Genomic DNA, 72,089 nt, shown 5'->3' with positions numbered 1-72,089 from the left:
AACCTCTCCCATGCTTTCCTTATATGTTGTCTTCCCTGATTTAAATGTAAATTCCTTTAGGATAGGGACTAATTTGTTTGACTGTATTTGTATCACCAGCACTAAGTTCATTGTAAGTGCTTAAAAAATGCTTTATCTGGCCCAAAGTGAGTGTTGGCATGGACTCTAAGGAACTGGCTACTTTGCCACATCAGCACTTCCTTTTATGTGTGAAATCATATATCTGAACCAAATATGATGTTACATAGAATTCTGATATTCATAAAATACTTTGAAGGTATTGTATCATTTGGTCTTCAAGACAATCCTTTAACATAGGTACTCCAGGCATTACAATCCTCCTTCAGAAAGGAAGAAATGAAGACTCAGAGAGGTTGTGACTTGAAAATGGTAACCTAGCTGGGAAATGTCAGCAGTGGGATTCTAGCCAGTTCTCTCTTTATTCAAAGTTCAGGACTTCATTCCTACTGCCTTGAAACCCTGCCTTTCCTAATAGAGGGTATGAGATCATTTTGCCAAATAATTTAACTTAAAAGCAGTTCCATTAAAGGTTTGATATATAAAGAGAGGGGAAATGTTCAAAATAAGGCTTGAAGATTATGTTGGGATCTCATTTAGTCATCTTTACTTCTTAACCATGTGCTACTCTTTCCTACTGATGCGTTTTTCTGGTGAAAATTACAGGTAGAAATGCAGGGAAGCCCTGATTCCATGCTATTGTTTTTAACTTATCCTCTTGCCTTATAAAAGTCTACCTGTGCCTGTGAAGAAGAATTCAAACAGACTGGTTGGAAGTTTACCGCCCTTGTTGACAAACGGTGCTTTAGGCTCATCATTTCAACGTTGGTGTGGTGGATAGAAATGCAGTAAATCAAATATTTATATGCTGTTCACTTTTGACAATGCCTATTCAGGAGGGACAGAGAAAAAACACATATTTTATGAGAGGAAAGAGCCTAGATAAAGTTCTAGTCAGATAATTTACTGCAGTTTAGAGTTTACTACTGGTGTTAATGGCCATTCTCTGCTAGATGGGATATTGAGATAGCATTGGACAGGTGACTTGCAGAGAAGGATTTATGAAATCAGCCACAGAGAGATACAATGGAGGTTACACAGACACATATAAGTCAAAAAAAGAGTATAGATGGAAATGATGCTATATAGAAGATATATCAAGGTCAAACAACTAATATTGTAGGACTGAATGAATCAAGTCACCAGATTCATAACTGTCCCAAGTCCTCCAAAAGCCGAAAAAGTGATAGAGCAGAACAAAATGCTCACAAATTACTTTTATTGTTGCTGCTACTGATGTCAATAAACATATTTATTTAAGGTTGGATTCTTGTAGTTGTTTTTGTCTTTTGCCGGACATGTGATTTTACCAGTGTAGATTTTTCTGTGTAGGGATTTCTTCCATGGATGCAGATTATGTATTAGCAACTTGCTTATATTTTAGGACATTGAGAGGTTAAATAACTTGCCTAAAGTCCCATAGGTAGAAGGTATTACAGGCAGGACTTGCTATCAAGTCTTCTTGACTCCCTTATCCACTCTGCAAAGCCATCTCTAAAATTACTGCTATGACCTATACAGTGTCTTTTTGGAAGGATGATCAAATGGAAAGAAAAGAGGAGGTCACACAGCTAGTAAGTTAAGTATGTGTCTGAGGCCAGATTTGAACGCAAGTCCTCCTGAATCCAAGACTGTTGCTCCATCCATTGTGCCACCTAACTGCCCCAAGAAGAAAGAATCTTGAAAGTCACTTAGGTCCCTAAGAACTTAGGGAGTACTCACAAGGAGTTTGGGAAATCACAGAACTATTAAATATTTCTCCTGACCTCCAGGAGTTTATGATCTAACTGGAAGTGTTATGTAAAAGTTTTTACTCTTGGTATTGAATTGAATAGTTACAAGAGAAGAGATATTCTGGGAGTTTGGATAGTAATTGCTAGTAGTAGCAGAACATTTCCCTGAAAATAAGGAGTGAAGGCACAGTTCATTGCAAGTTGTATAGAAGTCTGAAGCATTCTAAAGAAGTTCACTATTTAGGCATACCATTAGGAACTGAAGTTAAAACACTCTCTCACAATATTGCTGGGACTCATAGAATGGTTGTTTTTGTTTTGATAGGACCAGTGATTTCATCAGAATAGGGAGCAACCTATTGAGTTACTTCTTCTAACAACATAAAACTTCTAGTCCCAGAAAGTTGCATAAGGTTGTGGTATCACACTCAAATGGAAATGAATTCCTGTGTTGGCATACTGACTTAGAAAACCACAAATTCTTGTCATCTACATTTTTATTTTGGTAACTATTTTCCAATTACATTTAATCTGGTTTGGGCTGCACTGGGAGTTTTGGACCTCTGCCCTAGAACACTAAGATTTTGTGTGACTTTCCCAGGGTCCCACAGTCAGTACATGTCAGAGGTGGTACTTGAACCCTGGTCTGCATTAGTCCAAGATTCATTATTTCATTACTTCAGATTTCTCTCCATTAGGCCATGCTGTCTTTCATGGCACTATGAAGTTTCCATATCCATCTATCTATCTATCTATCTATCTATCTATCTATCTATCTATCTATCTATCTATCTGTCTGCCTATCTACACACATATATGCATATATATTTATTCATTCAATAAATGTTTATTAAGAGCCTACTATATCCTTAGTGCTGTGCTTATGTTTAAACCTCAAAATAAACCATTAAGGTGGTTACTAGTGATATTATTAGGTGTTTTCAGATGAGGAAACTGAAGGTTAGAAAAATGAAGTGACTTAGTTAAGGTCACACATAGAGTAAGTGTCAAAGATAGGATTTTAACCTATGCCTTCCTGAGTCAAGGTCCACTACTGTATCAACAAAATTCAACCATTATAAGGGGGAAATTCAGGGATTATTTTGGCAGTTTGAGGAATTGTTGATTTTAGTAACAGAATTATGCCTCTTGTTTGGGGAGAAAGATTAGCGGACCTGGAATCAGGAGTCTTTTGTTCAAATATGGTCTCTCACACTAGTTGTGTGACCATAAACAAGACATTTAATCTCCCTAAGCCTCAGTTTCCTCATGTAAAATGAAGATAATAAGACCTGCAGTCCCTAGCTCATAGATCTGTTGTAAGGACAAAATGAGATAACATATACAAAGTGCTGTGCAAACCTTTCAGTTCCATGGATCATCCCTATTTCTACTTTTCCGTTGCCTTTATCCTAGATCAATACCTAGTCCTCAACACCCCAAATCTGAATTGTTGTAATAGCCTCTTATAAGATTTACCAACCTTCACTTTTCCCACTCAAATATATACTATATATGTTGTTCAATTAATCTCCCTGAAAGTACCTGTCATATCATTTTCCTTCTTAAATTTTATGGTTCTTCCTATAATATACTGGCCCTCCTTCAATTTTAATTATTACCTATTCACTATTATGTCTTAATGTTTCCAACATATTTTTCTATCCCATTCTCTACAAATATAATGTTCATTCCCAATGAGAAACTCTTTTCCTCTTTTTGTTGACTCTGTAAATGAATGAAGTGCTCACTAGATAACTGAAGGACTGGCTTTCAACCCGCTCTTGCTTAACATGTCTATAGTTGGGATTTGTGATGACTCATTAGCCACAAATGCTTCAAACATTAAGAAAATGCTGGAGTGGATGGAGAGGTAATTAAGATAATACAATCATAGATTTAGAGCTGGAATGTTGTCTGGACCAATATAATTGTGCAGATGTGGAAAGTGAGGCCTAATGAGTTAGATGCCCACGGCACCTGGTAAGTGGCAGATGTAGGACTCAAAAAATGTGTCCAGCCAGTGCTTTTTTTCCAGTACAGAGCAATTAGGAAGTTTCCTGAAAACCCAAGACTAATTTAACTTCTAAATAGAATATATTAAAATAATAAACTTGTTTAGAGCGTTGTATTAGAAAAAATTAAAATTCAGTATGTATGCTGACAGACTAGGACTACTAAAATATTCATAGTAATGAAGGGTCTCAAGATAGATGAGATAAAATGCTATGCCTTGGACTTTTAATTCCTTCTCATTTAACATAGGTGTAATGACATTTATGAAGCTATCATATAAAAATGAATGAAAACAGCACCATGTACCTTATATTTCATGAGCTGTACCTTTCCCTAACCCTGGATCATCTCCTAGTAATATATTCAGTTTTGGGTTGGAATATTTTAAACCTTCTAAGGTATTAATAGATCTTTTGCATTGTTAAGACATAAACTAATGTATTCCTCAAGGACTAAAAGATATAGCAGTATATATTTTGTTAAAGAAAATGAAGTGTACATTAATTCATTTGTTAACACACTCTCCTGAACACTCAAGTTGTTGAAGGAAGGCTTTGAATGTTATGTTAAGTGGTTCACATTAATAAGTGAATTAGGCATTGAAGTAGACCTGCCCTATGAAATGTCAAAAAATAAACTATGGGTTCTCTTTTAAAACAGCTTATTATGAATATGCTAGTTTTTAATTTCACTTAATGAGAGTAGGATTTTTATAGAAAGCCAATTTTGTAGAACTAGAGAGTGTCTCAAAAGACTTAGAGCAGTTTTATTCTCTAATAGCTTTAAGCTGTTCTAAAACTTTTGGGAGACTTTGCAATATTAATCCTACAGTATTATATTGCATTGTAATATTTCAGCTGGAGAATCTTGACAAGATAAACATATCCCCTCCCAAATGTCTGTCCAATTCTAGTATAAAGGAAGAGAATGTTTTCTGATTCTGGTTTGTGAGAAAGTACTGGCAAGTGTCCTACATCCTGAGAGATGAGAATTCTCTTTGGGAAGAAGCAACAACTAATGGAATTTTGGTCAGCCCACAGTTTGTTGGCAGGCCATTTTTTTTTTATTTGCATGAACTTCTAACCCAATGAATAAGCTAAGCACAGATAATGTCTGTTCTATAGTCTTTCTTTGATTAGCTATAGAAGAGAGGAAAGAGTTATTAAGGGACATTGTTTCTGCATTGACCTATGGTAATGCTCCTTTCAGAATATGAAAAATAGCACTATCAGAATCTAGAAAGGAGAGGTAGAACAATGCTCTCATCAATATCATTAGAAGAGATGTAGTCACTGATTGCTTTCCCTTGTTTCTGGCAGCATTAAACCCATAAATAATATGTATGTGTTTGTCTTAATCTATGGTAGCATTAGCAAGCAATATGAAAGAAAATGTCAACCATTATTTGTCATTCTAGATGTGGTACAAGATTTTTCTAAGATATTAGAGAATGCATGTAGTGAGGCACTACTTCTATGTTAGAAAGGAGATATGGTATTGGGAAAAGAGTGTGGAAATGGGAGTCAGAAGATCTGTTGGAATCCTGGTCTTCCATTTACAAGCCATGTAGTGGTGGCAGTAGTAGTAGTAGTAGTAGTAGTAGTAGTAGTAGTAGTAGTAGTAGTACCAGCCGCAGCAGCAGCTTACTATGTGTCTAGTACTATACTAAGTGCTTTACAATTATTATCCCATTAGATCTTTACAACAACTCTGAAAGGTAGGTGCTATTATTATTCCCATTTTAGAGATGAGGAAACTGAGGCAAAGAGATTAGTTGACTTGCCCAGTTTCACACAACTAGTCAGTATCTGAGGCTAGATCAGGTCTTTCTGACTTCAGTCACAGTACTTTATCCACTGTGTCACTTCGCTGCCTCATGGGAGAAGCTATTTATTCTCTCTCCAAAATGGGGATATAAAACATATATTATCAATACATATGATATACTACATAATTTATATATATATATATATATATACAATATGTATAATAAATCTTAAAATTATTGAAAACCTCCTAAAAGGCTTTTGTTTATGTGAGTTATAACTTTTGATGTTTATCATATTAGAAATTAAACCATCTTAATATTGTTATGAAGAAAATTGACTTCAAAGACCTACTGAAAAGGCCTCAGGCAATGCCCTCCTGCCCAAAGGGAACTTAAAAGACACTCTGAGTACCTTTTATTTATATTATAATGGCCAGCTGGAGGGGAAAGCTATAGACTTGATCCATCAGATTATAGAAATAGATGTAGAATTAGAAATGAGAAGGGAAGGATAGAGTGGAAGAGGTAGTAAAAGGGAGGGAGTCAGGGAGGGAAGAAAGAAAGATGGAGGAGAGAGAAAGGGAGGGTGGGAGAGAGGGAGAAAGAGAGAGAAAGAGTAACACACACACACACACACAGATTCTTATGGTGATATTGCAATATACGACTGACTCATGGGATTCTACAGTCTTCAGTGGATTGATGTTGAAAACACCCAAAGGTTAATAGAGAGGTCCAAGGAGAGCATAAGTAGTCTGGATCACCTTATAAACAAAGAATTATGTCTAAGAAGTGGTATAAATGATATATCAGAGAAATGTATGACTGGAAAATAATTGACTGGTTCAGTAAAAATCACAAGAGGCAAAGTCTATTGTTACTAATGTAATATAAAGAGACTATAAGGAAAGATTCTGACATATTTGGTGGAAGAACATTTATTAGAATCAAATGGGTAAGGTAAGAAAGGTTGGTGACTGACATCACGAGAGGAAATAAGTACATTGTTGTTGTTCAGTTATTTCAGCCATGTTTACATTTCAGGACCCCATTTGGTGTTTTCTTGGCAAAGATACTCGAGTGGTTTTCTGTTTCCTTCTCTAGCTCATTTTACAGATGAGGAAACTATGGCAAACAGTGTTAGTTGACTTGGTTAGTGTCACATAGCTAGTAATTGTTGGAGGCTAATTTGAACTCAGGTCTTCCTGACTCCAGGCCTGGTACTCTATCCACTGTATCACCTTAAGCACATTATTGAGATTGTAAATCCATTGAAATGCAGGACTACTATTGAACCCACAAGATGTTTTGTGAGTAAAATAATTTGTAACTTGTAAAACTTTGTCATCATTGAAACTGTTATTTTATTGTTTTTATTAAAAAATGTTCTCATCTTGGTAGATGGCGTTCTGAGTGAAAAATTCTTGGGCAAATTCCTATCCTGCTATTAATTTTTAACATTTAATGGTCAACAGAATATTTCACAAGTGAATAAAATAAAATTTTAAAATAAAGTACTAAATGCAAGCTCATCCTATATAGATTAACTGATGCCTCCTGAGTACAACTCCAGTAGTAGATAGGATGACAGGAAATGTGCCTTGCCTCAAAAAGCTAAACTATTTGCAAGTATTCCCTTTCTCCATTGGTGCATTTTGACTTCCAGATTCAGCCTTCTGCTTCTATCATTCCTTGGTGCACAGTAAGAAATTTGTGCTTATCGGATCCAAATTACATCTTAATATATAATTGAAGACAGTTTCTACAAGATGAAATAGCTACTAAATGGACTTTTGATAGTAATCAAATAATTTGATGTAATCCCTATACGTAAAGTGATCAATACAAAATTTCATTGCATCTCTATCTTTAACTTAAAAGCCACACTCAGTTCTATTCATGACTGATGATAATGGATTTAAGGTTAGGCAGATCCACAATGGGCTTAAGAGGCCTCACTTGTAGATACCACCTTTTGTGACAATTGTTCAAGATGTGCATTATTATGCTGTTTTAGATAGAAGTTAATGTTTGATGTGGATATCAAATGCTGTAGTCTTTTCACTCTGCTTAGCTTTATATTATGGTTTGCACGAAATTGCAAGAGTAAACCAGTAGTGTAAGAAATCAACATAATTGTCGCAGAACTTTTGGAGGGCTTCATCTATAATCCCCAAATTGATGAGAAGTAGCTGTGCCCATGTGACATGTCTGAACCCCAAATTATGGATCTGATCTGACCCAACCACTTCCTAGTTTTTCAGAGAAGCTACAATTTATGTCACCTTCTTTCATGTAACCATTCTGTTGTTCCTTATGTTAATGATACACAACTTCTCTGTTCCACGTGTAGTCTGATGTTCATTCATTGTATTGTATTTCTTTTGACAGATATAGACAACCTGAAATTTATTACATCTTCCTCCTTTAGTATTATTGCTTTCATAATTTCTTAGTTTTTAAAATCTGTATAATATAATTTTTAGCTGATATGAATTATTTAGTTCCTTATATTGCTTTAACTCCTCTCAGCAGCCTGACCTTTTAACTTTTGTTTTCATGTGTCAATTGAGGGTGTCATATTTTCTGATGTGTTTTATTTTCTGATCTCATTGCATTTGATTGCTTTTTTGTTTTTAATTAGACTACATGTTGTTCAAGTCTTCTCCTGTTCATACCAGCTAGAAATTGATGTGATTTTCCAATATCTTGACTCACATCTATATTTGTTTTCTCAAATCTCTTTTGTCATGTTAGCATTCAACACCTATCCTAGCTGCAAAGATACTGGAAAGGTTTTCCATTTCCTTCTCCAGCTCATTTTATAGATGAGGAAACTGAGGCAAGCAGGATTGAGTGACTTGCCCAGATTTAAACTAAGGACAATGAGTCTTCCTGCCTCCAGGCCCAGCACTCTCTCTACTGTACCACCTAGCACCTCTCTCTCTCTCTCTCTCTCTCTCTCTCTCTCTCTCTCTCTCTCTCTCTCTCTCTCTCTCTCTCTCCACATATGTGCATATACATACACACCTGTATATATATATGTATGTATATAAATATATGTGTGTGTGTTTGTGTGTATGTCTGTCTGTATATATATAAACACATACATACGCTGGATCCCATCCTTTTCTAAGGTATGAGAGGATGTACATGAATTATATATTGTTATTGTTTGTCTTTCCTTCTTGAAGAAGACCAATGATGTCATGAATGAGTGATTTTTCGATTTGTACTTTAATTATGAATTATAGTTAAATGAGGCAGAGTTGAGCAAATCATCAGCCTCACTGTCTCTTCCAGAGTCATTGAAGTCTAGTGGCAAGACAAAAGTCAGGACAACCTGATGGCCTGGGATGAAGTGGATAACCTTGGCATCTTTCATGTCTTATCAAGCTCTAAGCACCTACAAAGCCTGCTTTAGACACCTCATGGCTGTTGGAACAAATTATTCTCAACCACCCATTCCACTGGGAGAAGTCTTTGAATGCTTGGAGTAGGCATCCAACCCCCTAACTCACCAATGGGTTTAAAGCCTGTCAACTACCGTCAACGTGGTTTAACTCATTGGGTTGTTGCTAATGCTCATGCTACAGCTTCTTGGAGCCATAGGTGGGAGTTGGGTGACCAAAGATGGAGGAGCATCCCTGAAAAAGGGCTCAGCAAGCCCTCTCACCAGAGGTGCTGGTGCTCCCTGAACACACCCTACACTCCATGCACTATAATATTTATGTGCATATATGCATATTATATATAATTTATGCATATCATATATCACAAAATGTGTTTTCTATATACACATATGAAATATGCACATTATATGCATGCCATGTAATACATATATGTACACATACATTTATGCATACATATGTGCATGAACACACACTGTTTAACTTTGGAGAAGTAGCGCATCTTCCTCAGAAAACGGAGTCAGAGAAGTGAGTGGAAGATAGCATCAAGTGGTTTTGAGGGACAGAATAAGGGATACTGTGAAGCTTATGCCAAATAGTCTCTATTTTTCACTAAAAACAATCAGGAAAGAATAAGTGGCAAAGAGGGCTAAACTGAGGTTATATATTGTTAACTATGACCCTGAGGCTCAGTTGGCATAGTTGTGTGGCTTCCTCCAGCCTTATTTGGCAGTACATGAATTGGGAAACAGTAAGGGCATAATGGGTTAATTCAGGATTGGTATTTGGCATAGCATGAACTGTAGGAGAAGAGAACAGAAGAGTTAAGATGTGATGTTGAAGGACTAAGTTGAGATTAGGAGGGAAGAATAAATGAAACCAGAGTAGGAGTGATAGTGTGGGTGAGCATTGAAGGCTGTGGTAACTGAATGTCATGAGGTTGTTGTAGTTGTTGTTTTTGTCCTTTGTTCTCAAAGAGGACCATGATGTCAGGAAGGTGATGCCTTGACATGCAAGTGGGAGGGAGGACTGTGCAAAGTCACCAGCCTCACTTTATCCTAAAGCCATCTGGGTCTAGTGGCCAGATATAGATCAGGACAACTGGAGATGATCCAGGATGTAGTGGGAGACCTAGGCCTTTTTTAAGCTAAGGTCTTTAATAGGTCTCAGGTTGACTGAGGCAACACCTGTTCAGTGATTAAGGCTTAATAAGAATAAGGCAGAAAATGGCCTCTTTATCTAATCCTCCCTCCCCCCCAAAAAAAACCCAATCTGGGAGGGGAAGACCCTCAAGGTGTCTGGACAAAACAGGAACAATTGCTATTCACATTTATTCTAAGACAATCAGATGGGGCGCAGAGCATAGAGCTCTGGGCTTGGAGTCAAGGGGACCTAAATTCAAATCCAATCCAGACACTTGACACTTACTAGCTGTGCGACCCTGGGCAAGTCACTTAACCCTGATTGCCTTAACGAAAAGCAAAATAATTAATAATAATAATAATAGCAATAACATCAGAGCCCAAACAATGACCCCATAGGGCTTGGCCTGCAAACTACTGCTGGCCAGTCAATGAGAGTCTGGAAAGATAGGATGAATGAAAGTACACAAAGGGAAAAAAAGATTCCATTACTCATATTTCTATTGAACATTGTGGCTGATTAGCTCAATTGGTTGGAGGATTCTGCTAATGGGGATAGATCACAGGTTTAGACTTGTACTTGTCTGTACCTTGAAACAGGGAGAACAATTAGGAAGCCATTGCAATGGTCCAGTCAAGGAGTGATAAAAGCCTGAACTAGAGCCACAGCTGTGTGACTGGAAGAAAAGAAGATAACAAAACTGACTCACTTCCTGGGTCAGTTAATCTGTTGGGTTTCTTGGCTATAGACTGTATCCCTTTATAACTAGACATTCTTGTATATTCATGTCATGGATCCAAAGAGGGAATAAAGAAGGAGCTGTGGACTGGTGATTGCACACTCAACATTTCTCTTGGAAAATTATGTGAACACAGACCTGCTGTACCAAGAGTGGTTCAGTTATGTTGTGTTTGTACTTGAAGGACAACAAATTATCAGGCACTGTAACATCAGAGTTCTCAAACTTGAAGAAATAGCTACCAGGTCTATTTTTCCTTGAAAAAATTTGGTAAGGCTTTCTTCACACATGCTAGTAGGAGAGAATGAAAGGCTTCAGATTGCAAGAGGAAATGAGAATTAACAGCCTCAGATTTAATCTTGTAACCATCTACTGATGTTGTGATAAATGCCAGTCTAAAACTTGGTTTGGCAGGTTTTGCTAGCAATTAGAGGTCAAAGTGATGAAATTGGGACCTTGGCCCCTTCCCTGAAAGAACAGGACTCGACGTCAGTGTTCAGGGCACAATATAGACTCTGGCACCTCAAGGGATTATTTCTTCCTTTAATACTTCATGATCATGGTACATTGCTTGTCAGTCTTAGTCAATTTTGTGAATAATAATTTTTAAAAGGACAAAGCCATGATGTATTTTCTTTTGTTTAAAATCTACTAAAATGAATTTGATAGAAAATTAAAGAACTGCTTATACAGTTCTAAAAGCTACAATCATTTCAGAAGACTCTTGTGGGTATTGATTAAATTAGTGTACTGCATATGAGCAAAATTGAGCTCTGAATTTGAACAAAAGAGAACACTGATTTCAAGTCCAACCAGACAATAAGTGATTTAAGGTTGTTGCTCTTTTGATAATGAAAGTCATTTTTTTTCAAGATTTTTCATTTCTTCTCACAATTGTGCTTGTTAAACAAAAGAGTAGTTATTTTGTTTTCTATACATTAGTTAGATGATAACTCCTAGGCAGAATTACTGACTTGGGATTGCTGTGAAATGACATTTGATTTACTTTATCAAATCAAATTGTCTTTTAATATGTGGGAGAGGGTGAAAAGTGCCATTACTTACTTATACCAGCTAACTCAAAGTGATCATGGTGCACAAGTTTTGGATGTATACTGGGACTATTTTCTCTGAACAGCTCTGAGTACTTAATGCCAGAAGCCACACAGAAAATAGGCCTCACAAATAGGATCTGGAAATAAGAGAAGGTGGAACAATTATTTAGAGATCTTTAACTATTCTAGTAACAATTTCTTTTTTTAAAAAAATTTTTATTGGTATTCAATTTAACAGCTATTCAAATTCAAATGCTTTGTATAAATACCTCATCAAAAGGAATACCTTTGGGGCAACTAGGTGGTGCAGTGGATAGAGCACTGGCCCTGGATTCAGGAGGACCTGAGTTCAAATCTGGCCTCAGACACATAACACTTACTAGCTGTGTGACCCTGGCAAGTCATTTAACTCCATTGCCTAGCCAAAAAAAAAAAAGGGCTATCTTTGTTAAATTGACAAATGAAGTATAAAACTTCAAATTTAAAAGAATTCTGCTGTATCCATTTATTCAGAGAAATGAAATGTAACATGTAAATGTTCTGGATAGTTGAAGCTCACTATCTAAAATACCAATTAAAAACCATTTGAGGTAGAAATTTTTCTATAACAATCACATATTTCACTAACTTCTTAAACAGAATATGTTTACCTTTTCTTTTGCTTAGGGTAATCATGATGGACATCAATTATTACTACAACATACTCTGACTAGAGGAAAATTATCAGTGCAATCACTGAGCTATGCAGGATTACTTATCTTTTTTTTTTTTGATGAGGCAATCAGGGTTAAGTGACTTGTTCAAGGTCACACAGCTAGTAAGTGTCCAGTGTCTGAGGCCGGATTTGAAAACAGGTCCTCCCGACTCCAAGGCCAAAGCTTTATCCACTGCGCCACCCAGCTGCCCCCCAGGATTACTTATCTTTACATTAAATGGTAATGCTTATTTTTTTAAAATTCTCTTACTTTCCCTGCCTGCTTTTTGTATTATCTATACTTTGCTGTTATTTCTTGCTGTTATCAATGTCCTACCAAAAGGAGCTCCTTTATAACCAGGGCAGTTAAAACTGTGACTCAAATAAATAAATACTTTTTTAGTGATAGTATAAGGAGTTTTCCAATGAACAAAAGGCATCAGCCTTATAGACTTTATAACACCCGTTTTGGCTACTCAAAGGCCTCTTTTTTTTTTTTTTTGCTTAGTGCCAGGTTCTTGGTGGTGTTCTGGATAGTTGAGGAGGCTGCATAGGCAGCCTCCAAATATTACCATGTCTACATCATCAAATTAATATTAGTATAGACTGTGGAAATATCCTCATTACTTAGAGGTGGACATCATAATGGTATTCACTAAACTGAGATTCTGTGTGCCATAAAGTCTGTCAGATGATGTTGGGCTACTATCAATAGGAGCTTCTTATTGACTTCTCTGCTAGTTTCCCTTCCTTAAGAGCACTACTATAGTAGGTTCATAAGTTTCTGTACCTGGTCTTGAAGTGTTGGATGTAGGTGTCAGTGTGGGAGACGAGGAAGAAGAAAGATTTGGGTCTTGAGCCACAGATGCTGCTACAGAGGATCTAACTGTAGGAGTGGTAGCAGGATTTGATAGTTGAGTTGTAGATGGTGATGATGCTGAAGCGGCTGTGGCTTTGGGTTTTGTCACTATAACCACCACAAAATTCTTTTGATCAATTTTATATTCTTTGAGAGCAGTATCATCATTGAGAATTTTGCCTGCATGAATTAATTTTTTGGTCTGCTACTGGAAAGGCATCTTTCCCCTTTTCCAATTTAATCTTTTTCAGTGTCTTAACTCCTCAGGGTCAATGTCAGTCTTGAAGATCTTTGGCTGGAGGGTCTTCAAAGTGATTTGCATGGTGTCCCATCACCCTGGATGCCAGGGCTGCTCTGGCCTTGATCAGTCTCTAGGGCCCACTTGGACTGAGATCAAGGCAATTGGTGGGGTTGGTCTTATTCACTGTGGGGTGACCTCTTCCTCAGGCCTGGGACACTATTGCTCCAGGATTGCCTTCTCCCCAAGGCAAGGGGACCACCAGGGAGTCTGTCCTCCTAGTCACATTTACCATAGTCAACAAGCATATTGCGTTTAGAGATTGTTTAAGGACCCTAGATAGAACTTAACTGAGCAATTCGTTGAGTGCTACTAAATATTAATTGCTCATATCTGACAAACTAGACAACTGGAACTAGAAAACTAGAAAAGCCTGCAAGAAAGGAAACGGTGACGTGAATAAGTGGGAAATAACATGAAAGAATAGAGAGGACAATTCGAAAATATGATAAGAGGCTCTACTATATTTGAAACTTGAAATGCAACAAGATCAGGAGAAACAATAAAGGGTGATGATGGTCCTTCTTGAGAGTCCTTACTTAGGACCTTTCCTCCAACAGATGTATGGAAAACTAGGGCACTCTTCCAGAACAAAATTCAAGATTTGTCTGTGTTAGTCATCTTGCTATATTCCCTTTGCATATATGTAAATGCTAAATTTGAATTAATACCTCTTTTGCTCTGTGACAGTGCTCTTCTGATAGGTGACTAATTACCTCTAGGTGGAGCAGTGAGTAAAGTGTTAGACTTGAATTTAAATCTATCTTCAGACACTTACCCTGGACAAGTCACCTAAGCCTTCCTCAGTTTCCTTATCTATAAGATGGGTAGAATAATGAAAGCTGCCTAATGTGAGGATAGTATTTATAAAGTGCTTTGTATAACTTAAAGAGCCATATAAACATTAGTTATTATTATTAGGAACACTTTCAGAAATGACTCCCAATATGTTTCACTTTGCTCCTTCCTCTTCAGTCACTTGAATTACACATTCCTTTTCAATTACTTTGCTGCCTGCATCAGAGACTATGTCCCTCAGAAACTTCTACCTTGGTGCTCCACCTTCCGTAGTGGTGATTCTTTCCTCTCTCAGTCCTGTAATCATGAACTATAATCAAATAAATTCTACCATTGTTCCTGGATGGGGTGTGTTAATCTATTACACTGCGGTATTATACAGGATCTAGGTGTTTTTTTTAACCAAAGTACCCCTCCCTCACCGCCACCCCATTTCCTGTGCTGTCTTCCCTATTAGAATATAAGTGGTCATGGACTATCTTTGCTTTTGTGTTTTTATTCCCAGGTTTACCACAGTGCTTAGGGGCAGCTCAGTGGCTCAGTGCGGCTAGGTGGTACAACAGACAGAGTGCTGAGCCTGGAGTCAGTAAGACATCTTCCTGACTTCAAATCTTGCCCCAGGCACTTACTAACCATGTGACCCTGGATAAGTCACTTAACCCGTTTGCCCTCAGTTTTCTCATCTGTAAAATGGACTGAAGAAGGAAATGGCAAACTATTCCATTATCTTTGTCAAGAAAATCCCAAATGGGGTCACAAAGAGTTGGACATGACTGAACAATAACAGCATAATGGTTGGCATGTAATAATTCCTTAATAGCAACATTTTCATTTATTCATCCACCCAATTTAAGGTTTTAATGAGTTTTTAGCTACATGATGGTATTTTAAAATGAATGAAAAAATTCCTAAGCAATGTGGTAAAAAATAAGCCTAGAAGGAAACTGAGTAGAAAAATGTATTTGAAGAAGACAAAATGAAATCAAATAACTGGCAAGAGAGAGATGGCCTGAAGAATGCAGCAAAGACAAGGGCCGGAGGGAAGGGAAATGAACTAATAAATCCTCATAAACTCTTGTATTGGACTATAGGGATTGTCTTTCTCTTTTTTTGTATCCCTAGCATTTAGGACAGTGGTTCCCACAAGGCAGACACTTAATAAATGCTAGTCTACTGACTAACTAACTTATATCTAAGCAATAGATATAAGGCTTTTCAGATATATAAGGCTTTTCTGAGAAAGAGGCAATACCTTAAACTCCATAACAAAAAAGAAAACCCAGATTTTTGCCTCTGAACAGTACAGAAATTCCATAATTATATGCAATCCTCCTTCTCTTCCTCCTCCTCCTCCTCCTCCTCCTCCTCCTCCTCCTCCTCCTCTTCACTGTTTTGGTCTAGACCTGTTGTTTTGTTGGTATAGGGAACTCCCATAAAACAATTCCATTTCCAGGGCAGATCAGCAACTATTCTGCATCTTAGAATCTTAAAGCATTGACTGGGGCCTAAGTCAAAGGACTTATTCCTGGTCACACAGCTGGTGTGTGTTGGAGGAAAGACTTCAGAACAGACCTTGTCTTTGAGGCCAGCTCTCATGCCATGCTGTTTCTGTCAATAATGAGAATGAAAATAATGATGATAGTTGTCATTTATAGGGTAAAACAGATTTTTAAGTGCCTTATGTGAATCATTTATTTTGATCCTCACAAGAACACTGTGAGGCAGATACTATATTTATTGTCATCACAATAGAAATACAGAAGAAAACTGAGCCACAGAGATATTGCATAACTTCCCCTTGGTTTTGTGGCTAATATGAGTCAAAGGCTAGATTGGAACTCATGTTCCTTTTCTAGACCATGGTGATGTGGTCACCTTTTGGTGCAATCTGTGGGCATGTTGTCTTCCTGAAATGGTTATATGGAATCTGGTGGAGGGCTTGTCAATATTTATTCATTAATACTAATTGATATTCAAAAAATAATATTGCCATTAAATTTTTAAAAAAATATATTTGCCATTATTATGAAATCCTGGGGACAAAAGTAGAGACGCATGGACTTAGATTTCTTTTTAAAATCTCTTCTCTTTTAAAAATGAAAGTTTGAGGCTTTCAAGGAGAAAGGAGAATATGGGTAGAACAGTTACCTAAGTAAATGGCACTGAACAACAGGGTGCTTAATATACTAGATTGATAGGGTTGAGAAGGTGGATAATACATCACAAGAGGACTGAGAAGAATGTTTTTGGCCTGAGACTTCCAATCTGATCAACAGGGTTTTCACTTGAAAATAGAGAAAGGGAGAAAAATGTCCAGAAATAAACTGAAAAAGAAGACACTGGTAGAAGGGAGGGGGAAACAAAATAGAGGAGGGTAGGGATTGAGAATGACTATTAGTACAGTTAAAAAGGCAGGCCAGTTGGTCTGGGCAGCAGCTTATTAGATTGTAAACTCCCCAAGAGTATGGACAGTTCAATTTTTTGGTCCTGTTCTGTTGTTGCCTTTTTTCAGATTACCAGTGCTCAGAATAGTACTTGGCATGTAGTAGGCTCATAAATGTTACTTGCACAATTGTCTATTGCAAGTATCTCTGACAAAAGTACTAACAAAGTTATAAAAGCAGAACTAGCCCAGGCTGGTGTTTCTGAATGAATGAATATAAAAAGCATTTCTCAGGCATTTGTCATGTTCCTTTTTCAAAGGACTGGGGATACTAATACAAAAGGGAGACAGACCCTGCCCTCATGGAGCTTCCAATCAAATCAGGAAAAAAAAACCACATATAGGGGAGTTGTGGCCAGGAAGGGTAGATTGTATTACACATAATCTTTTTAGGAGGAAGGACAAAAGAGCTGGGTGAGAACTACTGCGTGAAGATGGAGTTCAACTCTGAGAAATATGACTATCAGGATGGCTAGCCAGAACTCTCCACTGCTTCTATCTGCAGCTCCTTTGTATTTTGAGAAAAAGGAAGAGAAAAAGCATTTATATAGTTCCTACACTAGGCCAGCGGTACTAACAATATTTTAAACAAGTACTGTGTCATTTGTTCCTCACAATAACCTTGTGAGGAATGTGCTATTGTCATTTTTGAGTCATTTAGTCATGCCAACTCCTTGTGATCCCATGGACTACAGCATTCCAGGCCCTTCTGTTCTCCACTATCTCCCATAATCCAGTCAAGCTCATGCTCATTGCTTCTGTGACACTATCTATTCATCTCATCCCTGTCATCCCTTTCTATTACTGTAGTTAAGAAGGTAGTTGATTTTAATCTTTCCCAACATCAAAGTCTTTTCCAATGAGTCCTGTATCCTCATTTATTTAGCCATAGTTTTTAAGCTTCACCTTCAGTATTTGTCCTTTCAATGAATAGTCTGAATTAATTTCTTAAAGTATTGACTGATTTGATCTCCCTGCTGCCCAAAGGACTCTCCAAAGTCTTCTCCAGCACCACAAATAAGATGCATCAATTCTGTAGGATTCAGCTTTCCTTATAGTATGATTCCCATAGCCATACATTACTACTGAAAAAATCATAGCTTTGACAATATAAACTTTTTTTAAGCACTTTTTTTAGTATACTGTCCAGATTTACCATAGCTTTCCTTCCAAGGAGCAATTTTTTTTTTTTAATTTCGTGGCTGCAGTTGCCATCTGCAGTGATCTTTAAGCCCAAGAATATAAAACCTGACATTGCTTCCACTTCTTCTCCTCTATTATTGCTCTCATTTTAGAGACAAATAGAGATTAAGTAACTTGCCTAGGGTCACATAGCTAGTAAGTGAGGTTGGACTTGGACTTTGGTCTTCCTGACTCTAGCCCAGTACTCTATCCATTGCACCACTAGCTATCTCTGTAGAAGTTAAGGAAGCTAATACCACCACCCCTGCTAATATTTTTCAAGCATCACAGAATCTTGGGGTGGAGGATAGGATCAATCAGCTGTTTCTTTCCCCTTCATCCAACCTATAATTGGCAAACATCTAGCTCCCATTCCTCTCATCTCTGTTATTAGGAGATTTAATCTTCTGCCATGAAAATCTGGTTTATCCTACTAGGCTGTGTCCCTCCCTTGTCTTCCTTTGATTTTATAGTTCCATTATGACCTCTAGAACTCCTGCTTATTGCTAATGAGCTCCCCTGTAGCCTAGATATCATCTCACATTTTTGCCATCAGAAGGTTCTCAAGGAATTTTTATTCTTTCCAGAAGACTCCGAATCTCTACTTCAGATTTCTCTTTCATTCCTTCTTTTATCATTCATGCTAGGCCCAAAAGAAGACTGGTTCAGTTCCTATACTTATGCCTATGATCCCAATCTCTTCCTTTCCTTTTAAGAGTTTGCACACATTGATCATTCCATATAACTATGTTTGGGTCTAGTTTTATCATCCTTAAAAATGCAAAAACAAGATGAAAACTGTCACTCGATCTACAGTTCCACTGAGTCCTGTATGTCTTCTTCCTTTCAAATCCAATTTCTTAAATGTGAAGTCTTCATCTGTGGCCTTTCCTTACTCCCTATCCACCTATTTTTAAACACCTTAAGAACAGGTTCCTGAATGCAATATTCCAATGAAATGATCTGTCCAAGGTTATCATACTGTTATATAGTACATATAATACAATGCATAGATTAAAAAGCAGTTAGGTGAATTATTGTGATTGAATGAATAGTGCCAAAAATATCATTTAAATTGAAGTTTAAAAAATAAGGCTACAAGGTTATCTCCTGCTCAGTGTTGCTAACAGTGGATTGGACAGAAATATATACAACATGCTGAAGTTTTATACATACACACACACACACACACACACACAGATATATATGTGTATATATATATATATATATATATATAGTTTATATATAGTTATATATGTAATTTTATATATAGTTATATGTGTGTGTATATATAAAAAGTTACATTATACGTATTTTGTATATATCTGTATTGTAAATGTTTAGCCATATGTATGTATAAAATATATAAAAAATTATATGTATATGTATTATATGTGTGTGTGTATACATATGTGTGTGTGTGTGGTGTGTGTGTGTGTGTGTGTGTATAAACTCCGTGGATGGCACAAAGGCTAGCTAACAGTTGGATGATATAATCAAAATCCCAAAATAGCTTGGTAGTCTGGAACAATGAGGAAGATTTAATAAGAAGAAGTGAAAAACCTTCCCCTTGAGATAATGTGGTGAGACTGGAAGGAATATGGGATCTGAAGTCAGAAGACTCCATTTTGAATCACACATCAAACATTTAAAAGAGGAGTGACCATGGTCAATTACTTCACTTGTGTGAGCTGGTTTTCCTTTTATACAAAATACATATCCTCTCTTAGGATTTAGCTAGGTGACTCAGTGGCTGGACTTGCAATCAGGAATATTTGAGTTAGAACATGGCCTCAGACACTTACCAGCTATGTGAACTCTGGGCAAGTCACTTAACTTCTCTCTGCTCTGGTTTTTTTTTTTGTCAGTAAAATGAGAATAATAGTAGCACCTACCTCCTAGAGGAGGTAAATGAGGATAAAATGAGTTACTATTTGCAATATGCCTTGCAAACTTTAAACTTTAACTATAAAATGTGAGATATTATTATGTAGGTGAGAAATGTGCTTTATAAAACTTAAAAGTCATTATCAAAATCGACTCTATAAGTATGAAGGAGGGGTGGCTTGATTAAAGTTTATATAAAAAAGACTTCTGGATTTTAATTAACTGTCAGCTTACCAAAACTCAATGCTTACAATGATAATTTATGCTGAATTAACTCAAGTTAAGTATCCACAAAAAGGGCTATGTTGTATTCTCTAATGTACTCTTGCAACAGTTAGGCCACTTTTGGAGTATTGTGCCTTATATGGAGTATCACATTTCAATACAGAAATTGATGGAATCATACAATGAGACAGATTAATGTGCCCTTGGATAGACAGTTAGGCAGTTAAAATAGATGGTTCAAGGATGTCTAGCCTGGCCAAAAACAAACAAACAAAAACCCAATAAAAAAATCTTGCAATGGGACATGATTACTCTCTTGCAGTATTTGAAGGACTTTTATATGATGCAAGGGATTAGACTTACTCTGTGTGTCCCCAGTGAGCAGAACTCGGACTAGTGAATCTTGGACTCTTGATAAAGATAAGGAAAATATTTATAACAATTAAAGATATCTAAAACCAACTGTGTTGCCTCATGAGGCAAGCCGGGGTTAGACAACCAAGTAGAACATTGAAGAATGATTTCCTCCGTTAGGTGTATCATTGGGTTACTGATTGGATGACTGATAGGTCCATTTCCACTTACAGATTTTATGATTCTGTGAATATAATGAAACTTGTTGGCCAAAGGAAGGATAAAGATACTATTCTTTCCTTCTCTCCTCTCTCCTTGGTCTCACTCTCTGTCTCTCTCCTTCTCCCTCTTTCTCTCATAATCTCACCTTGATATTCATAAATAACTTACTCATCCATCTTTGCATTATAAGAAGTGTGGCCTGTGTTCACGATTTCATTTCATTATATTGGGCTGTGGTGTTTCTATTACAAGCAGCACTAACAGCAATCGATAGTGAGGAAGATTGATATTGGGTGACAGAGCCTGTTAGCTTTAGATCACTGCTTCAGAATGAGCCTGACTTGATAATGACTGCCATCTCATAACTGTTCTGCTCTATTCCATAAGAAATAAGTATATTTGAACATTCCTAAAGGACAGGCTCATACAAGAGGTACATAATAATAAATAGAAGTCAGTATTAGGGAGGCACTAGATAGAATGGACTAGAAAACTGAACTCTGTGATTACCCCTAGAAGTGGTCCCATCTGTTCTGTATTATATTTACTGTGCTATGGGGAAAAGCCTTGCATGCCTTTATCTGCTGATAGCACTATCACACAGGTTATACTTTCTTTATTGGATAAATCCAGCAAGAGATAGGGCCCTGGGCAAGAAGTAGGAATCATGAGTTCTGTCATGTATTTTTGTTTGCCATCCAAAAGAATGTACCACTCGTTTTGTTTTCTCCATGGGAACCTGACTCCTAAAAATTGGCATAATACTTCAGAATCAGTGAACCAGTTAGGTATTGTGAGCACTGACAAGACAAATAGGAGGAAGGCTCTATCTTCTGAATACAGTGATCATATGGGACTGCTAGTAGGTAATTAATATGTGGCTATCAAGATTGATTCAGAAATATGGCTTACTTTTATCTTCCAAACGAATTAGGAGGATTCAACTAGTTAAATGACTAGACTCAAAGCAGAGTCATTGATAGTTTAGTAGAAGCTGAGAAGACCTCTATCCCCCAGGATCAGTTTTTGGTCCTATACTTGTTAACATTTTTATCAATAAATAAAGATACAAATGAAATTTTTGTCAAATTTTCAGATGAACAAATTTAGAACGGAAGATTAAAATGTTAGATGATATTATCAGGATCAAAAGAAATTGACACGAAGGTTTTGAATGTAATTAAATGAAAATAAAAATCAATAAGGATAAACACCAATTCTTTTGTTTCTTGAATAAAAAGAAAACATCTTTAGAAGTACAAAAAGAGAGGATATGTAGTTAGATAACATTCATTTGGAAAAGAACAAGATTTTTTAGTGGGTTATGATCAGAATATTAGTCAAAGATATGATATGAGTCTATAAAGCTAATGAAATGTTGGCTGCATGAAAAGAAGTATAATGAAGACTAGGGAAGTAATAGTTTTACTGTACTCTGCCCTTGTTAAATCACATCTTGAGCATTGGGATTGGTTCTGGACACCATGTTTTAGGAAGGACATCAATAAGTTGAAGAACATCTGGAGAGACAACCAGAATAGTGAAATGCCTCAGGCTCATGCCATATTGAAGGAACTAGAAATATTTAGCCTGGAGAAGAGAAGACTTAGGGGAGATATGATAGGAATCTTCTATGTACAGTTATATAGAATGGACTATCCTGGGAAGTAGGGAGTTACTACTATTAAATGACTTTAAGCAAAGACTCGGAGGCATCAAACTTGTGGCCCACAGGCCACAAACAGACCACAAACCCCTCTAGTATAGCATAACAAGATTATAAAGTAATTGGGAAATATTTGACAAATAAACAAAAACAGAGATATGTTTCTATTGAGTTTGACATCACTGGACTAGATGATGCATTAAGAATATTCTTGAGAGGATTTTTCCTTAGTTATGGTTTAGGCCAGGCAGGCTCAAGAGTCCCGTCTAGCTTTGGCATTGTATAAGCACACTCTATATTTTGTGAACACATCAATTTCCCAATGTTCTTGGTTATTTACCATTCACTCCTCTTGAAGTTACTTTTTATATTCATATACTTACCTGTGTACACCTAAAATTCTTTCAGTAGAAAATAATTGGCTTTAAATTTTTTGACTAGTTCATTATTTTAAAATTGCATGTAAAACAATTTTAAAAATTTATTTCTTTTAAATTTTGTGTTCCAAATTCTTTCTATTCTTCCCCTCCCCTCTCATTGAGAAGGCAAGCAATTTAATATAGGTTATACATGTGCAGTCATGTAAAACTTACTTCCATATTTATCACATTGTGAAAGAAAACACAGACCAAAAAATAACACACACACACAAAGTAAAGTAAATATGTGTGTGTGTGTGTATATATACATATATATATGTGTGTGTATATATATATATATTATATATATATATATATATATATGGAGAGAGAGAGAGAGAGAGAGAGAGAGAGAGAGAGAGAGAGAGAGTATGCTTTGATTTGCATTCAGACTCCATCAATTCTTTCTCTGGGGATGGATAGCATTTTTCTTCAAAAGCCTTTCAGAATTATCTTAAATCAAGGTATTTCTTGCATCATTCACAGTTCATCATCATATAATATTGCTGTTACTATTTACAATGCTCGCCTGGTACTACTCACTTCATTTTGCATCAGCTTGTGTAAGTCTTTCCAGGTTTTTCTGAAAGTATCCTACTCACCATTTCTTATAGTGCAATAATACTCCACCACAACCATATACCATAATTTGTTTAGCCACAGAATGTAATTGTCTTGATGAAAAAACAAAACAAAACTATTGGGTTTTCCTGTCTTCCTTTCTGATACATAATATAATATCTTGGATGTAGTAATCCATTGACAATTCTTTTTTCTCAATTGTTTAACTTAATTTCATTAGGTCAATAAAATCTAATTATATACAAAATAGTCTCTCTCAAGTATCCTTATGAGCACAAATTCCTGTGTAAACTTTATATATCATAAGGGAAAATAAGATTTTATTTTTGCAGGCTTATTGTCTTAACTCTTATTTACACATAATATTTTTTTAAGTTGACATGCTGATAGTGATTATGATTTTTGTCTATTGCTCTTAAGGCTAAGGATAGAACAACATTCATTCATTAATTTATTCATTCATTCGTTCATTCCATCCCTTGTGGCACAAACATACACTTCACCTATTAGCTACTATCTTAAGCTGCCATTTTAAAGGCCTACTATTTTGTTAACTTTGCCCCTTAGACAAGTACTTTGCCTGACATCTTGACTCAAGATGAATTGTACTACTTCTCTCTCTCTCTGTCTCTCTCTGTCTCTATGTCTCTGTCTCTCTCTCACTCTCTCTCTCTCTCTCTCTCTCTCTCTCTCTCTCTCTCCTTCTTCTTATGGATAAGGTTGATCTATTGCTATCATTATTTCCCTGTCATCTTTAATTATGTTCTCTTGCGTTAGCTAATCCTTTATCGTGTTTCTTCTATTCTTCTACCCATAGCTAGTTTTTAAAAAGAGCTACTTACACACCTTTCTATTACCCATTCTATGAAAGTGACTAGTTTAGTGCAGTTATGTTGGGATAAGCCAGGACATGGAAGTATGGTACAAAGTATAGAACACTGACTCGAGTCAAAATCCTAGGTTGAAATCTCATTTTTCCCTCTTACTACCAGGGTGACCACAGGCAAATTATTTAGTCTCTCTAGAATCATAGGTTCCTTAGCTTTAAAATTAGGGAGAACCCATGATCTTTGAGTTCTTTCTAGTTCAAGATCTATTAATGTATGATCCAATATATTTTGCCTTTGAACTTATCGTTAGATTGAACTTAACACTAGATGTCTAATAAGACCCAAGTGGTTTGATATGAAGTTTAGAGGTTAGGTCTAAGTTTCATGGTTGTAGAGAAAGTTAGGAAGCAAATACTTTTTAGAAGACTTTGTGTTTCAAGTTCACTTTGGCGTCATGGTGGCACCATAATTAGGCTGCTATTTATATGAAGAAGGTTTAGTATGGTGATCAGTCTACATATTGAATCTTAACCATAAGATACTGGTTTTGCTAGAAATAAAAGGTTAAGGAGGAGGATAAAAAGAGGAAGAGGAAGAACAAGAAGTAAATAGAAGAAGAAAAGGAGAAAAAGGGTAGGGATAACAAAGGAGGGAAAGAAGCAGAATAAGAGAAAGTGGAAAAGAAGGCTTGGGGTTTGGGCATGTTATGCTAGTTTTCAGGGCATTTAGTACCATTTTAGAATATGACTTTTGGTTCTAAGCTTTCACTATGTCCTAAATATCCCATGATCACCTGAACAGAAAATAGAAGGTACTGTGCCTTTCCACCTCCTTTCATCTCAGAATCTATTTAGCTCTTTGGTAATAGAGGTCATTTTTGCCTAATCCCTTTTTACTTTCCTTCCTTTTATCTGCCACTGTCACTATCACTAGATGCCTTAAGTTGACATCTTTTCCCTTGTAATGGTTAGGCCTAATTCAAGCTAATAGCTTATTAGTTTTTATTTTGTACTGAAAAAAAAAAAAGGAGGCACTTGTGTATCATTCAACAGCTAACATAAGTAGGTTTGTTTAGTTATGGCATTGAAAGGTTATTCTACAAGTATTTTTAGCACTTGGATCAATGCAACCCCACTCCCTTAATCAAAAGGAAGTATATCTAGTTAATAGAGCAAGGTATGGCAATTCACACGGTCTCAGGGTATCTGCAAAAGATTTTTTTTTTATGTTCTTAGGTAACCAAGAAGCCACAACCAAATCCCAGGGAAAATTTTGTGAGTTTTCATGGAAAAACTAGTCTAGCCAATATTGTAAAAGGAGAGGGAAACCCTGGTAGCTACAAGTCCCATTACATCCCTCCTTCTCTTTTTACTTTTGTCCTTCACAGCCTTTTGACAAAAAAAAAAATGGTTTTCTAGTGTTTGCTTACAAAGGAAACAATAATATCTAAATGTTGGGGGGGAGGGGAGGGAAAGCTCCAGAGCATAGTACTGTAATTAGAAGTGCACATTAAAACAAACAAACAGAATAACAACTATGAAGTCCAGAATAAACAGAACCTAATATTACCAATCCAATCTTTAGTGGAAGTTTCCTAGGCCTAGATTTGCCTTTATGATCTCTCTTTGAGATGCCAGGAGGTAGTGATAACTTAATCCCCAGAATACCACTGCATCAATTTTAGTATTTACATAACTTGATGCTAAGATCATTGAGTTATTATGAAGTCCTAGCCTCCCTGCCACCCAATTAGTACAGTGTCTAACACATTTCTAATTGCATTCTAGGCTTTGGATATTTTGTCTGCATTCTGATATATCTGCTCAGTTAACTAGATATTTACCCTCTCTCAATTCAAAGGGAGGAAGAAGTTGCAGAGAGCTATGCCATAGTATTAAAGTTTGTGTTATCACTTTAGAAAAAAAACACATCTCTGAAAACACATGAACACTAGCCTTTCTACTGTAATAAAAGATGAATAGTAAGAAGAAGAGGAAACAGAAGTAGCAGCAACTCTAATCTGCCTAATATACTCTTGTTAGCATAGGAGACGGTAAAATACAGAAGTAAAATAGAAGCTAATACTTATTTCACCTAATAAAAAGGTTCATTAAAAAAAAAAGGTTGAAAGGGTTCATTACATATCTGATCTACTTATTCCATTAAAGAAATTATTAAAGATTGCTCTGGGATGTGGCCAAAGTAATGAGGTACTTGGCTGAAATCTTGTAAACGTCATTCATACAAATAACGGCTTCCGAGTAGCCATGTTAAATATTAAAACACTCAAACATCTTTTCCTGTACATTCATACTGCCTCCTTTGGGGAAAGGGAGCATCTTTGTCTAGTGGTCGTTGTATGTGTGTGTCTATCGATGTATATGTCAGAGAATGAAGTATAAATACATCATCTACTATCCAAGGCACTTCCTTTGTCAGCTTGGTTGTAACACTTCCTTTAGATTTCCAATAATAAGAATCTGTCTGTTGCTATATACAAAGTGATGTTATCAGTAGGGATCCATTCAAGTGTAGGCAATTTCAAGGAAGCTAGAGGGTGGACCAGTTTGACAATCAATCAGATGTAAAAACACGCACATAAACACCCATGGAGAAATTAAGTGTTACAAGCTGTAAGACTATACAGAATTAGATGTCCCTCTGTTTGCCTTTAACCCTTTAATAGGATCTCTAGAACGAGCAGTGGATGGAATCAGAGAACATGTGTTTGAATTCCAGGGCTGATACTTACTATGTATATGATCTTGGGCAAGATATTTCCCCATTCCTGGTCTCTATTTTTTTCATCTGTAAAATGAAGGAGTCAGAATAGATAATTCTCTTGATGTAATTTATTTGATTTGGTGATACATCTGTGCTCCATTTGATCTTTATACTGCTCCCAGGTTCTAATCAAAACAATCTTCTGCTGCTCATTTTAAAAATGCATTGTTCTATTTATCTCAGAATGGAATCTGGTTCTTCATGAGTAATCCAGTGCTCCTCTATCCTCCCTGAGGATAGATTCGTTTTTTTTTCTTCTTAAATATTGTTAATGAGGAGAATTATACTGTTAAAATAAAGTCCTATTCTGAATGTGACATGAGGATGACTGGTTTTTTTAATGTAATTGCAAGTTCTACTGGATCCAGTTGAAAAGTCTTTGAATACCAGGTGATGGTGTTGTGTGAATCCGTATGAAGCTGACTGTGTATGAGAGACAGTTAAAGAATACTGTTCTTTGAAAAAGTGAATATGAGAACTGTCCAAAGGACAATGAAAAGGCACATGGTAGGAGTGTGCAGATTGCTCACATTGTTTTCAGAGATGTAGCATAACAGTGATGTCAAACAAATAGGGCTATATACTGACTTAGAAAACCACAATGAACATTAACTATGTTTTATTATGTTTTTATTTACGTTGTCAAATATTTCCCAATTACGTTTTAATCTGGTTCTGACCACACTCAAGAGTTTTAAGTGCCACATATTCGATATCTCAGGTATAAAGGATGCCATCAATTATGTGTATGATTGAAAAAAAGATGATTTGTCATGAAGCTAGAGTAAGACATGACCAAAGAACAGCCTGTGTTCTCCATTGATATTCTTGTGATGCCAAGAGAACTTAGAGATGGTCCCCAGGAAGTTGTGTGAATGTCCTTTGGCAAACAGGAGAAAATAGACAAGAAGTATACTGGGCAGTCATGTAATCTTTATCGGAGATAATTCTTACATTAATGATATCACAGGACCATTGGGATCCTAGAATTCTAGAAGCAGCCTAATCAAGTACAAAGGGTTCATCAATTGAATTTTGGGAATTTGGATATTTAGATAATGATATTTATTTAGATAATTACAACTTTTAAAGACCATCTCTTAAAGTACAGAGGGAGGTTTCAATTTGCATCAGTGGTGGGAATATCTTTTTTGAGGTATCTGTGCATAGTAGTTTCCACTAACTTGTGACATCTATCCCTAGACTTCAAGCAACAGTACAATAACATAGTCATAAAGCTGAGAGGCTCCTTAATATGAAGTGATTTGTACCAATCCATTCCTAATGACAATAGTGAGTCATGTGAGAAATGTTATTGACAGTACTAGAATCATTTCATGGCCAGGGAAATGGTTGCACGAGGTTTCCTTGGGGTCCATTTCCTGTGTATAATTAGTACCTCTATTTGTGCTTGTGTCATATAATTAACATCACCTCACTAGACTGAGGAATGACTAGCTATCATGAGTCAGTTATCTAAATACAATTCTCGACGATGGCTTTCCAGAAGCTACGTTTCAGGGAACCAAGATGGACAGATCACCCAGTTTCATATGATTTGCACAAATCTCTACAAAATATATTTGTTAATTGATTTGAATAATAATATATATTATTTACATATCACTTTAAAGTTTATAAAATGCTTTAAATATCTCATTTTATCCTTGCAACAACTTTGATGAACAGGTGTATTTTTACAGAGAGAGAAATTAATGCAGGCAAAATTTGATAACTTGCCCAGGGTCATATAGCTGCTAACTGTCTGAGGCCAAACGTGAACTCAAGTCTTCCTGACTCCATGTCCAGCATGCTGTCTACTGTGTCACCTAGCTGCCCCTAAGAATTTGAGAAAAAATGTATCTCTACCTATCATACACATACTGTATCAAACCCAAGTTCTCTCACAAGGATTTACAACTTGTTTATAACTTTTGTTTAAGGAGCAAAATTACCCATGGCTTTTCAGAACTGCCCATAACAGGTACCTCTTATACAGTATATAAAATAAAAAAAAAGTTTTTCTTGAAATTAGGTGCATATTAGAAATATGAAATTATATGATAGCAAGCAGGATAAAACATCAATTTACCACTTTCCTGCCTAAGTTAATAAAAGCTTGACTGATAGGGGATTGTGATCTAATTTTCATTTGGCTTTCAGCTTAAAAAGATAAGGCAGAAAATAAACAACTCTGAGCTTTCACGTTGGCTATTAATTTTTCACTTAACAAATATCCTTTAACCAATATTGCTAGGGCTATGTTTATTTTATTAATCCAAAATTCCCCCAAATTATTATTACAGTCTGGGGCTTGTTTTTTAAAAGGAAAAATGTGCTTAATATAATAAAATATGCATTAGTTGTAATCATATTAAAAAAGACTGATATGAATTGTTTGTTGTTTAGTCATTTCAGTTATGTCCAACTCTGTCCCCTCATTTGGGGTTTTTTGGCAAGATACTGGAGTGGTTTGTCATTTCTTTCCAGCTCATCTTAAAAATGTGGAACCAAGAGAAACAGGGCTAAGCGACTTGCCCGGGGTCACACAGCAAGTAAGTGTCAGAGGCAAGATTGGAATTCAAGAATGTGAGTCTTCCTGACTCCAGCCTGACACTTCATCTACTGCACTACCTAGCTGCTCATGATATGAACTGTAGTCATTCTTTGAAGGGCTAATATTAAGTTTACAACAGAATTCTAAGGATTCTATATAATTAGACTTGAGGAAAATTAAAATTTCTCTTCCCTCTGTTCCTTTAAAATGTCTCATATATTACAACTTGTTTAGTATAATTTAGTATTTTACAAGGTAATTTGAAATGAAGTGCAACTCACAGCCTCAATGAAGAGAAAAGAGCTCTGGTAGAGCCTAACCAAGACAAGAATGCTCTCAACAACATAATTACATGTATATACAATCTATAGTGGAGAAAAGAATTTGTTTCCTATTTATTATCCTGTGATGAAGGAAAATAAGGGCTTATGCCTCAATATACTTGTACTTGCATCTCATCTTTCTGCCAGTTTAATTGTGGATGCTTTGACATGTCAGAGAAAAAGACAGAAATAGGACTTACACCATTATCCATTGGCTTAGTAGTCTTTCAAATCACAATATGAAGTCTGAAATTTATTGCTGTTCATCTTTGATACTCCTCTTGTGTAACACAAAGCTAATTTCTTAAATAGAAGAATGCTTGGGTTGTCTTCTCTCTAGTCAAATTGCATATATAAAGCCTTCAAGCTATTTTCCATATTTAAAGAAATTGATTTTATTCCTTATTCTCTCAAGTAGAGATGGGAATTTAAGAAGTAACTTCATAAACAAACTTTTCTTTAAGTCTTTCTTGATGTCTTTGTGAAAGAGATGGATTATATGATAATAAAATTGAGCATTTGAATGATAGGATGCAAAGTATAGTGATCCATTGTTCTGTGCAAATTAGAAGCAAGCTTCTTTTTTTTTTTTAAGCTAGGCAATGGGGTTAAGTGACTTGCCCAGGGTCACACAGCTAGTAAGTGTTATGTGTCTGAAGCCAGATTTGAACTCAGGTTCTCCTGAATCTAGGGCTGGTGCTCTATCCACTGTGCCACCTCGCTGCCCTAGAAACAAGCTTCTTAATGGTAGATCATGGCGCTCTGTTCTTGACACTTTACTTAGTCAACATTTTTATCAGTGATCAAAGCTTAAATGACCAGCTTATCAAATTTGATGATAAAATAAAAATAATATGGGTAGTCTGGTTAGTATTCTTGATGGTATGGGATTATTGTGTGAAAGGAAATTTAGACTTCTGTTTTAATATAGAAAGAAGTACTAGGAACAATGAAAACGCAGAAACACAGACTTATGCATAGCAAAAAGAAACATTTCCCAAATATGAAACATTTTCAATACTGGAAGGGGATGCCTCTGAAAGTACTGAGTTTCTTGTTCCTGGAGGTCTATAAGGAGAGGTTAGATCACCACTTGTCAGAAATTCTGTGTTGGGGATTACTTGTCAAATATTGGTTCGATTAGATGGCTTTGGAGGACATTTGTCTTTTACAGATAATATAACTTTACAATTGACATTAAGCAGACTAAACAAATTTGCTGTGGAATAAATGTATTTTGTATGTTCTTACTAATTCAAGATGTTTTCATGATAGGAAAGGATAAATTTGCACTTCTGTGTCTCTACTGTTTTGAACGAAAGACTCCAATGAAAGTATGAAAGCATCATGGGATTTTACAGCTTGAATAGGACTTAGAAATCATTGAGTTCAAATCATTCATTTAATAAATGAAAAGCAAAATAGATCCATGAGCTAAGTGATACGTAGTAAATTTGAGCAGGTTTCAGGTTCAAATAGAGCTTCATTATTTAATAGAAGGGGAAATTGCCTCATCTATTTGTGCCTTTTGCAGGAGGAGATGTCCCATACTTCTTAACTGAATTTATATAGCTAACAAGATATTCTGTAGCCTGCCCCTTCTATCTGGTGAGAATGTCTCTTTCATTGAGCTATGCAACTGAGAAATTAATGAAAACTATAAACTAGATGTGGACAATGAATATATCATTGAAAGGTGTAAATTTGGTTCAAGCTAAAAGAAAGCAGAAAGGAAATGTGTTGTGGTTGGTTGAAGAGAATCAGTCATACCCCGTGAGGCTTAGATAAAACCACAAGTCAGTTTAGAATCTGGCATTCTAATAGCTGGCCAACCTTATGGTGGAGCTGTTCTAGCTAAGCCCCTGAGAAGGAATCACTTGAGAAGGGATAAAGGGAAGCCTCACTCCAACTCTTCCCTCCGACCAGAATTTTTGTGAACTTCAAAAGATTAGAAGATTTAGATATTTCATTGGCAGTAGTAGCAGTTTCCCCAGAAGAGTAGAGGCTAACAGCACCATCAGTATCAGGAAATGAGGCCAAAGTAGATTAAAAAGAAAGTAAACTTTAGGATTCTACAAAGGAACTAATCCTCACAGCCTAGCAGGAAGCTATACACACCAAAGGGGGACTTCATGGGAACTCCACAAATAGAACAAAAGTACTTCTACACTCCAAGAAATCTGAGTCTTTATCACACGTTTTCTGTAAGCATGAACCCACTCTCCTTGTATATATGTAAGGGGAGATTGTTCTACAGACTCTGTGTGTGTGTGTGTGTGTGTGTGTGTGTGTGTGTGTGTGTGGTACCACTTGTTCCTACTATATAGCAGTTAAATAAATGTCCCTTTGGGAAAGCTAATTAAATATGGATGATTGATAATCAATGGAAAGTATATCTTATCAGAACTCATGAACTATAATACTTGAAAATCACTCATAAATCTTTAGGGTTAGCTCTGGAATCTTATGGGGAGAAGCTTAGTCAGTTACCCTCTAAGGACTCGGTGATTCTGGGAATCAAGACAGCAATGCTAAAAATGATGTTTCATTGGTTGATTTATCTTACATCTAGAGAAATGCTGACCAGACTTTCTGTATCTTTCAAGGAATGAATGTGGAAATTATTAGAGAACTATCTTGCAAAATAATTGGAACTTGTCAGTTACCAAAATCAATCAATCAATAATAAATAAATAAACAAACAAACAAATAAATAAATAAATAAGGATCTTAGCAGGCTGAAATGATAAGCCAAATATATTAGGAGGCATAATGGTATAACAGAAAGATAATTGTGGAATTGGGTTCAGATTTTATCTTTGATGTTTAACTAGCTATGTGAGTTTAGTCAAGTTGTTTGATTTCTCTGGGCTTTAGTTTCCTCATCTGTAAAAAAAAAAAAAAAGAGGCTGGGTCAGATAATCCCTGAAATCCTATTTAGTTTTAGTATATTACCCCACAAAATGAGATTAATGGGCATAAATTTAAAGATCTGCACTTGGATTTTAAATGTCAAACATACAAAATGGAGTCCCTCCCCTGATCCACCCAGGGGTGGACAGGGGTAGACAGTAGTTAATGTGAAGAAGACTTGGGAGTTTTAGAAATCTGAATGGGCAATAAAAGCCCACAGTATGACATAGCTACCATTCTCCTGTCTCAAATATAGCATAATGCAGTGGTGATAAAGGCATAATGCCTAAAATGAGGGACCTGGTAGTACCATTGTACCTTGTCCTCATACTGCCACATTTGGAGTTCTATATTCAATTCTGTGTGTCACATTTTTGGAAAGACTTTGGCCAGATGGATCAGGATGGTGAGAAGATTCGAAATGATGCCATTTGAGGAATGTTACATGTGAGTCAAGTATTTGTGATCAATTTGAGTCTAAATTCTAAATCCATATGGATAGGCTCCAGGGAGTCTGAGGGATCAGAATGTGGGCAGAAATATCTCAGCATTTCCACTTTGATAATGTTTCAAAATTATGCAGGATTAGACACAGGGGTATTATTGGAATGGAGAAGAGTCTTAAGTGGTGGATTCTGAGAAAGATTACTGCTCTTCTAGGTATCCTATGTTTGAAAAGAAATATTTTTGTGGTTATTGTTGTTGTTGTTGTTCTGTTGCTTTTAAAATAGGAAGCTGCTTTTATTGGGAAACCTCTTAAGACCAGAGAAAGATTTGGTGGCACTTTTTTTTTTTTTGCAAAAACAACTTTTAAAGTCAAAGATATTATTTTTGGATTAGGTCTGAGCTGAGGTTTAGATATATAATATACATTTTAACCAGCTTTCTTATAAGCTTATATTGTAGAGTTATCATAGAGGAACACATAACTCTCCTATGCCATTTCATTAACTCCTTCCTCCTCTCCTCATTAATATTGTCAAATGTTTAAAACCCCCAAACTCCTCCTCAGCTTTTCAGCTATCTTGAGAATGGACAGAAATGTCTAATTCAAAGCATTAAATAGGCTTTCACTGAAAAGGTAGGCTTTGGTTTCCTTGCTCACAAATTGCCATGGGAACATAAGTGCTGCTGAGCAATTATATTTTTCATCTGAAACATTTCAAGCAATTTGGCGCATCTCAAACAATGACATTCAGAACCTACCAAGCATGAAGGACCAGAATGGCAAAAATGAGATGGCCAGGCTACTTCACAATTTTGTCATACCAAATTTTTGTGTCAGAAGTCCCCATTTCATAAATCACTTCTTTAACAGAAATTGTATTTGAATTAATGTTGTTTACTAAAAGTCTAATTGGCACAGAATGTGCCTTGAGAAATGAGAAAAGGAATGGTATAGGCAAAATATCCTCACTTTAAATTCAAGGAATAGGACACCATTTTGAATTCCATTGATCTCAGAGTGAGGGAAATGTCTGTGTTCCATTACTTGTGTCCATGTGGGTAAAAGTTAGAATGCTCTGCAATGAGGCAAGAAAAAAATCTCACAATCAGGAAATAAGATAGTAGAAACAACACATATAATTGACTCATCCCACAGCACAGTCTCTTATTGATAAAATGTCTGAGAAATCTTACCAAAAAAAACATGGTGACAATTATGAGATTTTGTGGTATTTTAAATGTGAAAAATTTAATCTTTGCCATTCTGCAACTTTGTGTCCATGTGCATGCATGTGTGTGTGAGTGCATGTGCACAAGTATATTTAACAAATGACAGATAAGGTGAAATGAGTCTACTGTTTCCTTCTCTAGCTATTGGATACCACTCCTGTGTTTTATCCAACTTTAATGCCACACTGCCAAATACTTCTGTTTCCCAGGCTGTTCAGTGATGCACATTGAGTTTTGGACCATGGTGCGTTATCTTTCATGAGTTGCAGTATGTCTGTGTTCATTTTTCACTTTGAGGTCTCCACTCTTGGAAGCTATTTCAGGCTAATGGAAGGATGGGGAGAATGGCTTGTAGTTTCAAAACCAATCTGTTCCCATTAAATTAAAAGGATATTTTCTTTTATCACCTTCTTTTAATCAACCAATCTCTTTCAAGGGGCTAGTTTGAATATGCCTTAAGAATTCTGAAGCAACAAAATTTTTCTGTGATTCTAATTTTTCTTATAAGTAAACAAAAACACCTTCTTTTAGGTTTACTTCAGTTTTTGTTCCTATTCATGTCAGGTCATTTCATATTCTTCCTAAGAATTTAAGCAATGCGTCACCTTGTGCAACTGCATCATAATAGTGAGAAATTGTGTGTGTGTGTGTGTGTGTGTGTGTGGTGTGTGTGTGTGTGTGTAAACAAGGCAGAGTGGTACAGGGGAAAGAGAAGTGAATTTGAAGTCAGGAGAGATATGAGTTCTATCCTCCAGCAGAGAGAACCTATTCATTCTGTGAATATGAAGAAGTCACTTAACCTGTAGGAGCCTCTGGGTCCTGATCTATAAAATGGATAACATTTGTAATAGCACGTGAAGTTGTTAAAGGGATTAAATGAGATAGTATATAATGTGCTTTCTAAACCTTGAGCTGCGCAAATATCAGCTTTTAACAATCCATGTTCTTCCTATGAACATGTTAAACTTCTCAAGCATAGAGACAATATCCTAATTCTTTCATATCCAGTTTGTGGCCTTGTACTATAATGAGCACACAGTATATATAAGGCAGCTAGTGAAGATATAGTGAATAGACTGCTGGACTTTGGAATTAAGAAGACCTGAATTCAAGCTCTGCTTTAGATATTTTCTAGTATTGTGATCCCGTGCAAATAACTTTTACCTCCTCTGTGTCTCAATTTTTTATCTATAAAATGTTGGCACACACATATGCATATATGTATATATACACTCATACATAAATATGCATGTGTTTGTATTCACATGCATATACATACACATATGCTTGCATACTTATACATATGTACATATTCACACACACATATATAAACACACATAATACTTAGCAAACTTTAACATGCTATATAAATATTAGCTATTATTATTTAATACATATTTCTTCAACTAACCAATCAGAAAATGTGTTTTTTAGTATTCTGAGTTCTCTTCTTTGAAACACTTCCTGTCCCATTTTTTTGTTTGTTTCTTAAAGAACAATGACTAAAGTTATGTACAGTTTTGGACATATATAATGTAGGGAGAGTATTCAAAAATGTATCATATGATAATATAACATTTTAAAATATTTTTATTAAGCACATAGTGAAAGTAAAGAATTATTTACTTCTTTAGTAACCAAAAAGGATATGCAAAATAATTTTTATCAAATAGGACTTCTTCGGGAATATATTTTCCACTCAATTACGTAGCATAACATGCTAATATAAAGAATAGATTTTCTCTTTTCTTTTAATAAAAGAGTTGGATCTAAAAAGAATTTAAAGCTAATTCCACTTTAGTCTTACTAATTTGTTCCAAAAAAAATATGAACCAGCAGATACAGTTAACAGGTTAATTGATTTAATAGGGTTCCTACAAATGAATTTATATTCTCTAATTTGAATTGCTTCCTCAATTGCCTAGTCATTTAAAAAAGAATTCATTAAACTTAAGGAAATGTGACTGAGAAAATTCAGTCTTAAATTTTCTATTAATTCATCAATTGTGAAAAATTTAAAAAAATTATTTTCATTATTCTTAAAAAAAAGGAAAACAATCCTATTAATGATATTGGCTACCTAGTTCATTTCAAATAAATGAAGCACACAGAATGAAGCATTGAAGTACAGAATTGCAAAAATTTCAATGACTAGTGTTTTCTATTTGTTTATTTTTATAAATAGTCACCAAGAAGTCACCCTTCAGGGATTTATAAAACAGAGGTGATTTTGGTGTAATGAAGGTAGTCTTTAAAGAAGCCTCAATCAAGGAGATAGGAGGATGAAAGGCAGGAAAGATAGGTGACAATGTTAGTTGATTCAGATGAAATTGACAATTGGTTGAAGAGTGCTCTGTAAATCTTACATTATTTCTTGAAAGTGTTCTATAACTGTCATCTGAGTAGGATAGAATTATAGATTCTCAGATTTTATAAAAAAATCTAGAGTTTCTTATGCAAGTGGTTTTACATTTATTAAAAGAGATTTTGGTTACTATTTTATGAAATATATCAATACTCCAATTCAATAAAAAAAACACTTATTAAGTAAATATTCCATGAATGGAAGACAGATTAGGTTGAGGGAGCAAGTCTAATAGAAGGAGGAAGATGTGTTTATAAATAATTATGACTACAGGAAAAGAAACCATGAATAAGTCTGGAAAAGAGCTACAAAAAATTTACGAGAAAAGAAATAACTTTGGAAACAAGGAGAAGAGTAGTTAAGTAATCTTTCATTGAGAAAGAGATCCCTAATTTAGAAGGAAGGGAAGGATGTCAACATGTTAAAGTGACGTGAGATTTGACTCTATGCATGGAGAATGAAAAAATAAACCAATGACACAGAGATTGGAGAATGGTAGTTGAATGAGGAATGGAAGATAGTCTCATTTGTCAGAGATGAGCAGTATATTCAGAGTTGTATGAGTTAAGACTGCAAAAGTAGTTAGGTCAGGATGTAATTGTGGATTGATTAAACTGAAATTATACTTCTTTTATTGGAATTGAAAAGCTACTTTTTTTTGGAGTAGTGGTATTGCATGATCATCAAGAAATCAAATTAGTAAGGCAAAATGCAGAGTGGATTTCAGAGCAGAGAAACTAGAACCAGAAAAAAATATTTAGTAGGCTAGTATAATAATTTAGGTAGAAGAAATGAAGGCCTGAGCGTTGTGAAAATTGAGAGAGGATAATAAATGTGAGAGATGCGGAGGCATAATCAATAAGACAACATATGACGTTAGGGAAAAAGTCAAAGATAACTTTAAGTTGCATGCCTGTGTGACTGAGAAATTAGTGATGGGGCAGCTAGCTGGTGCAGTGGATAGAGCACAGGCCCTGGATTCAGGAGGACCTGAGTTCAAATCCGGCCTCAGACACATAATACTTACTAGCTGTGTGACCCTGGGCAAGTCACTTAACGCCATTGCCTAAAATAACAACAACAACAACAACAACAACAACAAAGAGAAATTAGTGATGCCTTCAAAAGAAATAGAGATAGTAGAGGCTTTGATGCACTTGTTTTTTGAGGCAGACTGAATTGGAGGTGTTGGTGGAACATTCAGAAGAAAATATCCAAAAGGCATCTAGAAACATAGAGCATTGGAGAGAAGTGATTGGTGGAATAATAGACTTAGGAGTTATCTGAATAGAGGTGATAATTAAAATCATGACAGTGTATATAATCACCAAGGAAGGGCATAGAGAGAGAAAAAAAAGAGAAATCAAGTGCATAAAGTTGGGATTATATTCACATTTAAGTAATTTGAGGGAGAAAAAATTAGTAGTCCAACGGGAAGGAATCAGAGAGTTATAAGACAATGATGAAATACAGTATCATTGAAACATGAGAAGGAATAGATGAAAACTTACTCTCTACTGGTACCCATTGTTTTTAGCATTTACTCATGGCTTCTTACACCCAGTTTATTATAGAAGAGTTTTTGTCTTATGAAATGATGCTATGATAGTTATGCCATGATTGTGCTCTAGAAAACCGTTAAGGAGAAGGAGATATTCATGTGGACTATTCCAATATTTTTATATTTGTCCTCATCCTCATCCTTTCCCCTCTCTAATAGAAGTACTCCTGCTGACAACACAGACCCAACCCATCTATGACAGCAAATAAGTACTAGGGTGTTGCTCAGGGTAATGTATCAGTTGACAGACATGGGATGTGAACCCAGATCCTCTTTGCTCCAAAGCCAGCACTACTTCATGTTGCCCCTATTCTTATGCAGCTAACATGCACTATTCTTTATCATATTATTTGTATGTATGAGTAATTTTCTCTGTCTGTCATAGATGATATGAAATATTAACCCCATAATACCCTTTCTTAATATAGGATATTTAGTCTTACTGATCTAGCTCAGAGGAAGGGACAAACTGCATATTTCATCTTCAGTCCATGTCCCAATTTCGTAAGTTCAATTAAACAACCATATATTGAGTACATACAGTTATAGATCTAGAGCTGAAAATTTCTCTAGGAAATCACTTAATTTGAACCCTAATTTTATAGATCAGAAAACAGAAGCCCAAAGAATTTAAGTAATTTATCCAATATCACACAGGTAGCAAGTTATATAAGCAATATTTACAATGTTCCAGATATACTAGATGCTGTGGATAAAAACAGACACAAACAAACAAAGAACCCAAACAGTTCCAGCTATATGGGATTAGAAAAGTGCTAAAGGAGGGACTCAAATCCATGTCTTTCTGACTCCACATCCAGTGCCTCATCTATTACATCTGGTGCTTCTCTACATGTGTGCTATCATACTTGAAGAAGACTTAGTATATACTTGATAAAACTTCGAAAACTAGATGAAGGGCTAAGACAAAAGTCAAGACAACTGTTTCCTGGTAGGATGAGACGATGACTGGAAAATTCCCAGATCAGTGATACAACAGCTTCAGAAGGGGGTTCAAGGAGTCTTAGAGAAATGTCAAGTACAAAATAGTTCTAAAAGTCAATTTATACAGCATCATAATGCCATTCTCCCTTGACTATCATAATACTAGATTACTGAGTAAAAGCTAGCATTTAGACAGTATCTTTTAAAAAATTATTGCTCCTGGGCAATACATAAATATCAACTCAATATCACCATGAGAAAACTTTTGCTTTCCCTTTTTAAATTAACAAAAGCAAACCATTAATTTTGTGATGTACAAAATCCAGTAATAAAAATGAATTATATGCCTTGAGAAGAATGTGTCACCTGCTCATTTATATGACTGTTTCATTTTTAATCAGAGCTTTGACTCAAATGGTTTTTTTTCATGGTGACAGAACAAAAGAATGGTTAGAAATTGACCTTGGCTATTGCATTCAGAAAATGAAAAATGTTAGTGGTGACAGGATGACAGACTTGAACAATTAGCAAAGGAAAAGCAGAATTCCTATGAACTCGACACACTTGGAATTGGCTCCTTCATAAGCATGCAATTTTACACTAAACAAAAGTTGTTATTAGATATTGTTTGAACAGACAACTTTTTTGAGAGTATGCAACCTTTTCTATTCACTTGAGTAAATGAATTGGTGAAATCTTGCATGTTTTCTTGGGGGCGGGGAGAATGAGGTCAAGTTAATATATGAAACATAACTATATTAGCTTGTTGTGAGATGAATCTCAGGATTCACAACCACGGACAGAAAACAAAAAAAAGGATTTTTTTTTTCAGAATCAGAGGAACTGTGAAGAGACAGAAATCAAATAGAAGCTGGAATTACACTTATACCTTAACATTTTGCAGTGATCTGAGTTTTATTCTTTTTGTCATGCAAATAATAGATACATTGACTTATGTATTGTAGCAATCTGTTTATTACCCAAAGTGTATTACAGCACTAAAACAAAGAACTCAGTAATAGCCCTGAGGATTAACCATCCCAAGTCACATGCCCTGATATTTTAACCACTAGGTTGCCTTAGGAACTCCATTCTGTAGTGGGCTGGAATCTCATTCTATGAAAATACACATGGGAATAAGAGTGTTATAACTGTGCTAATCAATTGTCAGAACCAACAGCACTGGGGAGTCCTTGGCATAGCTTTTTGATCTTGCCACTTGTCCTTGCTCTTGTCAGAACAGTCACTTCTCTTTCTTCCCTTGATCTAACACACACACACACCTTGGGAGAATTGGAAAAGTGCCAACTAGCCAGTACTAAAATCTCTTCATGTGGCCAGGAGTATGTATGCCCTGATCAATTTTAGTTTTGAGCAACCCCTGTAGGATTTCTTATTCTCAGTAATTTTTGTCCACATTTTACCATAAGCCCTCCATGTCAGAGCTTATCAATGCACTGAAGATTTTCCTTTGGATCTTTAAAAAAATTATGGAAAGCAGAGTTTTACTGTATTCAATTGAAAATTCATTGATTTACCACAAATTCAGTTTCCAAATATAGAATCCTATGCGTACAAAGGTTTCTAAGAATCATAGAATTTTATAGCAAAAGAGGCTTTAGAGATCATGCAGTCCAGTCTCCTAATTTTACAGATGAAGAAGCAGAGGCCCAGGGGATTAATTAACTACTTCAAGATTTCGCACCTAGTTAGTGACTTAGCTTAGTGACTCCATGTCCAGGGTTCTTTCCAATAAACCAAACTGGAACTGCAAGTAAGCGATGGAAAAAAAAAAAGATTTTGTAGTAATTGACAGGGAAGAGATAGATAGATGCAACTAATTACCTATTAATTAAAGCATATGATCAAAGAACAAATCTTAATCATGAGTTCATAGAATAAGAGCTGGAATGACAATAAATACTCCTCTCCTTGGAATGGAGGCAGAGGTTTTTTTTATGTGGGGGAGGAGATACTACTCTAATCACTGTCAGATGTTCTCACTCTATCTGTTATTTTTGCTTAATTATTTTTCTTTGGTGCAGGGAGGGTTTAGTTGTTGGCAGGGGTGAAGAGGGTAAAAAGGCTTCAATAAATCTTACTTTATTTTTAAAAAAGAGTTAGAAGGAGTTTCAGAGACCATCCTATCCCTGTGCCTCATTTTAGAGAAAATATAGGAAGAACATATGCAAAAACAACTTGATCTCAACATATTCCATGCTGGTTCAATTCTTAGCATGAATGAAGACAAAATATTTAGTATTATGGGATAATGGGTAATATTACAAATTATGATCTGAAATGGATCTCAGAAGATACTAGTCAAGTTCATTTTATTGATAAAATCTCTAATATCCAGGAAGATTATGATTTTCCCAAGGTAATTAATTTTTTGAGAAACATTCTTAAAATATTAAAATTATAAAGGTTTCGGATGCTACATTAGAAAGAATCATAATAAAATTAGTCTTTCTTCATGCCACTCAGAGAAAAATATTCTTAGATCTTCCTTTTAATGGTCATCCTCATCATCATCATCATCATCCTCATCATTGTCAATTTCTGTATTTTCTTTATCTCATTACAAGCTATTTTATTAGAATAAAATGAAATTTTATTAGAAATTCGCCTTCAGTGAAAATGACATCATCAATAGATATTGATAGAATCCCTAGGCATAGGTCACATCTCATGGCTTCCCTTAGGTATTTTCGCCATCTCAAGTGAAACAGTATGCCATTTCAGCTATCTATTTGTTATCCCTTATTCTCAGACAGTCTCATAGTTTATAAGAAATGATGAAATCGATGAGTTCAAAGAGACATAGAAAATCATATATAAACCAATGCAGAGTGAAGTAAGCAGAACCAGAAGAACAATTTATACTAGAACATTAATATTATGATATTGACAATTTGGAAGGCTTTCATAAATTGTTTAAGAATGAAATGAGCAGTCAGGAGAAAATCTATACAACAACAACAATGTGAAGAGACACAACTTTAACTGTTGGGGAAACTATGATCAATACTATATATCCATGATTCCAAATAATCTGTGATAAAACATAGTATCTACTTCATGACATAGAGGTAACATATTTATAGTACAGAATAGGAGAAATGTATGTATGTATGCATGAATAAACACATATACATAGAATATACATGTATGTATAATATATACTTGCATACAACCAATGAGGGAATTTGTTTTTCTTGACTATGCATATGTGTTACAAGGAATTTATTTCTTCTCTTTTTTTTCCAGTTGTGTGAGAAGAAGGAAAAATAGATTTCTATTGGTTAAAATTATTAAAATAATATGATTGAGCTGGGATGCTACAGATATGGAATGTTGTATTCACTGGTCACTGCATTCTCAACTTTGCTTAATTGTTACAAGAGACTTCTCAAGGAGTGGGGGTTGTTTGTAAATGTCTATAACATAAAAACAAAGCATTGATAAACATATATTATACATGTTATATATGTACATATGTATACATATATATGTATGTGTTATGTGTTGTTGTAATTGTCCTCATTTTACAAACAAGGAAAATGAGTCAAAAAGATTAAGTCTTTTAAAGTGGACTGAGTTCCAAACTTGGAGTCAGAAAGATCATGGCTCTAATTTTGCCCCTGATACTTTCTAGCTATGTGATCCTTAATGAATTATTTCACCTCTGTCAGCTCAATTTTTTTCATCTGTAAACTGGAGATAAGAATAAATCTAATATATACCTCAAAGGGTTGCTGTGTGGCTCAAAGGAGATAATATACATCAAGTGCTTAGCAAAAGTGACACCATCAATGACGCTGTTATTGTTTAAAAAAAATAACAGAAAAGCAAAGAAAAGAAAAAAGAAGAGCAACAAAACAAAAAAAAAGAAATTTCCCCAATTTCCATTTCCCCCCATCATCTCTAACATTTTCAGGAAAAATAAATGTATTACCTGTATATTTTCAGATAATACCACTATGAGAGCTAATATTCAATCAGTACCTGAACTATTGCTAATTACAAGAGAACTCAATATTTCTCTGCTAACATTTACAGCCTTTTTAAAAAAAACAGTTTTATATAACAATGACATTCCACAAACTATAAGACATCATAAATACTCTAATAAATGTTCATTTTCTGAGCTGCCAAATAATCAGAAGTATACAAAGAATATTTAAAGAAGAATAATTGGGGAATTTGGGAAGTTTTGAATAGAGGCAGAATTTGTAACAATGTCCATTTGAAAGTATAGATCTGTTAACAAAAATATCTTTCATCAGATGTTATTGACAACAATATCAAGTTAAAAATGGTATATTTCTTTAAACATAATACTCTTCAGTGACATGATATTCACAGATATGATTATTGCTGTGATTACAGCATGGGACCGTATTAATTGAAAACAAATCTATTAATTATATCAGACCTCAAACCTTTCTCTCATGCTAATTTCAGTTCCAGGTAGAAATAATTGCATTTTCTTTAACATACATATTTATATACATATATGTGTGTATATATATGTTATCTGTCTATGTATGTATGTATGTATGTATCTATCTATCTATCTATCTACATTTACTCCTTCAAGGTGATGTATAAAGAGATGATACCAACACCCTGCATACAATTAAATTTTATTGTGTTAGCATTTTTATATTGGCATATACGTGATGTCCAATCTCCAAAGTACTTCATCAGAGCTACTCAAATATGTTGTTTCTCTCATTTGTTATTTTCTCCTTTAATAGACCAGATCCTGTTAAGGAAAAATAATAAATTACTTTATGAAATTCCTACTGTAATGCAAGAAATTTTTACAAATTGGCCCTTCCTTTCTTGTTGAAATCATTTGTTAATCCTCTTAAATATTTTGGGCATTAAAAAACAAAACCCAACAACTGTAAACTTATATTGCAGGGTACAAAAACAGACATCTTCCTTTTCTCTGAGTATATGTTCATGTACATACATATGTATGAGGTGGGTAGGTAGAACTGAGGGATGACTAATAAATAATATATTGAGTTCAGGTGGAGATTTTGGCATTTCAGACTTATGGAAATTTAGGAGGATGAATGTCTACTTTAGAAGCCACTGTGGGTAGAATAAAGTTGAGCCTATCTAAGTATACTAATGGCCTTCCTTGCATTGGAGAATCACAAGGTCTACCCATATAAGCTTATAGTGAGCCTTAATCATAGTTGACCCATTTTACATACTTCCTATTATTATCTCTTTAAAAATCCTACTTCTCTTCATTTGGTGATTAATAGTATGGGTGACTGAATAGTTTTCTTTTATTTTTTCCTGGAGCCTATGTAAATGACATTTACTTTGTTTTTGCAAGGGATCTCTTTGAAATGTATTTGGCATTTATTTCTCTATATTTTAATTTTCAGCCAGTATGAATTTACTCCCCTGGAGACTAACTGGCTTTTTGAAAGTACATAACGTAACACTTTGTAATTTGGCACTGAAGTTCAATGGATAATTTTGAGAAAATTCTCCATTTTGGATAAGATTTTCCATCCTATGCATAACATCTGCCCACTATAAATCTTTTAGAAAGCAAAGGGGCACTCTTTATCAAGTCTATTTCACTTGCAATTCTTTTTAAATTTAAAAATAATAATGAGCATTTATGGAGTGTTTTATAGTTTTCAAAGAACTTGACACGTAATGTTATTTAATCCTCAGAACAACTCATAAGGAAATTCCATAAGGAAGTCATTATCTCCACTTTAAAAATGAGTAAACTAAAGCTAGGGGAGTTTGGGTGACTTGCTTAGAACCACATAGTAAATGTATGAAGCAACATTTGAACTCAAGACTTCTTGCCTCTGAATCCATCACTCTCTCTGTTATACCACCTAGTAGAATCATAGTTTATAGGTTTTTTTCCCTTCTGAGAATGAGGCAATATTTTGAAATGACCTTACTTAGAATATTTCTTATGCTCACAAAATACACAACTATAATTATAGTTATTTTGTGAAAGTTTTTCAAGATGTCTATCTGATCCATATTATCTGAGGATTTAAAAAAGAAAAGCTTTTATATGCTATCATGATGCCTCATCATACTGTGGAGATGCCGTTGGATTTTTCAACGCTATTATAATGGAGTACGTGGTAGGGCCAACTGACCTAGAAAAACTTTGAGTACAGGCCTGACAACAGACTCTGCATCTGCATCTGCCTTTCAAGGACCAATCTAGTTAAATTTGATGTCAATCATTACCAAAACATTTTTTTACCAATTTTTTTCCCAGCAGTTTTTAATTTTGACCATCATTCATTAATAGTATCCACTAAGGGATAAAGTTCTTATAATCTGTATTGGTGTAGGAAACATTAGAGTAGAAATGACTAGAAATGTATCTGTGTATACGCACATGTATACATACATACAATATTTAAATGTACACACATATGTGGCTATGTGCGTATGTGTATTTATATATCCATACATTTACTTATGTGTGCATATACATATGTATACATATGCACACGTGTAAATACACACATGATTGATGTGAGGATCAAATGAGATAATATTTTTAAAATGTGTAGCACAGTGCCTGGCACATACTAGGCATTTAATAAATGCTTGTTACCTTCTCTACACATCTCTAACTCTACAATCCTGTGATTTAGTTGCGGGGTGGAGTAGGAATATAAGGCATGAGTTTGTGTACATGTATTCAAATTTGCTAATCTGGATGGAAGTTACATTTGGGAAAAATAAAGGAATGAAAATCACCAAGAAATTCAGTTTCCAGGAAATATGTATTGGGCTAAAAACCACATAAAGAAATTCCACCTGGAACATCTGAAACAATTAGGAAAAGAGAATCATAGACATAGGAAAGAAAATTAAAATAGGAAATTCAAAAAGAGGATCTGAATTGTCCCACATATAGCTGAACTAATAGTTAAGAGAAGACACCAGTATCTTTCAAAGATGCCTCTGAACAAAATTAATTGGAACTTTGAGTAAGACAGGATCCAGTGAAAAGAAATTCTTTTAGTATTACACTTTATAGTAGAATATTTACTCTAGTCTCATCAAAAAGGTGTACTGAATTGGAATGTTCTCTGGACAGAAAGCAAATGGATGGTTTCTTAGCTGGGGTCTTAACATTGCCTCATATGGATAACATTTGTCAAACTAAAGGATTTTTTCCCCAAAATCTGATCTTCCTTCCAAAGTCTTCATTTCTGTTATGTTTTTTTTTCACTTTCCCAGAATCAAAATTTTAGGGTGATCTATGACTCTTATCCTCTTCCTTAATTCCTGATTTCAAAGGAAAGTCAGTGCAGAAAGTTGGGGAAAAAAAGACAATAGCAACAACATTAGCAACAACATAATGCTGATGTGGAACCTGAAAATCCAAGTCCTGACTCTGACCAATATTATTTTTGTGAACTTAAACAAGGCATGTTACTGCCCTGTGCCTCAGTTTGCCAAACTGTAGAATATGCTAATAGTAGCCATACTGCCCATTTTATGGGGTTGTTGTGAAGATAAAAATGAAGTAATATGTTATAAGTTGTAATCAGTTCATAATGCACATTATTATTATAGTTATTATCCAATCAGTTACCACCTCTATTTATTCTAACCCACTTACACTCAATAACCATCTCCACTTTTCCATTTCCCCTCCACCAACTCATTACCTCTCATTTGGACCATTTTAATAGTCCCTTAACTAGTATCCCTGTCTCCATCCTATTTCTATCTATTCTAGACACCTCAGCCAAATTAACTTCCCTAATACATTTATATTCACTAATCTTCTGTACTCAAAGACTTTCTATTATTTCTGATTGCCCGTCAAGTAAAGTCCAAATTCCTAAGGCTGGCATTCAAAATCCTCCACAATTTGACAAGGTATTTCTTTCAAACCTTCTCTCACCTTGCTAGCCTTCACACTTCCCCTATTCCAAACTAAGCATCTCATTCATTGTTTTAGTTTAATGGAACACCAAGTAAAATGGTCATTTCTATATGCATAGTGAAAGAAAAAAAAAAACAGAATTGAACAAGCAACTACATTCCTGTTCTTCTCATAACTTGAGTCGAGCTATTCCATCAGACAGCTCTTCCCCTATCTATTTATTCATTTAGCAAACGCTTCTCAAACATCTATTATGTACAGATTACTGGGTAAAGTTCTTAGGCAGGAGCAAGGATAGAGAAGTTTCGGGGGTGGCAAACCAGCAGCCTCAAAGCCCATGTGACCTTCTGGGTCATTGCGGGGCCTTTTGCCTAAGACCAAGTTTTACAGAACAAATCCTTTTAAGGGAATTTTATTAAGGGGATTTATTAAGGGTGAAGTTTGGATCCAGTCAAAAGGCCACAGTTAAGGACCTAGAGGGTCACATGTGGCCTAGAGGCCAAAGGTTCCTTACCCTAAACTTCAGCTAGAATGTTGTTCCTGCCTTCAAGGACCTAAGTTACTTTTGGAGCATGGTGCAAAAGTACTTTTGTTTCATTATAGATTGGATTAGATGATTTCTGGGGTCCCTTCTATCTCAGGGTTCCTGTGATTCTGTTTCTGAAACACTTAACAAAAGGTATTGGGCTTCTTCCAAAACCTTCATTTATATATGTAAAGGAAAGTCTTTACCTCTACTCTATGAAATAAAACTCTCTGGAGTTCACAAACTCTTTGGGCTAATTATTACTACTGCTAGATTTGGGAGTCCATTGATTTCTCCAAGAATGCTCTTACATAGAGATGACTGAGGCCTCAGAGCTGCGCAACCCAAATCTCATAGCTCTTAGCACCCAGTCTTCTCCCTGCCTTTAACTGTTAACTTTGCTGAAGAGTAAATCAGCATTACTCTCCAAAGCTCCAAGACATTTCTAGAGATGCTCATTTAGAAGCAGTCTTCAAGGACCAGCTCACAATTCAATAGTCAGTCACTCCAAACTGGAAAGTAGCTCAGAGGTTCCAAACTCAGATACTCTCCCATGCTTATTTTCATTCCCAACATTTTGTATCTTCTCTATTATTTCCCCGTTTCAACCTCCTATTCTATTTCACCTACTTAGTAACCATTTCATACCCTGTGACAAACACATTCAAGGTCTATATCTTCAATTACTCTAACATACAATGATTATGTGTCTACAGCACTGCTCAATATTTGTGTGTGTGTGTGTGTGTGTGTGTGTGTGTGTGTGTGTGTGTGTGTAGAGGTTATCAGTTTTGAGCAGTTCAATTTGATTCAATCAGCATATTCTAAGATCTACTAATTAATGGCCTACTACATGCCAGGCACTGGGCTAATCTGAGTATGATGACAAAAAATGAACAAAAAATTGTTTCTACCCTTACAGACTTTATATTTAGAAAACCTAGTCTTCCCAGAACTGCTTTGTGCCTTTCTCAAGGTTTCTGAAACCTAATACTATAGACCCCTTGCTGAGGAGTTTGAAGCCATTTTATCTTATTTTGGCTTCAGTAAAAATAAAGAACTACTCTTTGTGTTAATAGCCTTCATATAATTAAACACTTCTATTAGTCACCCTCTAACTGTCTCTTATCAAGGCTAAACAGTCATCTTGCTACTTCTTTTGGTGTACTGGAACATTTTGTAACTTTGGGGCATGATTCTCAACCTAAATAATCCAACAACAGGATTGAATCACTCAGTTTGAGAACACTAAGTTTTCAAGGGTGTCCACAAATTCCAGAATCTATACCTTATTGCAAAACTGTTTAAAGAGTGTTATAGAACACAACTTATTGTATTTTCTGCTTTGACAGACCAGCTATTCTAAATAATGCAATATACATTATCATGATTATCTATCCCATTTACCCAAAAGGGATGTGAATATGTGCAGAGCCTGAATAATGGCTCCTTTTAAGAATCAAAAGCATAAAAATCCTCACTATAACTGACTGGTCAATTTGTGAAGTGAACTGCTTTATATTACCATGAGTTTTGCTTACTTCCAGTTGATAACTTCTATGTTCCTAGATAGAAATTATTTTATTCTTGATATGCCTTTCAATGAATCCAATCAAACTCCATACAAATTTTGTCACTAAAGGGCTAGAACTTATGTTTTAGCCTTCTACCAGGTTGAAATGCAGATAAGTACAACTTCATTCCCAGCTAAGAACCTGAAGAACTACAGGTACATGGCCTTTTTTTAGAAAGTCACAAATAAAATATTGAAAAGATAATTAAGAGAAAGTCTTTTATTTTGTTACTAGGGAAAATTAAATGGATCTGAGCTCTACAGTGGCCTTGGTATGGAAAGATAAAGTAAACTAATACATCTTCCTGTATTTGCAAAACAAGTGCGCTCTGTCAAAGGATATTTTCCTGTTCAGTAATACATCAGTGTACTCAGCACACGAGTAGTGGTACCTTACCTCCTCTGCTGTGCATCCTGTGCATTCAATTCTCTGCTTTCTATTTCTCTGTTATTGTCTAATGTTTATATTGTCTTCAAAAGGGAATGAAGCATTTACACGAGTCCCATTGGTTCATTTTCTCTCTTTAAATGCCCCTAGCTCATTTGAATAGTTTATCTTTGAAAAGGTTTTCAGGTTGTAGCCATAGCCTTTGCAACATGAGAACTATTTCTTCATTTCATTGTATAACCCTTTATTTTCAAGTTTAAAAATGCCTACTGATTGATCACTTAGGTTGGAAAAGAAAACGTTTGATTAGCTATTTAGAGGAACTGTCTGTATTCAAACTCTGGCTCTATCTGGGAGACCTTGGGCAAATCATTTCATATACATAGGTCTCAATTTCCTTATCTGTAGAAGAGATTGGACTAGATGATTTCTAAGGATGCTTTCACTTTTAAATTTGATAACCTATGAAAGCAGATCTGTGATACAGTGGATAGATGGTGGTTCTGGAGTCAGGAAGAACTGAATTTAAATCTACTTTCAGATACTTACATAGCTCTGTGACCCTGGGTAAGGCACTTAATCTTTGTTAGCCTCTGTTTCCTCAACTATAAAATAAGGGTGATAACAGCACCTACCTTTCAGAGCGATTGTGAGGATTAGATGAGATAATATTTGTAAAATGTTTAGCACAGTGCTTGGCACACAAAAAGCACTATGTAAATGCTTATTTCTTTCCTTTCCCTTCCCTGCCTCCCTTTCCCACATGCATTAATAACACTAATTGTCTTTCCAAATTGAGTTACTTCTCTGTTTAATAGAGGAAATAGCCAAAACCTATTAGTGGAAGGTAAAATTCCCACCTATTTGTAAAGATAGGTTGATTACAATGAGCTAAACTTCAGGTAAGCAGCTGAATTTTGAGATATTTTATTAGATAACATCTGGTTCCTTAGGTATTAACTATGCTGGATCTAACTTTGACTAAGAACTCAATGGGAACTGCTCATTTGACCCTGTTGTCTCTATAGTGTGATGAGGTTTCCATTCCAAAGGTCACTTCACAGTGTCATATCTAAGTTTCTCTTTGCATTTCTAGGCCCATGAACATTTTGAAAGCATTTTTCGTTCTTTGTAGATAGACACAAATATTTAGAGCTTATCTTTTTATGCTTTGCCTTGGAGGAATAGTATTGATTTTTCATCAAAAGTCACATAAACTGTCTATAGACAGAGGCTGGTTTGAAAAAGACAGGAAAAAAAAGAGAGTTATTCAGTCCAAAAAAATATTGAACAAATTAGTTAAAATCAGCAATTTGAATTCATTCAACTGGCTATTTTTAAAGTGTCTCAGTGTTTGAGTTCAACTTTTTTTTCCTTCAGTTTTCTAACAGTGTATGTGTGCATATGTGTGTGTGTATGTATGTGTGTACATTGAATACTAGATAGAATTGACCTTGGAATCAGGAAGACCTTGGATCAAGTCCTGTTTCTGATACGTAACATGTTACTTAATCTCTCAGTTCTTTGGGCAACTCTTCAAGATTTAAGTTGCAGAGAAGGTACCAATCTGCTGGTAAGAGGAATTTCCTTATCTGAGAGTTAAAATATAACAACAAAATCAGTATTATTTACCATAACTAGCCTATATAAATGAAAATTATAAATAAATGCAGTAAACCTCAATTTAATATAAACTAGCCAATGGAAAACTTTGCATTTCTCTGTTATTGTATTTCTGTTTATTTTTTGTGATGTTTATTTTTTAAAGAATAAGCTCATATCAGATAATTATTTTTAAACCATCAATAGGATATAGTTTGAGATAGTAGGAGAACATAGGATTCAAAATATAGGATTTAGAGATCCAGTCCAATCTTCTTATCTTGCAATTGAGGTAAATGAGGCCCAGACAAATGACTGTGTTTTACTTTATTAATTTATTTTGGTTTATCAACAATCACTTCCATAAGCTTTCGAGTTTTAAATGTTTCTCCCCCTCCCTTCCCAAGTCCGGCATGCAATCTGATATTAGCTATACATATATATACATATACATTCCTATTAAACACATTTTCACATTAGTGATGTTGTAAGGGAGAATTAGAACCAGTAGGAGGAACCACAAGAATGAGGAAACAAAACACAACAGAAGAAAAAAAAAAGAGTAAATAGTATGCTTTGATCTGCATTCAAACTCCATACTTCTTTCTTTGGACTTGGATAGCATTTTCCATCATGAGGCCTTTGGAGATGTATTAGATCTTTGCATTGCTGAGAAGGGTTAAGTCTATCAATAGTAGTCATTGCACAACATGGGTGTTACTGTGTACAACATTCTCCTGGTTCTGCTCACTTCACTTAGCATCAGTCCATATGAGTCTTTCCAGGTTTTTCTGAAGTCTGCCTGCTCATCATTTCTTATAGCATAATAGTATTCCATTACATTCATAATACCACAACTTGTTCAGCCATTCCACAATTGATGGGCACCCCCTCACTTTCCAATTTTTTGCACCACAAAAGAGCTGCTATAAATATTTTTTGTACATGTGGGTCCTTTTCCCAGATAAATGACTTTTCCAAAGTAATATGGATAAATAAGTAGCAGAGCTGGGATGTCTTTTAGGGAGTCCACATTCAGCCTAACTTTTCAAATCTTGTTTAATTCCTATAATTTTAATTCCAACTTTCAATGATGTCTTGTCTGATGAAACTTCATCATGAGACCTTTCTTCTGTAATTAGGGAGAGTAAAAGATTTTCATTACTTTACAATGACTACTCTGACAGAGAACATTCATGCATTTTAGAATGTTCTTTAAGTATAAAGATTGTGGCCAAAAAAGAGTTTTATGTTAAGTACATCCTTTGAAACTTGAATAGATCTTTGATCTTATTAATACAGGTACTCATTCCAAAGATGCTAATCACATTCCATCTATGTTTGACTAGCTTATGACTCAGGCCCATGTTTTCCTGTAAATCTGTCCTGATTGTTCACTTGAAATGTTGACGTCCTTTCTCTTGACATTTTGTTATTGTGTGAATACCAACCAATAGAGCACATGGACTATCCATCTATTTTTCTCTCTGTTCTCAGAACACTTCATTTTTTCTTGACAAACATTTATGTTATGACATACTTTCTGCTACTTCTGCATTATTCCTGAGTTGTTATGAATGTCCTCTTCACTATCTTTCAGTTAATCCTCAACTTCAAATTTCTTAAGTATATGCTAAACAGAAACTAAAATTAACCACAATATCCCATCCCCAGAGCATTAGGATTAAACAAGTTTTTAGGCAGCTTATTGCCTAACATATCACTATTACTGCCATAAATAGTACACTTATTAGATGTCCCTTAACTATTTGCCATCCCCATTTACTTCATTCCAAAACATTGGCCAGAGTCAAAAGTATTAAGAAGAAATAGAGGAAGAGGGTCTCTGATCTGTAGGTTAGTTTAACTGTGTATATACATATAAAATAAGCAGGACTTCCCATATGGTGGCAGAATCATTGATTGTTATGGGAAGATGTGTTGAGATACAATGAAAATCTTTCCTGAAGCCCACAGAAAAGCATTTTTATTATTCTACTGCATTAAGTCAGTCTTATGTTCACTTGTCAGTGAGGGGGACAGAAAATGATGTAGCAGTTCTTTTGATTTTTAATTGAAAGGTATCATTCTTGCTATTCTTTGTAGGTAAGTTTCTTATGACTGCAAGTATCTGGCAAAAAAAGAATCATTCTTCAATTTACCTGGTCAAGGCACTATTTTTTTATACTTTTTTAAAGAAGCTCAGAAGAATGTGAAGTTACAAATACACTAATTCTTTCCTTAAAGTAATTTTTTGATACTTCTGCATGGTGTACTAGAAAGAACACTGGACTGGGAAATTTGGCACCTGGGTTTGTGCACCAGCCACACAACTAGTTGTTATTTTTTTTTAATAAATCAATCAATATCTATATTTCTGAGTTGCTTTATCTATAAAATTAGCAAGTTGAATCACACGCTTCTCAAGATTTCTTCCAATATTAAATTTTATGAGCATTGTGGTTACATGAAACCTACACAAAGGTTTCAGATGTGTGACATAATGTCTTCCCTTGCAGCCATTCAGTATTCTGTGATTGGCCGTCTCAGGTTTATCTCCCACTACTCCATTTTCCGTATTTCCATTTTTGTTGTAGAAAACTAGACTATGCTTCATCCTAATTTCTACCTTTGTGAGTGTTGACCCCCATACCTAGAATTCATTCCTCAGCCATTTCTATCTGTTGATTTTTCTCACATCCAACTCACACGCCATCCTTTCCATAGATCTGTCTCCCATTTTCCTCATCCATAAGTTGAAATTTCACTTCACTTAGCATCTTAATATATTTATATATTTCCCCCCTCCAACCCTCTACCAATAGGCTCCTTGAGGACAGAAACTATTTCTTTTAAAATATTTTTATTAAAATTAAATCTTTTTATTGTATTTTATATTATAATCTATTTATTATTCCCATATAAAATATTTGTTGAGTTGTTGAATTGAGATGAGTCTTTCATCTATCTGTTTATACTTTTATGATAGTATACATAGTATACAATATAAATACTTATCAAGTTAACTTTTGAGTCCAAATGCTTGAAATTAGTAAAGCATTTATTGTTCTTATTAGTTGAGTGAAGGTTAGGCAAGTTTTCTGATTACAAATTATAAGACGGAGAGAGCAAGAGTGAGAGAGAGAGAGAGAGAGAGAGAGAGAGAGAGAGAGAGAGAGAGAGAGAGAGAGAGAGAGAGGATGTTTGGGATGGGGCTTGATTGAATAGCTATAGTTGTGGTAACAGTAATGATGCTGAGTCTAATGGTATTAAAGATTAATGAATTAAAAATGTGAAACACTTACTATGTACCATGTACTACAGTAAGTGCTTGGAATAAAAATATAGTAGAGAGGTAGTCCCAACATCAAGGAAACTGCATTCCAATGGGGAAGATGATGCATACCCATTTTACAGGCAATAATAGTATTAGTTTTAATAATGTGCCCAAAGTAAGAGGTAGAAGGTAGGGGAAGGTGGGGAAAGTCCTTAGGACCCATGGTAAAATGATTGGAGTTGGTGGCTAGATGAGATATGAAATATAGTCTGGAGCCAGCTTTATACAGTGGGTTAAGAATGTTTTAATCATCTACTCACTCAGTAATCAGTGTATCTCAGACCAGGGCGGGAGTTTCAAAACTGAGTAGATTAACTTCCCTAGAGCCTACTAGGTGTCTCTCCCTCTATGTCTTGTCAACAGATCAAGATTTTCTTCAATATTTTAAGAATAGTAATTTCATGACTATGGGTGCTTCCTCTAACACTCTTTTGAGAGAATGAAATTCTTTTATGTTGTAGTAAAGAGTATTTATGAGATACCATAAGCAAAACTATAATCTCCTGGTGGCATAATCTTTAATACAAAAGAATCTCTTTAATAAGGAGGCATCCTCAGATGCTAGACTTTGACTCCAGTCTCTCCATACCCTAGACCAGGGGTTCTTAAGTCTCTCTCTCTCTCTCTCTCCCGCCTTCCCTCCCTCCTTCCTTCTCAGATAAACACACATAGAATAATAGAGAGTACACACACACACACACACACACACACACACACACACACACACACTTATGCAGAGAGAGTAAACATATTCATGTACATATATATACACACATTGAGTGTGTTCATGTGTGTATGTGCACATGCTAAGCATATATTATGCAATATACATATATATGAAGGGAATGTACATATTTGCTATTTCTTTGAATAAAGTCTCTGTAATTAAATATTGCAGAATGGTGGGGAGTGGGTGACAAGCGGAGTAGTGGGTCCAGGGTTTTTAGTACCACGGTAACAATGATCATCATCATCATAATGATGGTAATAATTGATATGTAGTGCATTATAGTTTTCAAAGGGCTTTTGATTACACTAAATTTACAAACTGCTTCACCAAGAAAAAAAGATTTTTTCACAATATAGTCACTTTTTAACCATTTGTTACTTTAATAAATGAACACCTAAGAGGTCCAATGATAGATAAAGGGGCTTATGATCTTGGGCAGGAAAAACAAGTCTTTATTTTCATTAAGATTTAATTGAAATTTAACATTTCCTTCAATTATTAAAATATTCTGAGGAGTCCATAGCCTTCAGCAGTCTGCCAAAATGGTCTATAACAAGCACACACACACAAACATACACACACACACATTCATTGAGGTCAGGGTTTGTCTTTTTCCTCTTTTTGTATCCTCAGTGCTTAGCACAGTGCTTGGTGCAGAGAAGGTCCATAATGAATGCTTATTGACTAACAACATGTAAAAGTTAAGAATTCCTGGTTTAAACAAAGAAAGGAATCACTTATAGTACAGCTTCTGCTTCATTGTTGTTGTTGTTCAGTCATTCAGGCATATCCACCCCTTTGTTACCCCATGGACCATAGCATGCTGTGCCCTTCTAAACTATCTCTCAAAGTGTATACAAGTTCATGTGTGTTGTTTTTGTTTCATGACACTATCCATACATTTTTTTCCTTTCCCGTCCCCTTTTTCCTTTTGCCCTCAGTCTTTTCCAGCATCAGAGTCTTTTCCAATGAGTCTCAACTTCTCATTATGTGGCCAGAGGATTTAAGCTTCAACTTCAATATTTGACCTTCCAGTGAATGGCCTGAATTAATTTCGTTAAGTATAGAATGATTTGACCTCTTTTCTGTATAAGGAACTCTCAAAAGTCTTCTCTAGGACCACAATTCAATAGCATCAGTTCGGTGGCATTCAGATTTCCTTATAGTCCACATCTCATAGATACCCATTGCTACTGGAAAAACAAAACAAAACAAAACATAGTTTTGACTATATAGACCTTTGTCAGCAAGGTAATGTCTCTTCATTTTAGTATGCTCTCTAGATTTGCCATATTATTCCTTCCAAGGAGCAAGCATTTTTTAATTTCACTGATTAATTCTACATGGCATATCTCATAGTTTCATTGAAGCCCTTCTGCCATAACAAGGTAATAATTGAAGGCCAAGGGAGAGGGAGGAGTTAGTGCTTCCTTAGGTATCATTTTTGACCCTCATTTGAAAATATCAATATATCTTAAATTGCTAAACATGAAAGACTAAAGCCTTAAAATTTAATTATTTTCATTGTTAAATTAGAAACAACACAATGTAATCAAAAGTTTTGCCTTATGAGAAAATTATTATAGAGTATCTCTCACAAGGAACGTTATGTATGCTGTGAGACCTACTTGTTCTCATTTTGAGCCCTCTAACGTTACCTCCAAACCAAGAAGCCCCATCTCTGAAGCCTTTAATAAGAACAAGTGAAATTTTAAAATATAATACCCAATATCTGGGGTGAAAAAAGACAGAAAGAAAGTGCTTTTATTATTCTATTATACCAATGTCTCTCTTTGAAGCAGAGGGGCCTAGTGGGAATAGCTATGAACAGTGACCAGAAGGCAAAACAGGACTCTACTTACCCTCTCTCTATTGACTGTATTTATTAAGACTGAAATTATTCATGGCATACTTCTCTTTTCTTAGTACCACAGAATTGTATTTCTTTCATCATTATTTAATATTACAAATCCTTTATAGACTCATGAAGTTGAGATGAAAAATAATGCCAGAGGGGATAAAGAAGAGATTGTCCTATTAATGTGAACTTATTATCATCTTCTGTCATTCACTGTAAAACTAAGTCTTGTATTTAGCTCTCAGAAATTAGGGGAGATATGCTGGGAATGAATATATTTTGAATGGTTTTGAATTTGTGAAAGGATTAGAAACAATGAATACCACAGCTAAGGTAGTTAAATTTTTAGATTGTGTAACACTTATCTCTAAGATACCTTTGGCAAGGAAGATTATTTAGAGATGGGAAATGGAGGTATAACACTGCTTAACAATCACTGGCAATATCTTAACTCCTGACACCAAGATGTCTTCTAGGTGATCAAAAATGCATAAGTGTTATATTTATTTACCTATTCTTTGGCTTAGTAAAGGCAAGAGAATAGTGCATCCCAATGAGTTATACCAGTTGGGTAGAGGAAGCAAATTCCTGTTAATAGGGCAGGATTCTTTCCCTCTACATTTGAAAGTGTTTCGCTTCATAGAAAAAAAAAAAAAGGCTGTGGAGAAGGGTAGGCATCAATGTAATTCAATCTTTGACCTTGGTTTTTGCTTCTGGGAGCCAAGATGGTGGAATAAAAAGGTAGTTGCTCTCACACTCCCCTATCAACCTCTGAAAACCCAGAAAATATCACCCCAGAAAAAAAAAAGACAGGAACAACTGAACTAGAAGATAGACGGGGAACAGCAGTGCAGCAGCCCAGCAAACGGGTCTCCTAGTGCCTCAGCAAAAACAAGAGAAGCAGCACTACAAACGGCACCAGACAGATAAGTACCCTGCAGCATTCATCTGAAAGGAGCTGAAGAAAGCAACCTAGAGTCTACCTAAATTCCCAGCCTTGCTTATTCCAAGCCAACACCAGGTAAGCTGTCAGAACCCTACAGCCTCCAACTGTCAACCAGAAGGAGATCCTGAAGCCCAGGTGGTAGAGCAGGCAAACGCCAACACCTGGATATCCGAGTGCCTCAGTGAGGGCAGTGAAACTGGTGGAAACCAGCTCAGAAAACCACCAGATGCCTCGGCATTATACCTCAAAGGAATCTCCCAGTGCATTAGTAGAAATGAGGGAGGCAGCACTGCAAGGGCCCCCAGGCAGATAAACACCCTGCAGCACCCATCTAAAAGAAGCTGAAGAAAGCTGAAAGAAAGGAAAAGCAGGCAACCTAGAATTGCCTGAAAGTCCCAGCCTTGCTGGTTCCAGCCCAACATGAGGTAAGCTGCCAGAAACCTACAGCCTCCAACTGCCAACGTAAGAGTCTCCAGCACACAAAGCCAGTGACCAAGACCTAGGCTCCCAACACAAGAAGCTTGGGTCAGTGCCCTCTGTCACCCAGCAGGAGAGCTCAATCTTTTTAAAGGCCAGGGAATAAATAAACCATGAGTAAAAAGAAATGTACCATAGACTCATATTATGAGAAGAGTGAAGATCAAGACAGAAATTCTGAAGAGGACAACATTGTCAACAAACCCACATCTGCAACATCGAAAAGGAATATGAACTGGTCTGAAGCCCAAAAAGCCTTCTTAGAAGAGCTCAACAAGGATTTTAAAATTCTAATAAGAGAGGTAGTAGAGTCTTTAAAAAACACAATTGGCAAACTGGAAAAAAAAAGTACACTGAAGAAAACAAATCCCTTAAAAATGCAATTGGCGGATTGGAGAAGGAAGTACAAAAGATAACAGAAGAAAACAATATGTTAAAAACTAGAATTGGACAAATGGAAACTAATGACTCTATGACAGAGAAAGAATAAGTCAAACAGAAACAAAAAAAAAAGAAAAAAATAGATGAAAACATAACATGCCTCATTGGTAAAATAACCAACCTGGAAAATTGATCCAGGAGAGACAATTTAAAAATTATTGGATTACCTGAAAATCATGATGAAAAAAAGAGCCTGGACAGCATCTTTCAGGAAACCATAAAGGAAAACTGCCCTGAAGTCCTAGAACCAGAAGGCAAAATAACCATAGAAAGAATACACCACTCACCACCTGAAAGAGATCCCAAATTGACAATGCCAAGGAATATAATAGCAAAATTCCAAAATTACCAGATGAAAGAGAAGGTGCTGCAAGCAGCCAGAAAGAAACAGTTTAAATAACCACAGTCAAGATTACATAGGACCTTGCAGCTTCTACATTAAAAGACCGCAGGGTGTAGAACATGATATTCCATAAGGCAAAAGAGCTTGGATTGCAGCCAAGGATCAACTGCTGAGCAAAAATGAGCATGATTTTTCAAGGGAGGAGATGGATATTCAATGAAATAGGAGACTTCCAAACCTTCCTCATAAAAAGACTAGAGCTCAACAAAAAATTTGATCTTCAAGTACGAGATTCAAGAAAGACATATAAAAAGGTAAATGGGACAGAAAGGTAAAATATGTTGCTAATAAGGGTGGACCGTTTACATCCCTACAAGGGAAGATGACACTTACAACTCTTGAGAACTGTATTGTTGTTATATCATGTTAAAAGAATATACATAAAGGTGGTGGATATTAGTTGACTTTGATGTAATGATAAAAAGCAAAATCTAATCAAGTGGGTTAAATGGATCCGAGTAAGTGGATTAGTCTGATCTCAGACAATGTACTGAGAAAGGAGGAGGCAGAGAAGGGTAAATTACATTACAGGAAAAGTGAGAAACTCCTATTACACCAGAGATAAAAAAGGGCGGGGGATGAGCATTGTTTGAACCTTACTCTCATCCGATTTGGCTCAAGAAGGGAATAACATAAGCAGTTATGTATAGAAATCTAACTTGTCCTATAGGCAGTAGGAGGGAAAAGGGGAAAGAAAAGGGAGGGGAGGGAAGGAACAGTAAGGGTAAAGGGGAAGAAAAGGGAAAGAGATAATAGAAGGGAGGAGAGACTGAAGGAGGCAGTGGTCAAAAGCAAAACACTAGTGAGATGGGGAAAGGAGAAAGGAGAAAGAAAAGCTAAACAGGTGTAAAAAGGATGGATAAAAAGACACAGGTAGTAATCATAACTGTGAATGTGAATGGGATAAACTCTCCCATAAAATGGAAGTGGATAGCAGAACAGACTAAAAACCATAATCCTACAATATGTTGTTAACATTAAAACAGTTAAGTATGATACACCTCTGAAGAAAACTGAATGGGGACATCTCCAGAGGTCTAGTGATGGAAAATGCTATCCACATCCAAAGAAAGAACTGTGGAAGTTGAATTGATTTTTTTTTCTCTTCTGTTGAGTTTTGTATCCTCTTTCTGATGGCTCCTTCTATTGGTTTTAATTTTTACTTACAGCTTCATTAATGTGAAAATATGTTTACTAAGAATGTAAATGTATAGCCTATATGAGATTGTGCTCTGTCTTGGGGAGAGTGTTGGGGAGGAAGGGGGACACAAATTTTAAATGCAAAAGCATATGAAAGTGATTGTTGATAAATCAAAATAAATTAATAAAATAAATTTCAAAAAAAAAAAGAATCTTTGACCTTGGGATGGAGAAAATACCATAATATTTTGCTTGCATTTTGTACAGTGAAAGAACAGACTTCGCATCCTACCAAGAAGATATTTGACAAGAAAAATATGACCTGATTAGAAAGGAAGTAGTGGGTGAACAATTAGATGAAGAATTTTGGAAACAGATAAAAATGCTGGTACAGAGGCATATTAGCATAGTTATGGATACTTCAAATGTCTGGACATCTTCTAGAAGTCTCTTTCTGCCAGAAACAGAGCAGCTGATAAATTCTTGCCTTGTCTTAATGAAAATTTCATTCTTTGAAAAGAGGAGGAAATGGTAAGTGGAACTGATATTGTAACCATGATTCAGATATGCATAAAGTAACTGTTGAACATGAAATAATGGGTCAACTTACATAACACTATCTTAGAAGTCATAACAAAGGATGAGAAAGTTAGGCATAAGCTGATACATACCCTGCTTTTTAGGATTTAATATTTATCAAGGAGTTCAGAAAAAGTGTAATTATCCATCGGTTAAAATATCTAGAGAAGTCGGTGTAATGGTGATGGTAGGCTACTAAGAATCAAATTATGGATGCACAACTATAAATAATTATGATAAAGAGGAAAAGGAGGGAAAAGTCAGAAGAAATCATTGTGGCCACACAGAGAACTCATCAGCCAATAATTTAAGACCACAGTTAATAACATGCATTATTGTATTTAGTTCTTGATGTCAAATTTCAAGAAAGAAACTGATAAACTAGAATACATGTAGAAAAGGGCTCTAGCTCCTAGCCCTCCCTCTCATGTGATGCCATGATTAGAAATGATATTAAAGAAACAGATTTTATTTTCCCACATATCTAAGGTTAGCATTTATAGACAAGTGTGACAGGCACAACATAGCTAAAATTCCAACTTTTCTCAGAAAAAAACACATCAGAACTTTATGTTTCTCCCCATTTTTATCTCTATGACACTTGCAGGTATTTATTCTGTCTTTTCCTAATGTTTCTCAAATAAATTTTCAGGATGTGCTGACCAAATTGTTTAATCTCTTTATAATATTACTGGCAAAGTCCTGGTCATGCTCACTGGAAACTTGGGGGAGAAAACCTGTCCGTTATCCTGGTTACAGTCTTACTGACCCTGCATGACTCAGATGCCTCACTTGGCCTCTGAGTTATGAACAAATCCCTTCTAATATGACATTCCTATGGCCTTCTGGTGAATTACCTCTCTATTCATGCTGATGTCTACTGAGTTCTACTTCTTTATCCCTATGTTTCCTGTGGTCCACATCTGCATTTGGGATAAAATGCTTGCAAAAATGATAATTATGAAGCCAGATAATCCTACAAATGAGCTACAGTTAATGAGATTTTCTAAAAATACAGAGCTTTGCAGATATAAGTTGGAGTAATTAATAAGAAACAAGTGTGATCTCTTAGGGTCAGGGATGGAAAAAGAGGAATACTACCAAGAGAATGAGGACAAGAAGAGTAACAGAAAGACTGTGCAATGTCTTAAAGCTGTGCCAAGATAATTTAATTCCACGAGAGTGTGTACTTGCAACTCATACAAACTCTTCATAGTTTGTGCACCTGAGATTCGTTCACATCTGCATTGGTACAAGGATAGAGCAGTATCTGTAAAAAAAATTGCTCAGTGTATCATAGTAGCTAGCAATGCTTTCTCTTTTGAAGTGGAGTGGGGTGAAAGGGTTACAGAAGGGGAACATGGTAAATCTTTACAGGAAAAATTCTTTTGTCTTCTTGAGTTTCCTTTCTAATTAGTCATTTGCTGCTAAGTTTAAGATACCCAATACTTGACATTTAAGTTGTTATTCATGGTTATGAAGCTCTCGCCCTTTCTGTCTTTATTTATATCTCAGTATCTTTCTGTACTTTACTTTCCCTCTTTCTCTCTCTGTCTCTATCATTATCTCTCTCTCTCTCTCTCTCTCTCTCTCTCTCTCTCTCTCTCTCTCTCTCTCTCTCTCTCTCTCTCTCTCTCTCTCTCTCTCTCTCTCTCTCTCTCTCTCTCTCTCTCTCTTTCTCACCCAGAGTTGTAGAGAGATTTCAGACAGAGGCTGGACAACTAAAACCCATCCTTACTCTCCCTACCTTTGGAAAAAAAAACAGTTATTCATAAACATGGCAGAGCTAGGCTTGGAAGAGAACAGATGGTGAGATATAAGCCATGAGAGCGTTTGAGAAGAATTGAACTGACCTTCTTGATAGGCTTTCAAGACTTGTCACTCAGAAGATGTTTCTCTTAATGCTTGGCTCTTGAGTCTTCTTCTTATTTGCCATTCAATCTTCATAACAATTTCATGAGGTTAGGCAGAGCAGGGATGATTATCACTATTATACAGATCTGGAGACTAATACTGAGGAAGGTGAAGTCATAGGCTGAATCATACAGCTAGCTGGTGGCAGAGCCAGGGGTTGAATCTAGGTTTTCTTTTGTGAAATCCAGTTATCTTGTTTATTACAGCCTCCCTAAGAAAAAATTAAACCAGAAAACTCATCAGGGGAGCATTCTTGTGTAAGGCTGTTCTCTGGATGTCCCACTTTTTCAAAAACAAACTCAGCCTAATTGCAATGGTCAATTTAGGATCAAAATCCATTAATAAGTTACAACAGAGAGGATTTAGGTTTTATTTTTATTAAAAAGAAATGGAATCAGGCCACTCTCCTCTCAGTATAGATGTGGGGTGCTGTAAGTGGGGGCATTAGACATTTACAGTCAAATAGAGTCACCTTGTTGGCTTACTTTAGCTTAAATGTGTCTATGTTATGAAGGGATGATTCAATATGTGGGGATATTGGGAAAATATTCTAATATAAAATATGTATAAATTAAGATTTTTAATTAGTGAAGGTTATTAATTAGTTAATTACTAATATGTTTAATTCAATGAATGTGATTTGAAGTATGATCTGAAAGCGACATTTGGCCTATTTTTTGACTAATGTCAATACTTTGCTTCTTGTGGATTTAGATCCTTGTTCTGTGTAGGAATTGTTGGTGTCCCTTCATAATTGGCTCTCTTCTTCCTCTGTGTCCTTCCATTGCTTAATCTATAGTATTTTAATATTAGGTTGTGCACTGCTTTTAGGTGTGCTATCTAGACAGTAGCAATAGCAAGGAATCACAGTTGCATTATAATAAAAATAAAACCTAAATCCTTTCTGTTGTAACTCAGAAACATTATTCTCCTTCAATACTTTATTATTTTATTTTAGATCCAGACAAGTGAAGCTTAAAGGGACAACCAGATGCAAATATTTGTGTTTTTAATTTATTTTAAATGATGCAAGATTCACAATTCCAAAAATATAGTAAATATTCAGAAGGGGCAGACAGCAATAATTGGGAACATTATACTATGAAGAGAATTCCAGTTATTTATTCAGATGAATTTATTTAACATGAATTAAGTAAGGTCTACACATCATTCAGATAATTTTGTGATGCTATGTATACAAAAGGCTTTAAAATATATTTGAAAAAATAGTTTTTTTCTGAAGTAGTCATGATATAATTGTCTCAGAAATCCATATTTAATCAGTGTAATGGCTATGTGGAGGTGTAATAAAAAGTAGAGCTCTACTGTACTTCCACAAGCACTGTTCAAATTTTGCCAATCCCCACAGCTGAAATATTCCTAGAGTGCTCTGGTTCTCTCTTTTGCTACTATCACAGTGTATCTTTTAATGTGCCCATTTGTGCGTATATCTCCAAATTAATGTGAACTCCATAAATAGACTCTTTTATTAAAAAATGTGCACATCTGTCACATAGAACAGCAATTGCACATTATTCAGTACTTCCATTTGAAAGAATTCAAATGTGCAACACTTTCACAGATCATTGACTGTGAACTGACCAGCGTGACTCTCAGTCCATTCATGTTTTCCTATCTCTCACATTTTGATAATTTAATATAGTTGATGAATTGAACTTTATAATTTGGTAAAGATTTACCTTATACACCCAATTAAGATATGCAATAGGGAAGAAAATAGAAAAGTAATGAAATATCCTATAATTTCATTCTGTCTCTGTCACTAATTAGTTGTATGACTTGGGCAGGTCACTTGACTTTTCCTGGATTGAATATCCTTATCTATAAAATGGATACATTGAGTTAGATGGCCTCTAAGATCTCCAAGGTTTCTAAAATTCCATGAGGCTATAGATACACTTTCATTTTGCAGAATTTGGATAGATAGGAAATCATGTTTACCAATGTGGGAGTCATTTTTGAATCATCTTTCTCTCTGTAGTCAGACCATTGACTTATAAAAAATGTAAAACAATGCCAAATTAGGAAAATATATAAAAATGAAAAGACTGCATGTAGTTATAGTACCTCTAACCTCACCTATTCAAAAAACCGTTGATGTTGGTAAAGGGGAATTATGTAAATGAAAAGGCATTAATTTGGAATATTATCACTTTTGTAGAAGTTTAATATAAAATAATTGACTCAGTGAGGACAGCAAAATAACCCAGAAACAAACCATCTCAAACTGAAAACATTTGATTTCCTTGCCAAGAAGAGAGAAATGTAAGCCAAACACTACTGTTGGTTTCAAATATAAACTCATTTAACAAAATTCATGAAAGAGGATGGTAAAATATTAGCCAAAATAGTAAAGCATAGGGAGGGAGTTATAAGCACACAGAAAACTTACCATAATATCCATTTAAGGCAGATCACGCCACAAATATTTATGGGTGAAAATGATAATATCTAATATTAATATAGTGCAGCAAAACTTGCTCATTAATTTTAAAAGCTTGCCTAGCTGAACCATCCAACAATTATACTAGATGAAGTATTGCAGGTAAACTAGAAGTAAGAGAGCAACAAATAGATGAAAAATGGAACAGATTTATTAACATTTTCATAACAAACCATTTTCATCATTGATAAAAACCAAACCACTAAAGCCTCTAATAGTTTAGTCCCTGATATGGAAGAACTTATTTTCAAATATTTGAAAGAGGGGAAGATGCTAAGTGATTAAAAAAAAAACCAAACAGATTGTATCATTGTTTTTTTTTTTTGAGAGGGAAGTAATTGAGGAGATACTACTCCACTTTGTCATCTGTATAAAATCTTTACTATATTGATTTATACACATATTAAGTGTATTAGATAGAAACATAGGAAAGTAATATATTTCCTAGTTCTCCCAAATAATTTTCTATATCAGGCTGCATCTTTATGATCATAGAATAGTGGTTCCAACTGTGCTTTTTGATTATAGAATAAACAACGGCATTTGACTTGATAGAGCCAGATGCAGTCTGAAAGCCTCTGCTACAGGAAAATTTTTGTCATTCATATGTACAGATGAAATATGATTCTTTGATAGATATTTCCATTGAGTAACTTTGATAAGTAATCATTGATTATCAGTATTAAGAGGTATAAAACAAGCAGACATATAGTGTTGGTCACTTTTATTAAAGGTATCTTATTTAGAGCCCAAATACAATAGATATTCCACCTAAATGGTAAAGTCTTTTAGATACTTGTTTTCAATTGCCATTTTCCTGATCGCCTGGAGTCCAAGAATAATATCAAGCTTTCTCAAGGGCCAATCCACAACCACTTAAGAGACTGATACATCTGGAAACAATAAAATGAATGAAAACTGCCCACTGTCCAGCCTGTGATATACAATTAGATAGAGGGCCCATGGAGTTGGACCTTCCATATGTTTGTATACATACATACATACATATGCGTGTGTGTGTGCATACACACAGACACAGACACATATATGTCTTATACAGGATATGCAGATGGACAACAAAGTGGGACCAAAACTACAGTAGGAAAAAACCCCAACAGATTGCACAGTACTTTCAATGATTCCTAACTGTTCTCTAACCCAAATCCCAAGTTTTTAACACCAGGATTCTTAAAGTTATATAACATAAATTATGGAATACCAGAAGATTCAAAATTGTGGATAATACAAATAATAGTGAATTTATGTATGTTTGATATCATTATGTTTCAGCTTAATAGCTAACAATCATTTGCACTTAAGTAATATAAAATATATGATCAAGGAAATCTACAATTGAAAAAAGTACATAGTAGATTTGCTGTGTCATGTGCAATCATCTTTTTTATTGTATTATGCTATGGAAATGCTTGGAAAGGACTAGTCATAAGGGAGTAAGGAATGACCAATAGAACAAATACCATGTTACACTGGTACTCAAAAATATTTACATATCTAAAGGAAGGCCACTAGTACATCAGTGATTTCCTAGAAAATATAAATAAGAGCTCTAGGCAGTATAAAAACCATTTGTACTTCTGTAGAATTATTTAGAATGATGTGATACTAGATATAGAAAAATATTAAATAGTTACCTATATTTTGTAAGAATGTTGTTACAGATACCTAAGGAGTAAGAACAAAAATTTAAGATGTCATTGGAGCAGCTAGGTGGCACAGTTAGAAGGACCTGAGTTCAAATCCAGCCTCAGACCAAACACTTGAAATTTACTAGCTGTGTGACCCTGGCCAAGTCATTTAACCCCAATTGCCTAAAACAAAAAGATGTCATTGGAAGGGAATCCATTAAATGACAAAGGAGGTTTTAGGTGAATTATTTAATTATTTGACAGTACTATGGAATAATCAGTGTTAGAGTATAAAATTCAGTTTTTCTTTTTACTAATTATATTCAAGCTTGAAAATAGCAGAGGAAAGACATATAATAGAGTAGTCTCTAATTATACAAACAAAAAATTCCTGAAGACACTCATTGGAATAGAATCAAGGATATTGTAAATAGTACTTTTGACCAACCAACAGACTTATTTTATGTTTAGTTGATGCCATTTCCTTAACTGTTCCAGTAAACATTTCCCCCCCTTGAATCCAACTAACTAGCAATAATAGAAATGATCACAGAATTTTGAGTATCATAGTATAACTGGTTTCTCCATATATAGGGAGGGCTAGAAAGTGGTGGCCATGAAGCCATTAATCTGGTTGTTAATATCATGTGTCTTTTAACCATTGAATCACCAACTGTGTATACCAGTGGTGTAAAACATCATTATGTTTTACAATGCAGTCTTTGGGGGGACTGGTCATGTGAGCACAACCTTAATTATTAATGAAGAGAATGTTCCAAGAAGACAAGCTTATGCTGACCATATGTAGAGTATGAAAGTAAAGAGACTGGAAAAAAAAGAGAGAGAGTATAGGGGAAAAAAAAATTAAGAGAAAAGTGAATGACTAGTAGTCTTTCTGGGAGGTGGTAAGAAAACTGGAGAGTAGGAGAGAGTGCATAAGAAGAATGAATACTTGTGTAAAGGGAGAAAATGAAAAAAAAATAGTACATTTCAGGAAAAGAAGAATTTGGAGCAATTTTTAGGTGATAGAGCAAACTTTTAGGTATATTTGCATGAATATTCACAAAGGATTAATCAATGGTATTGATGAAGAAGAAAGGAGTGCTCAAGGCAGATGGAGCTAGCAGGATGCAGGATGTGAGATATGAGGTAAGATGCAGGATGTGACCAGCCATAAAAGTGATCAAAGGCCCATTACTGTGGCCTTACCTGTGTGCTTTCACAAAGCATAATTCCAGAGCAACTCTTCCCCTCCCCTTTCCTGTTCTCTTTATTTATCTGTATGATAAAGGCACCTCTGGACTACCTGCTATCCCAGGTATTTTGGAGCTATGCTGGCTCTTCCCATTCTCTTGTCCCCTTCCCCCATTCCATAAAATTGTATTTAACTCATACCTTTAACCTGGTTAACTGCCTTTGCTTCCTATGGGAAGCAGGGGCCACTTGGCTCCCTTAGAGGAGCAGGGCCTACCTCCTGTGCTAGGCCTCCCATGTGGAGTAGACCCCACTAGGGCTCTGCCTCATAGGGAACAGGTATGCTTGGGTGCATCACACCAATAAATGCCTTTCTTTAACTTGGAGACTGTCCAAGTGAATTCTTTCAGCACACTAGGACCCACACATCTATTCCTCATTATTTCAGGTGGCACCCCAGCATTCTTGGGGTATACTGTGAACTCATCATTTTGAGAAAATGGAGTAGGAAAATTTTGAAAGGAATTCCAAAGGATCTGCATTACAAAGCTGAAGGCAAACCAGTAAAGAAGAGTAGATGAGCCAATGACGAATTCACTAAAGAAAGAAAATAAATTTGGAATTTTAACAAAGCCATTGCTCATTATTTTGGTTGAAGAAAACAAGTTTAGAACTAAAAATTAGGCATAAAATGGATAATTTCAATTGCATTAAATAAAACATTTTTGTACAAATAAAATAAATGCAAACAAGATCAGAAGGAGAACAGAAAATTGGGGAAAATATATAGACAGTTAATCAGATTTCTAATTCTCTCCCTCCTTCCTGCTTCTATCCCCACCCACTGAGAAGGCAAGAAATATGATACCCATTATAATATAAAGTCTTGTAAAGTCATGCAAAACAAATTTCCTCATTAATCATAGAACTAAAAATATTCATTTATGCTATGTAACAATAAAATGTCATTTTTTCATTTTCCTGAAATATCCTTTTGTGATAATGTGTTAGCCTTGATAGATATGGACTACAGCTTTATAAATGTTTTTCAAAATTCACGAGGCTTACAAAATTTATATTTAAACTGCTGAAAACTAATTCCTCCTACCCTTGTTAATCTAAAATATATAAAGAACTTAGTCAAATCTATAAGAATGCAAATCATTACCCAATTGATAAATGGTAAAAGAATATGAACAGTCAGTTTTCCAATGAAGAAATCAAAACAGTTTATAGTCCTATGAAAAAAATTCTCCAAATCATTATTTATTAGAGAAATGCAAATTAAAACAGCATTGAGATATCATTTTATACCTACCAGATTGGCTAAAATGATAGAAGGGGAAAATGTCAAATATTGGAGGGGATGTGGAAAAATTTTGACACTTATCCATTGTTGGTATAATTGTGAACTGATTCAACTATTTTGGAGAGCAATCTGAATTTATGCCCAAAGAATTACTAAACTACCTATACCCTTTGACCCAGCAATACCAGTAACTTGGTCTACTTCCAAAGATAATTAGGGGAAAAGGAAAAGAACCTATACATTCTAAATGTGTATAGCAGTTCCCTTTGTGGTGGCAAAGAAGTGGAATTTGTAGGGATAGCCATCAATTGAGGAATGGCTATGATTATGGTATATAATTATGGTAGAATATTACTGTGGTATAAGAAATGATGGATTCAATGATCTTAGAAATACGTGGAAAGACTTACATGAAATAATGAAGAGTGAAATGAGCAGAACCAAGAGAACATTGTATACAGTAACAGCAGTAAGAATGACTTTGAGCAAATAAGTCATTTTGACTATTATAAATACCCAAATTAACTTTAAAGGACACATTGAGAAAGCTACTATCTCTATCCAGAGAAAGAACTGGTAAGTAGAAGTACGTATAGAATAAATTTACATGCACAAACCTGTTTGTGTCTAATGGTAGCCATCTCTAGGGTGGGGGTGGGAAGAGAGAAACAAAATAAATTTACAGGATAATTTTGTTGTACATTTGAAAGGAAAAGCAAGTTGTACATAGTAGATTTGCTGTTTCATGTGCAATCATCTTTTTTATTGTACTGTGTTATGGAAATGCTTGTTTTATTCTATAAATTAAAAATAAAATTTAATAATGAAAAAGAACTAAATCATTAATTTTCTTATAAAATTGCTTTTATTTTTATTTCTAATTCTCTCCCTCCTTCCTGCTTCTATCCCCACCCACTGAGTAGGCAAGAAATATGATACCCATTATAATATAAAGTCTTGTAAAGTCATGCAAAACAAATTTCCTCATTAATCATAGAACTAAAAATATTCATTTATGCTATATAACAATAAAATGTCATTCTTTCATTTTCCTGAAATATCCTTTTGTGATAATGTGTTAGCCTTGATAGATATGGACTACAGCTTTATAAATGTTTTTCAAAATTCACGAGGCTTACAAAATTTATATTTAAACTGCTGAAAACTAATTCCTCCTACCTTTGTTAATCAAACATATTCCTTATCTATACCTCCTACTGCTTCTTCTTCCACTGGGCTAAGGCAGTCTCAGCATCTGCCTTCTTATGGCAAATATACATACTCTCAGGAATTATGAACAAATTCTCATGAAAACCAAACAGGAGGGGAAGAACAGGTTGCCTTGGAGGTAGATGGCATTCGTTCTAGGCTTGCTGCTGGATTCTCATTAGGCTTCTGCCTGACTTTCTCATCAAATCTACTTCAATTTCTTTTAAGCCATTGGCATATGGGCCATAGTTTTTCTCACAGCTGATAATGGTCAAATTTATAAGATTATACTGTTTTTGTAATTTAACTACAGAATTGAATTTGCAGTCGAATCTACAATAAAAGAGCAATATGCAGAAGAACATTGTCCCAATCTACAAATATTTGAGGTATTGGTATCATCCATCTTGAGTTACTATGGTCTTTCCTCCAGTGAATAGGGATTGCTATTAATGTCATAATATTTCACCAGGCATATTACCACTGACAGGTCCCCATTTCACCTCAGCATTATCTCTGGGTCTGCAGAGAAAGCTCACTATCTCAGCCTACAGGCACTCTTACCTCTATTTGCTGACTACTAAAAATGTAAATAATAAATATCCCAGTGCCTTAAAGGTTAATCTTTAAAGTATTCAAGAAAGAATTTATCTGGAACTTTCTAATTATTTGTGATATTTTTTCACACAAATATTGTACTCAGTTCTGCTAGAGTAACACAGAACAGAGCAAATATGGCTCAAGGCCTTCCCAGCAAAGTTTAACAGAAAATGTCTCATTCAAATCCAAAGATTTTGCTAGTTACAGCAGAGAGGGAGAGAAGCAGAGATAAAGGAAGAAATGAGGAAAAAGTTACATTTTTGGCCACAAAATAAGTAGAAATGTCTTAAGAGATCTTCTTGGGTAGGT

The 72,089-nt window shown here is 35.3% G+C and overlaps 1 long non-coding RNA gene across 2 annotated transcripts; it reads right to left on the bottom strand.

The window, feature by feature from the left end:
• Window positions 1-51,849: 51,849 nt before the first annotated feature.
• LOC110217464 (uncharacterized) lies at window positions 51,850-63,587 on the bottom strand. 2 transcript variants are annotated; one of them, XR_002327047.2, is made up of 2 exons: window positions 63,298-63,587; window positions 51,850-56,793 (listed from the first exon to the last, which is right to left on the bottom strand). It is a non-coding gene; the product is annotated as an uncharacterized LOC110217464 (long non-coding RNA). The 2 variants fall into 2 exon arrangements; XR_002327048.2 differs by having other exon boundaries at window positions 51,850-56,790.
• Between the last annotated feature and the right edge of the window lie 8,502 nt (window positions 63,588-72,089).

This window comes from Phascolarctos cinereus, unplaced genomic scaffold (assembly GCF_003287225.1).
Source record: "Phascolarctos cinereus isolate Bilbo 61053 unplaced genomic scaffold, phaCin_HiC Scaffold_9;HRSCAF=440, whole genome shotgun sequence".
NCBI classification, from domain to species: domain Eukaryota; kingdom Metazoa; phylum Chordata; class Mammalia; order Diprotodontia; family Phascolarctidae; genus Phascolarctos; species Phascolarctos cinereus.
This window is presented reverse-complemented; position numbering and strand designations above follow the sequence as displayed.